The 72,089-nt window shown below is 44.2% G+C and overlaps 1 protein-coding gene and 1 pseudogene across 1 annotated transcript; both read right to left on the bottom strand.

The window, feature by feature from the left end:
* Positions 1-1,196: 1,196 nt before the first annotated feature.
* LOC140361363 (5S ribosomal RNA) lies at positions 1,197-1,307 on the bottom strand (annotated as a pseudogene).
* Positions 1,308-11,699: 10,392 nt separating this feature from the next.
* Positions 11,700-34,804, bottom strand: LOC140361357 (beta-1,3-galactosyltransferase 1-like). Its single transcript, XM_072447071.1, has 3 exons — positions 34,442-34,804; positions 32,009-32,027; positions 11,700-12,823 (listed from the first exon to the last, which is right to left on the bottom strand). Exons 1-3 carry the CDS (start codon positions 34,802-34,804, stop codon positions 11,763-11,765), a joined length of 1,443 nt encoding a protein of 480 aa, XP_072303172.1. The 3' UTR covers positions 11,700-11,762.
* Positions 34,805-72,089: the final 37,285 nt, after the last annotated feature.

Raw genomic sequence — 72,089 nt, 5'->3', positions numbered from 1 at the left:
AGCAGGACAGCAATGTTTTGCTTAGTTTTTGCTTAAAATACTCTTTTTTTTAATTTTACACTCAATTGTTTCAAAAAATGCTTTCCGCACCTGGTATTTTTACATACTTTTTTACAAGCTTCAAAATATTTTTGGGGCATAAAATACTCTCTAAATATACAAAAGTAGCAGGACAGCAATGTTTTTCAGGTTTTATTTTGGGCATAAATACTCTTTTTAAAAATATATATAAAACAAGTCAATTGTGTTGAAAATTGCTTTCAGCATCTGGTATTTTTACATACTTTTTACAAGCTTCAAAATATTTTTTGGGGCATAAAATATGATCTCAAATGTACAAAAGTAGCAGGACAACAATGTTTTTTTTGCATAAATACTCTTTTTTTTATAAAACAGGTAAATTGTGCTGAAAATTGCTTACCGTACCTGGTATTTTCACATACTTTTTACAAGCTTCAAAATATATATATTTTTTGCCTAAAATACTCTCAAATGTACAAAAGTAGCAAGACAGTAAAGTTTTGTTTTTATTTTTTGCTTAAAATACTCTATATTTTATTTTTATTTTACACTCAATTGTTTAAAAAATGCTTTCAGCACCTGGTATTTTTACATACTTTTTTCCAAGCTTCAGAATATATGTTTGGGCCTAAAAAACTCTCTCAAAATGTACAAAAGTAGCAGGAGAGCAATGTTTTGCTTAGTTTTTGCTTAAAATACTCTTTTTTTTCTTTCTCTTTTACACTCAAGTGTTTTAAAAAAAAATGCTTTCAGCCCCTGGTATTTTTTCCAAACTTTTTACAAGCTTCAGAATGTATTTTGGCCTAAAATACTCTCTCAAAATGTACAAAAGTAGCAGGAGAGCAATGTTTTTCAGGGGTTTCTTGTGGCATAAATACTCTTTTTTTTTTATTAAACAGGTAAATTGTGTTGAAAATTGCTTTCAGCACCTGGTATTTTTAAATGCTTTTTTACAAGTTTCAGAATATATTTTTGGTCATAAAATACTCTAAATGTAAAAAAGTAGCAGGACAGCTCCCTCTGCTGTCCATATTCTAAATTGCAGTTTGTACAAAAATGTGTGATTTTAAAGTCAAATTGACTGTGTTTTTGGTTCCACTTTAGTTTCAAAATATGCACACATACTGTGTTTCTTTGTTTCTTTGTCTGTTGAAGGCTTTACAAAAGAAGATAAAAGCTTACAGCACCTGGTATTCCCAGGCGGTCTCCCATCCAAGTACTAACCAGGCCCGACCCTGCTTAGCTTCCGAGATCACGGGCGTGTTCAGGGTGGTATGGCCATAAGCCAAGGGCTCTGGGGTGGAGACTGCTTTTATATCCATGTTTCACCAGCTCCAGATGGGGAATGGGACTCGTGCTTTTCCAGGAGGAACAGACAAGCTTTTCTTGTCAACTTGACTCTTTCAACCTAAAGAAAACCCTGCTCAAATGTAAGAGTCAATGTTTCAAGACACCTTTTGGGCTTTCTTTATCATTTGGCCATTTCCCTGCTTTTAGCCTGAATATTATTCTATTATTCCTATGTGTTTTTGCATCCACCATGAGTATCGTCACCATGAGCTCATTTAGGTCAAAGGGCAGTAAGGGGTGTTACTTTGTGTGAGATGAGTATGTATAAGATCTGCGGAAGCTTTGTTCACTGTTCTTCTATTCGACCAAACTGAAGTTCCCAGGCAATGTCGACTGTCTGTGTTTGACGCTGCTTTCTGTAAATAAACATCCTTTGAAAATACAGAGCAAGTGTCAGCGAGTCTTCTTCTTTCCTGCTGAATCACCTCAGGGACACCTTTTGACACCACAAATTGGCGACACGAACGGACGGTGTACAGCACAGGAGCCTTGTCTCAGCCGCAACTGGTCTGGGTGAGCATTTTTTCTTTTGACCTCTGGGGTTTGGTGCTGTTTGATTGCTGGAGTGCCTGTCCCGCTAAGAACACTTGTGTGGGGTAGTTTTTTCTTCCCGGGGTGAAGTAGTAAGGAAGAACTCGTCCAAATTGTAACAGGTTTAGTTAGTTGAATTTAGACATGATAATTTGATATTTTTTCAATGCATTGAGGCAAAACAATCGAGCAAAGGGCCTATGTTGCGAATGTTAGACTTGCTGTATCCAGATGAAGGTTTATCGTTGAACCGGGAGGTAATTGGATTTAGATTAAAGAAATAGTTTTTTATTGACTGGCAAGCTGTATGAAAAATACTGAGCCAAGTTTGGAATTGAAATGGAGCTCCGGTAAGATGTTTTTAAACTGAGCATGGACGTCATGTTTATTTTTGAATAAGAAACCGGGTTCCTTGATAGAAGCAAGTTTCTTGAGAAATCTCCCCGTGTCTCCCCCTCTTGCTTTCCTCCGCTACGCTGAAATGTAAGTAAGTAAGTAAATTGTATTTATATGGCACCTTTCACAGACAGAAGTCACAAAGTGCTTCACAAAACACAGAATAAAACGATAAAAACACAACAAATTTACAGTGAGCAATACAAATACAACAATATACAGTAAAATCAGTCCGAGAAACAAAAACAATTCAAAGGCTTGACTAAATAAAAAGGTTTTAAGCTGACCCTTAAGCAATAACTGAGTCCAGTGACCGTAGGGAGATCGGAAGATGGTTCCAGAGTCTGGAACACTCTGGAAGGATCTGTCTCCTCTGGTCCCAAAACCAGTGCGAGGAACCAACAGTTCCTGGTCCAAGGACCTTAGTGAGCGAGAGGGAGTGTACGGTTTAATCAGATCGCTGATGTACAGAGGGACCGGACCATTTAAAGCTCTAAAAGTCAGAACAAGAATTTGAAACTGTTTCCATGGAGACGGGCTCCAGTGAAGGGCTCTGAGGGTGAAATGTGGGCCCTTCTATTTGTGCGAGTCAAGATCCTCGCTGCAGAGTTCTGGACCAGCTGCAGACGAGAGAGTTCCTTCTTGTTAAGACAGGAAAACAAACTGTTACAATCGTCTAAACGTGAGACACAAATGCATGAATTATAAGTTCCAGATCATTTTGAGACACCATTTTCCTGAGCTTAGAGATTTTCCTCAACTCAAAGAAACAGTTCCTCGTCAACAGCTTAGAGTGGTGCTCTAAAGACATGTCTTTGTCAAAGACAACACCCAAGTTTCTAAGACTTGGTTTTACAGTCTGGCCTAAAACACCCAAGTACTGGTTTATCCCTGGAATGACATCATCAGGGGCAATAATCAGAGTTTCTGTTTTGTCAGCATTTAGCTGCAGAGTTTTTACTCAGCCATTGTTTAATTTGCACTAAACAACTGACCAAGGAGTTCAGCTTCTGGATCTCAGAAGGTTTAAAAGAGCTGAATATCGTCATGAACAGGTGGTAGGACACATCACTAAACTCTTTAATGATCATTCCCAGGGGGATTATATAAAGCAGAAATAAGACGGGACCCAAAACGGAGCCCTGAGGAACTCCACACAACAGATCAGCTGAGTCGGACATTATTTGGTTTGCAGCGACACTAAAGCTCCGACCGGATAAATATGAGGAAAACTAATGAAGAACTGACCCTGATCGTCCAATCAGGTCCCTCAGTCTGTTTAACAGGATATGATGGCCGACGGTGTCAAAGGTCAACCGTGCAGACAGATCCAACAGAACTAAAACCGTGCATGTTCCAGAATCAGCAGACGTCATAATGTCACTGGACACTTTCAACAATGCGGTTTCCGTAGAATGATGTTTGCGGAAACCAGATTGAAAAGAGTCGTGAATGTTTGACTGATCAAGGAAATCTGACAATTGTTCAGAGCCACATTCTCCAGGATCTGGGACATGAACGGGAGCTTTAATATGGGTCTGAAACTTTAGGGTCTGTCGGTTCCAAGTTTGTTTTTTTCAGTAAAGGCTCAACTATGGCATGTTTAAATGGAGCAGGAAAAACACCGGGAGAACCCAGGGGCCAATAACATCAAACACTTTGAGGAAGAGCCTGCAGGGAAGGGCATCTGATGTACAAGAGGAGGGTTTCATCTTGGTCACCAGAGCTGAGATGTCTTCTAGAGTGACAGGCTTAAAAGACCAATTTTGGGAAACAGGCTCCACAGAAACAGGTTTATCAGACAAAAGGAGTGGGATTTGGTCTTTGATCATCTTGATCTTATCGATGAAGAACATGAGTTCGTTGCTTTGCAGGAAACAGGAGTCACTGCAGCTGAAGGACAAACAATAGAATTTATAGAGTCAAACACTTTGGGGTTTTTCTTGTTGGATGTTATTAGCTGGAGGAAGTAATCAGATCTGGAACTTTCCATCATTTCATTGTAAGATGACACAAGATCTCTGAGGTGTGACCTTTGACCTCAAGACTGGGGGTTTTCCACAGACGCTCAGTTTTCCGACATAGTCTCTTTAGATTTAGGATATCTTCATTTATCCAAGGACAAGCTTTTTTCTGTGATGACAAAGTGGATTTTACAGGTGCCTGATCTAAAATGGATAAACAGTGTCTGCTAAAGGAATGAATGAAACTGTCCACATCAAGACAATTCATAAACAATGAGGATCAAACACAGCAGAACAATGACGGCTGCATTTGCAGTGATAATGCTCCTCTGAGACCTGATGTTTGAGGCACAGGCTCAGGAGAAAAGTTCAATTCAAATAAAACACAGAGGTAACAACACCAGGTCTAAAGTGAAAACACCAGGTCTAAAGTGAAAACACCAGGTCTAAAGTGAAAACACCAGGTCTAAAGTGAAAACACCAGGTCTAAAGTGAAAACACCAGGTCTAAAGTGTGTGTGGTGACTGAGTGACGTTCCCAGGAGGTGGCATGTGGCAAGAAGAAGTCGCGGACACTGTTCCGTATTATTTTGAAGATAGTTTAATACAGAAGAAACAGCATCAATACAGACATGGTCTGGGCCCCTCCGAGATTGTGAGAAGCCCCGTCTCTGGGCGTACATCGCCTTATAAATGCAAGCCTACACAAAGACCTCTAGATCATACCTTTGACAGCCATGATCTCATACATGTAAAGACGGTTAGCCAATGGGCGAACAGATGTAAAGAATATCCATATTTGGGTAGAACCAGAGGAGAAGTTACAGAAATGAGATCATACGTAAACCCAGATGTACAGCCATATATTTCCCTCCTCAGCTCCTCGCTTCGCCTACTTTCTGCCGTTATAGTCAATCAAAAAGGCGCCGCTGTCATCTTGTAGACTATAGGAGTACAACAGGTCGGAGGTCAACCAGAATGGGCTAACATTACAGAAACGTAAAAAGCAGATACTTCATGTGTCCCTTTTGGTGAGTGGGACCAGAGGTCAAGGTTAAAAGATCCTTTGCAGGGCATGATGAGCCATCAACCCAAATGTTCAAATCCCCAAGAATTAAAACATTTTCCAGCTTTATAATAGAAGATAAAAAGTCACTAAAGTCCTTTAAAAAGACAGCAGCAGGACCAGGGGGCGGGGACAAAAACACAGTAAAAAGGACTTGAAGGAAAGCAGCCGCGCTGACCCGGGCAGGCGGCGAAGACGGCGACGGCGAACAGCCGCAAACATCGAGGAGCGGGATCAGGCATAAGCACCGAGCACGACTCCCAATGTCCAGGCTCGTGTGCTCCGAACACAAGGCTCGTCTGCACTTCACTGCACCAGACCTTGTGCCTCGTCTCCTCTGCTTCCTCCTCTTCCCCGGCCTCGGGACAGTAGCAAAACGATAGGTGAGTTGGACGGACAAACAAGAGGTGGCGGAAAGGCTTGATTGTACCTGTCCCATGTGTCGAAAAGCGACTCCATCGACGCTTTGATGCGGAAAAGTGCGCCACAGTCATTAACCCGCACAGCAGACACACAACAGTAATGTCTGGGCTGATAAAACTGCATAAGTTGTAACTATCGTCACTAATAAGCGGCATAACAAGAGTCGAGCAGTGGCGTGGCCGAACACAGGCGCCATCTTGGATCCAAATGTGTGTGCGCTACACATGCTGACGTATGTCATTATGACGGCCCGACAAGGGGGGCTGTGAATAGAGCCGTAATGGAGCTACATGATTAGAAAAGAGTAAATAAATGAAAAGGGGGTCTCTCCCTCACTCATTTCGGGGTTGCGACAACCCATTCCTATAATCTGTCCTTTTCCTCTGTACACTGCGTTGTAACAACGAAATTTCCCCATGTGTGGGGATGTATCTTATCTTATCCTAACCCGACGAGGAGGGCTATGCAAATGAGACCCGTATACGGATATCAACATACATTCAAATGCACCAGCATTAATTCTTGTCTCCAGTAATGGACAGACTGCTTTAGATTCCATCCGGCTAATCTTCAGAGAGCCCTTGACTATCCAGCTCCTCTTCTCTCGTGCCACTCAGTTAACATCATTTTCAGCCAGGCTTATGTTGAGGTCTAGATCATCTTCCTTCACGTTACATCATCTTTGGGGCTTCTGAATCGGCTGGGCTGATTACCCGAGACAGAGCCCCCATCCTGAGTCTCTACTCAGCCAACTCTCGTCGCTCCATCGTCCCATTCCATCGTCACATTCCATCGTCGATCCATCGTCGATCCATCGTCGTTATTCACAGCATCTCTTGTCGTCTCTGCTCTCTTGACCCCATCCTCCCACCCCATGTCTCTATCATCTCCACCTTAACACATCACCATCTATGGAGGGGGGGGGTTCTGAATTGGCTGGGCTGATTACCCCACACAGAGCCCCACGGGTAGAGTCTCTACCCAGCCAACTCTCGTCGCTCGATCGTCGCTCCATCATCGCTCCATCGTCGATCCATCGTCGTTATTATCAATAAACATTCTTTCATTTTCCATTGTTGTGGCGTGGTCCTTGCTAGTGAAACCGTGTTCCCCAACATATGATCATTGGTAGTTAAGTTTGTTTTCTGGCAGACATTTGTCTTTCCTTGTATTCTAGCCAGTGTTTTCTTTTACTGTCCCGTTACTCTTTTGCGGCTTCTTTTGCTCTCTCTCAGTTTAACTTCTGGGGCAATACCAGCACATCAGGTCACATTACAACGTACACAAGTAAATATCTACTTAAATAAAATGTAGAAATAATGAAACAATTACAATGACGTTTGGGTCAATTTGGGGTGAAACTAGAGTAAAATTCAAATGTTTTAGGCGGACCTCTCTGTTGCCATAGAAACACATACTGACAAATTAGCGTCAGCTACAGACACCATTAACCACAACATTCTACTGCAGAGGTTAGAATATGATGTAGGTGTCAGAGGCCCCGCCCTCAGCTGCTTTAAATCCTATTTATCAGACAGGTAGCAGTTTGTAAACCAGAGCTCCTCCCCTTGCTCTAAAGTATCTTACGGTGTGCCACAGGGTTCGGTACTCGGTCCAATTCTGTTTATTCTTTATACGTTAGGCAACATTATCAGAAAGAATGGCATTAACTTCCACTACTATGCAGATGACACTCAGCTGTATTTATCAACGAAACGGTGAAGGTCTCTCAGGCTGGTGTTGGTCTCTCAGGCTGGTGATGGTCTCTCAGGCTGGTGATGGTCTCTCAGGCTGGTGATGGTCTCTTGGACAGTTTTTTCAGTCACAGGTACAAACTGAGTCACCTCCACATGTTTGACTGGCAGTTGAATTAGTATTTTCACTGTGGGATTGATGGTGTTCTTAATGTTCTGGACCTTGTCCTTGAAGAATGTGGCAAACAGATTACACTTGGAAGTGGAAATGAGTTCCAACGGCATTTGAGCTGGAGGGTTTGTCAGTCGGTTACTGTCACAAACAGAATGCGGGAGTTGTTATTATGATTTCCAATTATTTCTGAGAAATAATTTTCTCTTGTTTTACATAATAATTGGTTGTATACAGACATTTTTTGTGTGTATATTTCATAGTGAACTTGGCGCTTTGACGTGCGCCATCTTCGCTCCGCTCTGCGGCGTTCTCTTTTCTGTGCCCTGACTGATACATCGTTTCTCCATGGCGCCTTCTGCTTATTCTTAACCACCTTAACCTTCATAGGAGCAATGTTATCCAGGACATTCATAATACTTGATGTAACAGAGTTCAATAAATCATTGACATCAGAGCGTGGGACATTTTCAAAGTTGATCCTTTCCATAAACAGTGCACCTGTCCTGTCATTTATGTGTCTCCTCTGAACAAGGGCTGCGTCAGCTGCTGGTTTAGGAGTGACAAGCAGATCAAAGAAGACACAGAAATGATCAGACAGAGCAACATCCACCACATTAACATTTGATATATTTACCCCCTTTGTGATTATTAGATCCAGAGTGTACCCTCTGCTGTGGGTGGGGCCCCACTGCTGTGGGTGGGGCCCCTCTGCTGTGGGTGGGGCCCCTCTGCTGTGGGTGGGGCCTCTCACATGCTGAGTAAGACCAAAATTTTCAAGAACAGTATCGAGCTCTTTAGCGCTTCTGTCACAGACATTGTCCATGTGTACGTTAAAATCACCTGTTATAATTAAACCACCAAAGTCTGTGCACACGACTGAAAGCATCTCTTATCATCAATAAAACTTTGGCAGTGCTGGAGAGGATTGTATAAAACAATGAAGAGAATAGATGTAGACTGCTTTAGCTCCATTTTAAAAGATACATACTCAAATGATGAAAACACCTCAAAAGACAACCTGCGGGTCATTATTTCATCTCTAAGGATTGCACACACACCACCAACCTTTTTGTTTTTACGTATTTCAGATTCAAACTTGAAATTGGGTGGAGCAGATTCTATAAGAACTAGATTAGCAGTGTTTTCATCAAGCCATGTTTCAGTTAAGGGTGCCATAACATGCTTTTGTTCACGTTTCGTAGTCTATCCTAAGTGTATCATTGATAATAATAAGGGTTGTGCAACACCCTTAACATAATAGTTAAGAAATATCACCCAGAGCTTGGACCCTTCACCAACCCGGAAATGCAGACGGCTTGGTTTGATATTCGCCCCCACCCTTGTGAAGAGCCATCTGGCTCCCCCGCCCAACCCGTGACGTAGTCTCAGAGCGCCTGTGTGCCCCGCCCAACCCGTGACGTAGTCTCAGAGCGCGTGTGTGCCCCGCCCACCCGTGACGTAGTCTCAGAGCGCCTGTGTGCCCCGCCCACCCGTGACGTAGGCCCCACAGCTGTAAGCTCCGCGGAGCAGCGCGGAGTGAGTGAGAAAGAGTCTACTTTGAGACTGAATAAAAACGTGTTGATTCTACAGCATGCGCAGAACAGATATATCTATAGATCCATATATATATATATATATATATATATATATATATATATATATATATATATATATATATATATATGTGTATATAAAAGTCTTATGTCCATCGCGCTCTTATTTCCTGGTTTTTCGGTATTGGATAGAACTTCTCTCCGTTTATTGTTCCGGTTGCTGCATCAATTGCCACATAAACCTTCACCATTGTGATAATAGTGAAGAGTGCGATATCATTAATGAAGTTTTGGGCCTCTTAGCGCCGTGTTTCGTCGTAAATCGAAGCAGAAAAACTCCGGGGCTTGAATGGGAGACACGAGCAGCGCGGAGCCGGGGGGAAGGGGGCGGGAGGGGAGGGGGGTGGAGGGGGATGGAGAGGGATGGTGACGCGTGCCTGTGATTATGACGCGGTCCTGTGAACACCCCCGTCAGTTTGGAGATTCGAGGAAAGGAGATAGTCTGTAATTTAGCTAAACACTGCGGGAATCAATCAAAAAAACACTCTGGGTACATGTATGAAGCACAAATAGCAATGTAAGAAGGTTAAAAGCTCTGAAAAGCCGATTTTGCATGTTATGGGACCTTTAAAAACATAAAATAAGAGGAAATACAATTATTGATCAGAAATGATTTGTTGCATAAAGACCTGACATTTAGTACAGCAAGTTTCACTTTGATTTCTGCAGAACAACACATCGTCTTCCCACGTGGAACATGAATGAAATGTGTCTGATTTACAGTTTCACGGATGGAGTGCTTATATCTGCGGTTTCTCATTGTTATAATTGGCATAATAGGGACGTGTGTCCAGTGTTTCTGACTGACAGAGGGCGCTAGAGCCGCAGTGAAGGTTTTCTTGCTTTTGTCCATTTTGAGATATTGTGTGCAGTGACCTAGAGAGGGCAGTGGGGGGGCAGTGGAGGGGGCAGTAGTGCGTTGACAGTTGTATGTTGATCGGTCTGAAGAAGACGGGGTTGTAAGGGGCGTGAAGGGTGTAAACAGTCACTCACGTGCAGGAACGTCCACCAGGTAGTGGACAGCGTAGAGCAGGTTGTTTGTGAGGAGACGGGTTCCAAATCTGTTCAGGTGCAGGCCATCCACCCGGTGTGAGAGGGACGATCCCAGAACAGGTTAAAATTGTCAATAAAATTGATGAAGTGGAGCCTACAAACAAAGTTTAGCCAGGTGTTCAAATAGAGAGTTCTACTGAATCTTTCAGCCCCTCGATTCATGGTGGGAATGGGTCCGGAGATAAACACAGACATGCCCTGAATAATCCACGGTTTCAGGGCATTAAAAGCTCCACAAAGTCCATTTTTGTAGTCTCTGACTGTCTGTATGATATGTCGTTTGTCCCGACGTGAAGAATGATCCTGTGAACTGTTGATGGAATGGACTTGAGCAGATCAGGAAGTCTGCTCACAATCCGTGAGACCGTGGCTCCTGGGAAACAGTGCGTTATTGCGTTAAAGAAACGGACATGTCTGATGATGGAGTCACCGATGATGACTGTTGTGGGAGAGAACAGTGGCTGAGGGCGATCCGTGGTTGGATTTCGGTGCTGTGAGCCATCGCCGTGTACGGAGGACGGGCTGCTGGGGCCGGGCTCGAGCCGGGAGGCTCCAGGCTGCGGGCCAGATGCGTCGGTGTACCCGGACCCTTCAGTAGAGGGTCCCTGCTGCAGAGGCGCGTTCTCGGGCACGAACACCAGTTGTGCTGCAACTTGTTGTGGCCGTAGCCCCACTGGCGACTGCAGGGCCATCGGATGCGCCGTGGCTTGGGACCGTGACACCCCCGATAGCGCCGAGGGTGCACGCAGCGCTGGGGAAAGCGGCAAGACTAGAGCCAGGGCCCGAGCACCACCACTGGATCGTCTCAGGACTGCCTCTCTGATCACATTCAGTCTGGCCGAGGATGTTGTGTGCCGTTTAGATGTTTTAAACCCGATGGACTCAGAGGCGGTAGAGATGGAGGTGGTTACGGCTGCCTCGGGACGCACCAGGGCTTGTGGCGGGTCCTCGGTCTGCATGGACAGGTGACTCGGGACACTATCCTAGAGCGCCGGGAAATCAACAGATGAGTTCAGACTGAAAAGCGTCTGAACTGGAGCGGCTGGAGCAGGTGAGTCATTTGCCAGTGCAGCAAAACGGTTAGTGAGGCTTAAACTGGGGATAATTGTAGCTCCAAGTGTGCGTCTTTGTTGGTTCTTTTGTATACAGGAGATTGGCACGGGCGTCCCTACGATTATATTAGACTAGCTGAGTTGCTAAGTGATTGGTGAGTGGCTTCTAATGTCAAGGCTATGTTCTGTTAAATAACCATCAGAGGGCGCTTGAAGACTAAAGAAAAAGATCAAAGGAAAACATGGAGAAACCCACTACATTTTTAGATAATATTTGTTGGGGTTAGGGTTAGGTCAAGAAAACATGAAGACGGAGCAGTGACAAACCAAAACTTAATAAGATTTGATATAGTCCTTGTGGGTAATAGCAATGTTAGACCACACTCCCACTCCTCTCTGCTCCAGCTCAGGCAGATGTCTCAATGCTAACAGGGTGGACCAGGCTTGTTCAGGTCCGCCCAGTACTGGAGCAGCTGCTGTGAGGAGCCCAGGATGTAGGTGATGACCCTAGAGAAGTTGCAACGGTCATATTTATTGTTATAAGCCTTAAACTGCCACGGCCGCGGAGGGGCAGTAAGATCCAGGCCCAGCTTTTTCATACACATTCCTATGTATGCATCCTCAATGTTGAAAGGTTTGATTGTTTTGGAGACTTCCACATATTTAGCCGGAAGGTCATTGGAGAAGATGTAGCCCATGCCGAGGCAGTAGGTGGGGTAGTTAAGCTCTGGGTACATCTCCTCCGGAACGTACCATTTGGAGCTTTTGGAACGAACCACAGGACGGTTCTTCATCAGCATTCCAGTTAAATAGTTCACTCTGGGTATTCCAGGCCTTTTCAGCATGCCTACCAGATTCTCTATATTCAGAAACATGTCTGAGTCGATCTTCATTGCAAAGGTGGCATTGGTGCAATGTGTAGAGAGCCAGTGCATAATCACCATGGTCTTGATGGTGAGGTTCAAATATGAGTCGATAAAATCACTCTGGATTAGATCATGGTGCAGATTGTTCTCTTGCTGGAGGCTCTGCGAGTCAGCTCCGTGCCCTCCAGACTGTCCCAACATGAACAGAGTCAGCACCCTCTCCCCCTGCACCCGCGCCTCCCTTCCCCACGTCTTGCGGATGGCATTGCGTGCTTCTATGTTCTTGGGTGCCACAGGAATCATTAAAACCAAAAAAGGAGGGCTCTTACATACATCTAGGTTGTCCATGATAAAGTGATAGTTTGGGGCATAAGCCTGATGAAAGTGTGGAAGTTGGGCTATGGTGGACAGAGATTCTGGTTTGAGAGAGGATTTGGTGCCTAGAGCTGCCTTTTCAGGTACGAGAGAAGGTTTGGCGGCTGGAGCGACATTTTCAGATTTGAAAGGTGGTTTGGTGGCAAGAGCGGCTTTTTCTGGTTTAGGAGGGGGTTTGGTGGCTGAAGTGAAGTTTTCTGGTTTGAGAGAGGGTTGGATGTTCAGCTCTTCAGGGGGAGCGGTGCCTTTTACCAGGACCAATTCAGGTTTTAGAGGGACATAAAAAGCGCCAGGTCTAAATCTTTGCCCTGTGTGCCCTGGGAGTGTGTCCAACCATGACACAGTGCCCAACAGGATAAAGATGAAGATGAGGAGCAGGAGGGCCAGACACAGCAACAGGAGAAAGAACCTGGAGAAGAGCTTGTGTTGCGCCAGCCTGCAAATATAGAAATAGTAATGTAAACACATAATGATGCAAACACATACATAATGATTAGATGATTCAAAACATTTAGAATTAGGGCCTGAGACAGTGAGAGGGAGGGTAGTCAGTGACTCGAAGAATTCAGTGAGCTATAATTTGGAGTGAAGACCCCGTGAAAAAATATTGAAAGACGGCTCAGTAGCGCCCTCTCAAATATCGAATTACATGGCTGCAATGGGAGCTCTGAGTGGAACAATGTCAACATACTATACACGTTATACAAAGACCCTCAATTGTAAAAAAATGTTTTGGACTGAATAAGTTCCTAATCCAAAACACAATGGAGGGTAATTAATGCTATTCTGTAGGAATGAGCCTTGATCTGGGATCTGGATTTCCTTTGTCTCATTCACCAGCATTCCACGAAATCGTTGTCAACAAATTTACCCGTAGTTTTTAATTTTAGGAATTAGCATCTTAAATCAAGGTTTCAAGCAGACTAACCTCAGATCACCTTTCATCGGACAACTCTGAGAAATAACAGTGAACTTGTGTATGTTGATACACTTTCAACTGGGTCTGTTTTTGAGGAATTACACTCTACATCAGAAAGTGACTTAGGATCTTCAGAAACAGATAATAGCTCTTACAGCCCAGAACATGTGACTTCAAGACTAGACCAAAGAGCCAAAAGACCTCACACACAAGGGCTCGGCAACCCGCAGCTCCGGAGCCGCATGCGGCTCTTTAGCGCCCTGCTAGTGGCTCTCTGTGTAGTGGCAGGGCTCCGGGGGTGGATGAGATCCTGAGTACCTAAAGTCTCTGGATGTTGTAGGACTGTCTTGACTGAAACGTCTCTGCAACATGGCGTGGCGGTCGGGGACCGTGCCTCTGGACTGGCAGACCGGGGTGGTGGTCCCTCTGTTCAAGAAGGGGGACAGGAGGGTTAGGGTGGAATATTCAAGGTGAGTTCACACTCTGTACCACATGTGTAAATATAAATGTATTGTGGACTTTGGCCCTTGCATTATAATATTCTTGTGATATATAAAGTATGTCTGATGAAGTCACTTGCTGCACAATACATTTTAGGGCGTTAGTTTAGCAGCGCAGACTTTATTTGTTTCTTTAGTTACATTGGTCTAATCTGCTGATCCATCTGACTGTTGCTCTCAAAACTCAAAAACGTTACTTTAAATCTCTGGGTCTCAGCGTTGCCGGGACTTATTGTCATATTAAAAATCAAACCAACCCGGGGCCCTATGTAAAAAGAGCACCCCCTAGTGTTATTTCTGTAGTCACATCACACAGATGGAAAAACAAAAGGCGAGTCAGGCCCAATCTGACAAATGTGATTCATATTCCCTGTGAAAAGATAAAGCCCAGTCCCACTGAAACTAGTCTGAAACTTGCTGTGCAAAATGTCAGATCCTTATGTAACAAATCACTCTTAATTAACCTGTTACCACCCACCTATTTTCGCCCTGTGCACAATGGTTGGACATACCCAAATGGCATTGCTTATTAAAAGAGGATCTTATGTTCCACATGCAAGTGTGATGCATAATTAGAAAGCTTAGGCCTTCTAGTTTCTGCAGATGTGCACATGAACACTGTCAGGGCTTCAGAACTTACACTACAGAGGCCCAAACATAAACAAAACATCCTTTTTTAGTCTCGCCTGAATATTGTCAATTTGTAATGGTCCTGAGCATGACATACTTCATTGTGTGCATATGCTGTTCACTGTACATGATGTTTATCTTGTTGACAACAACTGTGTAAAGTTTCAGAGCTCTAGGAACAGGCATTTTGGTGCTGTTGACCTTTTTGTATCAAAAAGTATATTCGGAACAAGTGATCCAAATATGTGCCAACTGTGCCAAACTGTTTTATTACAATTTTAGCTCCTCTATGATCATAAAACATACATTTTGATGTTTTGTAGGCCACTAATAGCAATTATAACCGCTAAAAAAAAATATGTGAAAATGTGTAAATATGAGTTTACCCATGAATTTCCCATATAGAGGTAAAAAAAAAAAAAAAAAATTATAATATTTTTATTTTATTTTTGTATTGGTATAATAATACATACATCTCACAAAATGCACGTCCAAAAGGCTAATAAAATCAGAAAACGTTATGCGCAAAATCCTGCCGAGAAATCTGGCTCTTTACAGCCTTCCCGGAGCCTTACGCACGTGAACAGGGAGAATTCTGTGTAAATAAACCCTTTGTCCCGCCTATCAGGAAAAAGGTCTCCTGACTGGCTAGAATAATATGTCACTCAAAGTCTCCTGCGTGCCTGCTAGCAGAAGCTAAGGGCTAAAAATAAAGATGGACGCGCGCTTCGGAAGCGCCGAATTTTTTTCCTCCGGAGGCTGTAGCAAACAAACCCGGTGACAGAAAAATTCGTGGATGGTTTCATTCTGTAGGAAACAGTCTAAGGAAGAGATCGATGTCAAACACTATCGTATAAGTCAAACAGGTCATTTGTTATGGACGGAGAAATGCGGCGGACAAGCGCATTCTCGTCCGGTGAGAAACGAAGAAAAGTTTGTTTACTTGACAATATCTCGAAATCGGATAACTTCAGGAAAAATACAAGTGGATATTGTTTTTCAATGATTCCTAACGGACAGACTGAGTACAAGGATGTACAGAATTAAAGCCGTTTCGTCCGTCATAAACAGCAAACAGGACATGCGTTTGTAAAAGTTGAGACTTTCTCACAAACTATTGGCAATTGCTTCTTGGGGCATATTATTCAATGTAAATCAATGACATATTCGTTTTGTTGAGAAAATAAGCTTTAAAATGATGTATGGCTTGCTGGTATTGACCACGGAAATAAAAGTGATGATGTAAGAGAATATTTGAGATATAGAAAATGTTCGCCGGCGGACAGGTGGGTGGTAACAGGTTAATAGTAGAAAAAGCTTCAGTTGTTTCATCTGGACTCAGTTTGAAAAAATAGACGTTTCGACTCTCATCCAAGAGTCATTGTCAATAACAGAATTTAGGTCGAGAACTCCGATATTAATACTGTTCTGTGGTAAGACCCGCCCATTGGGAGGAGCCTTCCTGAAGTAGAAAGAGTTGTTTGTTTCAACAGAAACTCCCCCTTGTATCTACCGAGCTAGCCTATTCAGAATCTTAATGGGCTATTAGAAACCTCTTTGTCTTTGTGAGACCCTGGCTCAACCACCCTGAGTACCTGATTAGCATCTGAATGTCCTTTACCTTTCCAGGGGTTCAGAATCCCATTATAAATAACAGGAAGATGAAACCTAAGCCCTCCATTTCTGTTTAAAGAAGGTCTTTCTTTTTTAACAAAAATAGCTTCCTTGACTCCTCTTTCAAACCATCTTTTCTCCCTGCTTAAAACCTTCACCTCACCGTCTTCAAACGAGTGATTAGAGGCTTCAAGATGGAGATGCACGGCGCTCTAAGGTCCTGAACTAGTATTTCTTCTGTGCTGATAAAGCCTCTTGTGTAGAGGCTGTTTCGTCTCACCTATGTAACGTTCTTTACAACTTTCTTCACTGCATTGGATCGAATAAACTACATTGCTCTGTTTTTGAGTCGGCAACTTGTCCTTTGGGTGAACCAAAATGTGACCTAAATTCTGTTATTGACAATGACTCTTGGATGAGAGTCGAAACGTCTATTTTTTCAAACTGAGTCCAGATGAAACAACTGAAGCTTTTTCTACTATGGAACACGCCTGGACGAATGAGGGATTACACCGACTCTTAATTAATAATTTTATTTCTTCTTATAATCTTGATTTTATGTTTTTAACTGAAACATGGCTTGACAAAAACACAGGAAATGTAGTTCTGATAGAATCTGCTCCACCCAACTTTAAGTTTGAATCTGAAACACGAGAAAACAAAAAAGGGGCTGGAGTCTGTGCTGTCTTTAGAGATGAAATAATGACCCGCAGGTTGTCTTTTGGGGTGTTTTCATCATTTGAGTATGTCTCCTTTAAAATGGAGCTAAAACGGTCTCCATCCATTCTCTTCATTGTTTTATACAAGCCTCCCCAGCACTGCCAACGTTTTATTGATGATTTTACTGAGATGCTTTCAGTCATATGCACAGACTTTGATGGTTTGGTCATTACAGGTGATTTCAATGTGCATGTTGATAATGTTTGTGACAGAAACGCTAAAGAGCTTGATGCTGTCCTTGAAACCTTCAGTCTTACTCAGCATGTGAGAGGCCCCACCCACAGCAGAGTGGCCCCACCCACAGCAAAGGACACACTCTAGATCTCATAATTACAAAGGGGGTAAATATTTCAAATGTTAATGTGATCGATGCTGCTCTGTCTGATCATTTCTGTGTCTTCTTTGACCTGTCTGTTTTTCCCAAACCACCGGCTGGTCCTGCAGCTGTTCAGAGGCTGGTCCTGCAGTTGTTCAGAGGCTGGTCCTGCAGCTGTTCAGAGGAGACACATAAATGATGGCACAGGTGCACTGTTTATGGAAATGATACACTTTGAAAATGTCTCATGTTCTAATGTAAATGATTTGTTGAACTCTGTTACATCTAGTGTTTTGAATGTTCTGGACACCATCGCCCCTATAAAGGCTAAAATGGTTAAAAATAAGCAGAAGTTGCCATGGAGACATGATGATTCGGTCAGGGCACAGAAAAGGGAGTGCCGCAGGGCCGAACGGAAATGGCGCAAGTCAAAGCTCCAGGTTCAAAAAGAGATTTACAAAGAAAAGCTGAACATGTACAACCTAATCTTATGTAGAACTAGGGAAAGATATTTCTCTGAAATAATTGGAAGCTGCAGTAACAACTCACGTGTCCTGTTTGCCACAGTAACAGATGAACAAACCCTCCAGCTCAGCTGCCGTTAGAACTCATTTCCACATCCAAGTGTAATGAGTTTGCATTATTCTTTAATGACAAAGTTCAGGGCATTAAAAATGCTATAAATCCCACAATGCAAAAAATTACCCTAAAACCACCAAGACACTTAGAGCTAACTCACTTTGCACCAGTAACTGACAAAACTGTCCATGAGATCATCACCAGTCTGAGTTCATCTACAGCTGTCTCGATGTGTTACCCACCAGAGTTGTAAAGTCTGTGCTGAACAGTTTGTTAGCTCCATCACTCACATAGTTAAAGCTTCAATCTGGAACATTCCCAATGTCTTTGAAAACTGCGGTCATAAAGCCTCTCCTAAAGAAGAGCAGTCTTGAATCATGACCGGCCCATCTCTAATCTGCCATTTTGAGGCAAAGCCCTTGAAAATGTTGTTTACCAACAGCTCACAGATTTCCTCTTAATAAACAACTCATTTGATGTTTTTCAGTCAGGTTTTAGACCTCATCACAGCACTGAGACTGCTCTTGTCAAGGTGACAAATGACATCCGCCTGAACACTGACACGGGCAAAGCCTCAGTCTTAATTCTGTTAGATCTGAGTGCTGCTTTTGACACTGTCGATCATGGGATCCTCTTACAGAGACTAGAGGACTGGGTGGGCATCACTGGCACTGCCCTAAACTGGTTAAGGTCCTATCTGGAAGACAGGAAGTAATTTGTTGAAATTGGTAGCTGTGTCTCAGACACATGACCCTGACCTGGAGTGCCCCAAGGGTCAGTCCTGGGTCCCCTTCTGTTCAACCTCTACATGCTGCTGTTAGGTCAGTTGATACGCAGTGAAAATGTGTCCTATCACAATTATGCAGACGACACTCAGATCTATGTTTCACTATCGGCAGGTGACTATGGACCAGTAGATTCACTCTGTCACTGCATCCAACAGATCAGTGTGTGGATGCAAAACAACTTTCTCCAGCTGAACTCAGACAAGACTGAAATAATCGTTTTTGGCCCACAGAAACAAAGAGAAAGTGTTAGCGGTCACCTCCAGAGTCTCGCTCTAAAACCTACAAACCAAATTAGAAATCTGGGGGTAATAATGGACTCAGACTTGAACTTTAATAGCCACGTCAAATCAATAACATCAGCAGCTTTTTACCATCTAAAAAACATTGCCAAAATCAAAAATATAGTGTCAAAACCAGATTTAGAGAGACTTATCCATGCGTTTGTCTCCAGTAGATTAGACTACTGTAACGGCCGCTCACTGGCCTCTCCAAACGAGTTGTAAAACAGCTGCAGTACATCCAGAACGCTGCTGCTCGGGTCCTGACCAGAACCAGGAAGTATGATCACATTAGTCCTGTTCTCAGGTCTCTGCACTGGCTCCCTGTGGCTCAGAGAATAGACTTTAAAGCAGCTCTGCTTGTGTACAAGTCTCTCCATCGCCTAGCACCAAAGTACATCTTGGATATGTTAGTGCCATATGAACCATCTCGGACTCTGAGGACCTCAGGGACCGGCCTCCTGCTGGTGCCCAGAGTCAGGACTAAACAGGGAGCGGCCTCCTGCTGGTGCCAGAGTCAGGACTAAACATGGACCGGCCTCCTGCTGGTGCCAGAGTCAGGACTAAACATGGACCGGCCTCCTGCTGGTGCCAGAGTCAGGACTAAACATTGACCGGCCTCCTGCTGGTGCCAGAGTCAAGACTAAACATGGACCGGCCTCCTGCTGGTGCCAGAGTCAGGACTAAACATGGACCGGCCTCCTGCTGGTGCCAGAGTCAGGACTAAACATGGAGCGGCCTCCTGCTGGTGCCAGAGTCAGGACTAAACATTGACCGGCCTCCTGCTGGTGCCAGAGTCAGGACTAAACATGGGGAATCTGCATTTCAGTTTTATGCAGTTAAAATCTAGAACATTCTTCCTGAAGATGTGAGACACGTTCTACTCTGACAATGTTCAAATCTAAGCTAAAACAGTTTTGTTTAGCTGTGCATATGACTGAAAGGATTTTCTTTGCACTCTTCTCTTTTGTTTGTGATTTTATTAGTTTAGACAATCAGTTGGATTGATAATTTTTAATTTAGTTAATTTTATTGTATTTCTGTAATTTCTTTGTGATTTTAATGCATTTTTCCTGTTGTGTGAAGCACTTTGAATTGCCTTGTGTATGAAATGTGCTCTACAAATAAACTACATCTCCACTCTAAAGATAAGATTAGCATTTCTTGTTTCCTCACACGAGAGGGCACAGTGAAAAACACAAGTTCATAAGCTGTACAACGGTCAGAGCGACATAATCAACAGAAAAAGGCATTCCACGTGCTTCAAACCCGCATTTAATCAAAACAAGCAACATTGTATTAAACTATATTTTGATATATTATGAAGAACTCCTTACACGCACACGCAAATACATATTCCATTGTTCCTCTAAAGACACTCTCTGATGAGGACCTGTGCTGCCCTGCTGAAGCTTAATTTAAAATAAACTTTTCTTTTTTAGGTGAAAGTGTGAACTTACCTGAGATGCTCTGGTCCTCTGGCTCTGGAGTTCTCCAATGTACTGACCGGTTGAGTCAAGACAGGGGCAGGACAGTAGGCATGTCCAGGGGCAGGACGGCAGGTGTGTCCAGAGACAGCAGGAGTGTCCAAGGACGGCAGGAGTGTTTTTTCTGGCTGTATGAACGGGAAGTGTTACATTGTTGAAGATCTGGTCTAATCATTTATGTGCGTCTGGGAGTGGGACTGGTGGAGGTGTGGAGGAGGAGGTGGGGAAGAGGAGGTGTGGAGGAGGTGTGCAGTACAGAAGTCTCACCCGGTCAGTAAATACTTCTTCAAATGTGTAAACCAAAAAAGGCCATTCAATATTGTCAAATGCCTTTTCTAATGTTACTATAGCAACTGATCTTAAAATATTGCAGTTAATTATTCGCCTTATGTTGGTGTATGAATTTCTATTTGTCATTATTCATCATTTTAGGTCAAATATTGTTCATTGCAGCAGTTTGGCCAATATTTTACAGTCTATATTTTGAATGTTAATGAGCCGATACGAGGCGGGGCCTTTGGGGTCTTTATTTCCCTTTAAGATCACTTTCATAGTGAAAACATTTTGGTTAATAAAGGGGACAACGCCGTCCCTGATGGAAGGTTGTCCCCACACGAAGGTTGTCCCCACACGTCCCTGATGGAAGGTTGTCCCCACACGTCCCTGATGGAAGGTTGTCCCCACACGCCCCTGATGGAAGGTTGTCCCCACACGTCCCTGATGGAAGGTTGTCCCCACACGTCCCTGATGGAAGGTTGTCCCCACACGCCCCTGATGGAAGGTTGTCCCGACACGTCCCTGATGGAAGGTTGTCCCCACACGCCCCTGATGGAAGGTTGTCCCCACACGTCCCTGATGGAAGGTTGTCCCCACACGCCCCTAATGGAAGGTTGTCCCCACACGCCCCTGATAGAAGGTTGTCCCCACACGCCCCTGATGGAAGGTTGTCCCCACACGCCGTCCCTGATGGAAGGTTGTCCCCACACGCCACTGATGGAAGGTTGTCCCCACACGTCCCTGATGGAAGGTTGTCCCCACACGCCCCTAATGGAAGGTTGTCCCCACACGCCGTCCCTGATGGAAGGTTGTCCCCAGACGCCACTGATGGAAGGTTGTCCCCACACGTCCCTGATAGAAGGTTGTCCCCACACGCCCCTGATGGAAGGTTGTCCCCACACGTCCCTGATGGAAGGTTGTCCCCACACGCCCCTAATGGAAGGTTGTCCCCACACGCCGTCCCTGATGGAAGGTTGTCCCCACACACCGTCCCTGATGGAAGGTTGTCCCCACACGTGCCGGGGGTTCCTGTACAGGCCTTATACTGAGAGTAATGTGGTGCCGGGGGTTCCTGTACAGGTCTTATACTGAGTGTCATGTGGTGCCGGGGGTTCCTGTACAGGTCTTATACTGAGAGTCATGTGGTGCCTGAGGTTCCTGTACAGGTCTTATACTGAGAGTCACGTGGTGCCGGGGGTTCCTGTACAGGTCTTATACTGAGAGTCATGTGGTGCCGGGGGTTCCTGTACAGGTCTTATACTGGGAGTCACGTGGTGCCGGGGGTTCCTGTACAGGTCTTATACTGAGAGTCACGTGGTGCCGGGGGTTCCTGTACAGGTCTTATACTGAGAGTCATGTGGTGCCGGGGGTTCCTGTACAGGTCTTATACTGAGAGTCATGTGGTGCCGGGGGTTCCTGTACAGGTCTTATACTGAGAGTCATGTGGTGCCGGGGGTTCCTGTACAGGTCTTATACTGAGAGTAATGTGGTGCCGGGGGTTCCTGTACAGGTCTTATACTGGGAGTCACGTGGTGCCGGGGGTTCCTGTACAGGTCTTATACTGGGAGTCACGTGGTGCCGGGGGTTCCTGTACAGGTCTTATACTGAGAGTCATGTGGTGCCGGGGGTTCCTGTACAGGTCTTATACTGAGAGTCATGTGGTGCCGGGGGTTCCTGTACAGTTCTTACTGCAGATGACAGACACTTCAGTCTGACGGAGGAAGTTAAGAATCCTTTGGTAAAATCTGCGTTTACAAAGATAAGTTAAAATCTTAAACTGGTTGGTTCATGACCAAAGGTTTTGTACCAAATGGAACAGACTAAAGGTCTGGATTACAAAAGGTACAAACGTTTTTCATCAAGTTGTAAAAGATAATCATCGTCAGAGCTTTGAACTGTTGAAAGAATCAATTGACCGGACTTTTTTAAGTATCTACAAATAAGGAGTCATTATAACCAGGAAACTAAACAAAATAATGACTATTTTAATCATCTGAAATATTTATCAAGGCTTATAAATCAGAACTTTCAAGGGGAATAATATCTAAAAACTCTAACTAACTCTACTAAATATATTAGAAACAAATGGGAAAGAGAAGTTGATCTTGTTTTGACAGTTCTCAAAGATCTGCAGATTGTCTTTGTCTGACTTTGACTGTCTTTGTCTGTCTTTGTCTGTCTTTGTCTGACTTTAACTGTCTTTGTCTGTCTTTGTCTGACTTTAACTGTCTTTGTCTGTCTTTGACTGACTTTAACTGTCTTTGTCTGTCTTTGACTGACTTTAACTGTCTTTGTCTGTCTTTGACTGACTTTAACTGTCTTTGTCTGTCTTTGACTGTCTTTGTCTGACTTTTACTGACTTTAACTGTCTTTGTCTGTCTTTGTCTGTCTTTGTCTGTCTTTGACTGTCTTTGACTGCCTTTGTCTGTCTTTGACTGTCTTTGACTGTCTTTGTCTGTCTTTGACTGACTTTAACTGTCTTTGTCTGTCTTTGACTGACTTTAACTGTCTTTGTCTGTCTTTGACTGACTTTAACTGTCTTTGTCTGTCTTTGTCTGTCTTTGTCTGTCTTTGTCTGTCTTTGACTGTCTTTGTCTGTCTTTGTCTGTCTTTGTCTGTCTTTGTCTGTCTTTGTCTGTCTTTGACTGTCTTTGACTGCCTTTGTCTGTCTTTGACTGTCTTTGACTGTCTTTGTCTGTCTTTGACTGACTTTAACTGTCTTTGTCTGTCTTTGACTGACTTTAACTGTCTTTGTCTGTCTTTGACTGACTTTAACTGTCTTTGTCTGTCTTTGTCTGTCTTTGTCTGTCTTTGTCTGTCTTTGACTGTCTTTGTCTGTCTTTGTCTGTCTTTGTCTGTCTTTGTCTGTCTTTGTCTGTCTTTGTCTGTCTTTGACTGCCTTTAACTGTCTTTGTCTGTCTTTGTCTGTCTTTGTCTGTCTTTGTCTGTCTTTGTCTGTCTTTGTCTGTCTTTGTCTGTCTTTGTCTGTCTTTGTCTGTCTTTGACTGTCTTTGTCTGTCTTTGACTGACTTTAACTGTCTTTGTCTGTCTTTGACTGTCTTTGTCTGTCTTTGTCTGTCTTTAACTGTCTTTGTCTGTCTTTGTCTGTCTTTGTCTGTCTTTGTCTGTCTTTGTCTGTCTTTGTCTGTCTTTGACTGCCTTTGTCTGTCTTTGACTGTCTTTGTCTGTCTTTGACTGACTTTAACTGTCTTTGTCTGTCTTTGACTGACTTTAACTGTCTTTGTCTGTCTTTGTCTGTCTTTGTCTGTCTTTGTCTGTCTTTGACTGTCTTTGTCTGTCTTTGTCTGTCTTTGTCTGTCTTTGTCTGTCTTTGACTGCCTTTGTCTGTCTTTGTCTGTCTTTGTCTGTCTTTGTCTGTCTTTGTCTGTCTTTGACTGCCTTTGTCTGTCTTTGACTGTCTTTGTCTGTCTTTGACTGACTTTAACTGTCTTTGACTGACTTTAACTGTCTTTGTCTGTCTTTGTCTGTCTTTGTCTGTCTTTGTCTGTCTTTGTCTGTCTTTGTCTGTCTTTGACTGCCTTTAACTGTCTTTGTCTGTCTTTGACTGACTTTAACTGTCTTTGTCTGTCTTTGTCTGTCTTTGTCTGTCTTTGTCTGTCTTTGTCTGTCTTTGACTGTCTTTGTCTGTCTTTGACTGACTTTAACTGTCTTTGTCTGTCTTTGACTGACTTTAACTGTCTTTGTCTGTCTTTGTCTGTCTTTGTCTGTCTTTGTCTGTCTTTGTCTGTCTTTGTCTGTCTTTGACTGTCTTTGTCTGTCTTTGACTGACTTTAACTGTCTTTGTCTGTCTTTGACTGACTTTAACTGTCTTTGTCTGTCTTTGACTGACTTTAACTGTCTTTGTCTGTCTTTGTCTGTCTTTGTCTGTCTTTGTCTGTCTTTGTCTGTCTTTGACTGCCTTTGTCTGTCTTTGACTGTCTTTGTCTGTCTTTGACTGACTTTAACTGTCTTTGTCTGTCTTTGACTGACTTTTACTGTCTTTGTCTGTCTTTGTCTGTCTTTGACTGTCTTTGTCTGACTTTGACTGTCTTTGACTGTCTTTGACTGTCTTTGTCTGTCTTTGGGTTAGGGTTAGGGTGGAGACATAAACTCTGAATTAAAAAGGAGAGAAGCCATTTGAATTCACACTTTGGAAACCTTGAGCCCCAAAGGACTCAACAAAGACTTTGGGGCTCAAAGTCAATGTCATTATGCTTTTCTGGCCAGCGAGAGGAATTCTCTCAATATTTGTTGTTTATGAATATTTCATGAGCTCATGTCACGCACGGGGCTAACTCTCAAAGTTAGTCCTTAGATGGGCTTTTAAAAAAACACAACAACACAACAAACAGCTCAATGTAAAGACAATATACATCATTAATTTAAAACAGGTCAAAGATAATTCATAACCGAGTTGTTGTGCCAATGTAAACACACCCTGTGTTTATATTCAAGCATCATGCAGTTTTACTAGTGTTTTTACTGTTCCATTGTATTTATCTGTGGTTAAATGATCAGTATTTATGTACTATTATTTAATGTTGTAATATTCAACATCTCGAACTCTAGTTCGAGTGGAGGGTCACGCTGAAGCCTCAGCGGACAGTCGAGTGGAGGGTCACGCTGAAGCCTCAGTGGACAGTCGAGTGGAGGGTCATGCTGAAGCCTCAGTGGACAGTCGAGTGGAGGGTCACACTGAAGCCTCAGCGGACAGTCGAGTGTAGGGTCAGCCTGAAGCCTCAGTGGACAGTCGAGTGGAGGGTCAGCCTGAAGCCTCAGTGAACAGTCGAGTGGAGGGTCAGCCTGAAGCCTCAGTGGACAGTCGAGTGGAGGGTCATGCTGAAGCCTCAGTGGACAGTCGAGTGGAGGGTCAGCCTGAAGCCTCAGTGAACAGTCGAGTGGAGGGTCAGCCTGAAGCCTCAGTGGACAGTCGAGTGGAGGGTCAGCCTGAAGCCTCAGTGGACAGTCGAGTGGAGGGTCACGCTGAAGCCTCAGTGGACAGTCGGGTGGAGGGTCACACTGAAGCCTCAGCGGACAGTCGAGTGTAGGGTCAGCCTGAAGCCTCAGCGGACAGTCGAGTGGAGGGTCAGCCTGAAGCCTCAGTGGACAGTCGAGTGGAGGGTCACGCTGAAGCCTCAGTGGACAGTCGAGTGGAGGGTCAGCCTGAAGCCTCAGTGGACAGTCGAGTGGAGGGTCAGCCTGAAGCCTCAGCGGACAGTCGAGTGGAGGGTCAGCCTGAAGCCTCAGCGGACAGTCGAGTGGAGGGTCAGCCTGAAGCCTCAGTGGACAGTCGAGTGGAGGGTCACGCTGAAGCCTCAGTGGACAGTCGAGTGGAGGGTCACGCTGAAGCCTCAGTGGACAGTCGAGTGGAGGGTCACGCTGAAGCCTCAGTGGACAGTCTAGTGGAGGGTCACGCTGAAACCACAGTGGACAGTCGAGTGGAGGGTCAGCCTGAAGCCTCAGTGGACAGTCGCGTGGAGGGTCAGCCTGAAGCCTCAGTGGACAGTCGAGTGGAGGGTCACGCTGAAGCCTCAGTGGACAGTCGAGTGGACGGTCAGCCTGAAGCCTCAGTGGACAGTCACGTGGAGGGTCAGCCTGAAGCCTCAGTGGACAGTCGAGTGGAGGGTCACGCTGAAGCCTCAGTGGACAGTCGAGTGGAGGGTCAGCCTGAAGCCTCAGTGGACAGTCGAGTGGAGGGTCAGCCTGAAGCCTCAGTGGACAGTCGAGTGGAGGGTCAGCCTGAAGCCTCAGTGGACAGTCGAGTGGAGGGTCAGCCTGAAGCCTCAGTGGACAGTCGAGTGGAGGGTCAGCCTGAAGCCTCAGTGGACAGTCGAGTGGAGGGTCACACTGAAGCCTCAGTGGACAGTCGAGTGGAGGGTCAGCCTGAAGCCTCAGTGGACAGTCGAGTGGAGGGTCAGCCTGAAGCCTCAGTGGACAGTCGAGTGTAGGGTCAGCCTGAAGCCTCAGTGGACAGTCGAGTGGAGGGTCACGCTGAAGCCTCAGTGGACAGTCGAGTGGAGGGTCACGCTGAAGCCTCAGTGGACAGTCGAGCGGAGGGTCACGCTGAAGCCTCAGTGGACAGTCGAGTGGAGGGTCACGCAGAAGCCTCAGTGGACAGTTGAGTGGAGGGTCACGCTGAAGTCCCAGTGGACAGTCTCAATGTCCTCTCACTGCCCTTCAGCAGTGGTCTCAGATGTTTATCTTCTCCCATGACCACGCCCAGCAGGAGCCCTTCCCATGACCACGCCCAGCAGGAGCCCCTCCCCTCCACAGTTCCATCTTCACTGGACACATGTCAATATTCATACATGAAAACTCCATTGTTTGGAATCACATGGTCTCGTGGTCTGAGTGATTATTTTCCGTCTTCTTTGGGTCCAGATAGATCCCTTTCTAAACACTGTCTTTCCAGTGTCCTTTTTTCCTTCTTCGTCCTGCTTATGGCAGCTTAGAGCAGGCGTGTGTCTCGCAGATACCAGCCTGTGTCCAGGGTGTGTCCAGGGTGTTGGTGGAGGGTGCGGGCTGTGGTCAGGGTGTTGTTGGTCCAGTCCACAGGAGGAGCAGTGACCCTCTCTGGTGCAGGGGCCTCGGAGCCTGGCGTGCTGCAGTGGTCAGGGTGTGTTCAGGGTGTGGTCAGGGTGTGAGATGCTGAATCCTGTCCAGTCGTCTTTGTTTCTATTTATTCAAATTAAAGCTTTAGTTGGTTTGTTTGATTAGTTCGGTATATTTCAGGTCTCTCTCGTTTGCATTTTCAGAATGTTTTCATTTGAATAAAATCTATTATTCTTAAAAGGAAACTATGCAATTTGTTGAGGCAATAAAAAAATGTAATGAGAAAAACAAATAATAATAATAGTCATAATTTAATTGAATTTAAAATTCAAATCTGGTGGCAGCCCTTAAACTTAAGAACTTATTTATTAATTCATTCTAAACACTTTAATTCATTCTAAACACTTTTTCCCAAATTCTAAGCATTACTGGTGTCTCGGACATCTGTACATGCCAACAACAACAACAACAACAACAACAACAACAACAACAACAACACTCTTATATTGACTTTTTGTTGTTGTTGTAACCGTACGTTAAAGGTCAATGCACACGTCTGTGTTGTCCTAACGTACCCTCCACTGTTCTAGTTTAGGGTCCACAACTCGCTAAACTATTGCCCCAGGCAAAACTCAACTAAAGCTCATTTTAAAATTCTGCTTTAGCGAGTGATTTAGTGACATCCTGTTCCTCCTTTATTTACTCGTGCACAGTAAATAAACGCCCTCACTGTCCCTAGACAAGATCGTTCTGTCCCTAGCTGCCATTACAAATACAGAGTAAGCCTTTTGTAGGCGGTAACAAACATTTGCCAAACCAATCAGAATTGGCTCCAAACGACGTCACGACTGTGACAGTTCCAGCTTCTCTCTCTTCAGAGCTTAATGATGATGACTCGGTTAGGGTTAGGGTTAGGGTTAGGGTTAGGGTTAAAACCCTCCAGCTCAGCTGCCGTTAGGACTAATTAACACATCTAAGTGCAATGTCTTTGCAGTCTTCTTTAATGACAAGTTTTGGGGCATTAAAAAATCCATCAATTCCACAACACAAATAATAACCCTGCAGCCACCTAAACACTCAGAGTTGACTCACTTTCCACCTGTAACAGTCAAAACTGTCCTAGAGAACTTCACCAGAGTAGAGTTTATCTACAGTAGAGGCTGAAGTCTGTGCTGTCAGTTTGTTAGCACCAGTCACTCAGATATTTAATGTGTCACTTCAATTTGGAACATTCCCAAAGGTCTTGAAATCGGCAGTAGTTTCTTGGTCTTGCTTTCTTGTTTTGTGTTTGTATATATTTCAAAAATGTGAAAAAATGCAGACGACATGTGAATATGGACCTCCAGCTGGTGCCAGAGGGCCTCCTGCTGGTGCCAGAGGGCCTCCCGCTGGTGCCAGAGGGCCTCCCGCTGGTGCCAGAGGGCCTCCTGCTGGTGCCAGAGGGCCTCCTGCTGGTGCCAGAGGGCCTCCCGCTGGTGCCAGATCAGTGTGTGGATGCAAACCAACTTTCTCCAGCTGAACTCAGACAAGACTGAAATCAACTAGTGTTGGGTTCATTGCAGCGTTTGGCTCAGCTTGTGCACTCTCTCCCGTGCCATCTGACTGTGACATCTTTGCAGAATACTCAGTCTTAGTACACCAGGTATGTAATGCAGGACAGGAGACACGTGTGTCGTTTTCATCGGTAGCCGCACTGTTCACTGCTCTGTCTTTCCTGAGTGAAGTGAACAGGACGTTCCGCCTTTATTATTTGAACAGAGCTTATCCCTACGCCGAACAATATAGTGCTAACATGTAGTGGAACACATCGCTCTCTAACACTCAGACTTGAACTTTAACAGCCACATCAAATCTGTTCCCTGCCTTGTACTCGTATCCAAAAGTAACGTTACGCAGACTCATGTGATGATGAGCAAACCTTGGTTAAAAAAAATCCTCCAAAGCAATGATCGGAAAGCAGTGACATTTTGCGATCTAATAGTGCATTTTAAACCAATTCGTGATTAATTGCTAATTATCGGCGACGTGGGCCCCTGGAGACAGCTGGGCCCCTCCTCGCCTTTTCTCCGCTCAAAGCAGCTATAACTTTCAGCTCTGCAGCGGCTTGTGGTTGCAGCTCAATAGACAACCAGACGTTTGACTAATAACTGTGCCACTTTCCCCAATGACAGGAGCCGATTGTGCGTAATAAAGCACCGCTAAACCAATATCGCGCTGTTCTTGTGTGAGTGGCGTGCGGGCCGCAATGATCACTTTCATGCACATGGATCAGAAGATGAACTTAATCCTGCATAACTCCTGGTCAACTTTCCTCCTGACGGGATCTCTCGCGATAATGACTGAGGGGCCTCTACTCTTTGACGTTTCATTGTTTGACTGAATCACTCCGCGGCCTCGCCAAAGAAAAAGCATTAAGGAGCGTCAACGATGACAATGTATTTATTTTTTCAAGGTCGGATCAATTTGGAAGGTCTAGGTTTGTCTCGAAAATCTATGCGCCTCTCTCTGCTGCAGGACGCGGGGTATAAAAGGGCTCTTTGTGGAGAGACTGCACCGGGATAATCAGGGGCCAAAGGCGCATCACCCGGATCAAGTGTTAGTCCAGAGATCATTTGACGTTATTCAGACTGAACCGTGTATATTTAGCCTGTATTTACCAGCATAATGTTGCAATGTTTTAACTATGGTCCAGCAAAAAAAGTTATTTGTAAAAATAAAATAAAAAAGTTTGTAAGAATCTGAACTTTTAATTCACGTGTTCTTCCTTTCTCAGCGTAAATAAAAAAATCACTTGACCATCACTACACAATTATCTATGATTCTAATGACATTCTAGAGGCACAAACGTCCACTTTTTAACGTATTCTCTTGATTTTCGTCTTCTTCTGCTCTTGGACTTTGTGCGACATAAAAATGTCGCACAAATAATAATAATAAAGAACTAGATAACACTAATCTGAACTTGATCTACTCCTAAAAAAATGATATTGGCCTATATTCCAACAGCTGTATTTGTGAAGTGTGCAGGGCAATATCGTTTTATTTTTCTTGAACTAGAGCACGTACCTTAATCTGTCCACATGGGGGCAGTAAAGGCTCACGTTATTGTCACTAACGCGTCTCCTCAGCCAAACCAGGCCCTTTTTTTTATCATCTCAGATCCATTCATAGTTACTCCTCTTTGTCCTTCCACCATGATCACAAACTGCCTTTTGAAAAATGAATGCCTTAAGAATGTCCTGTCATACTAATCAGATTTACTTTTTAGATTGATTAATCGCAATTGATCAGTTATGGACATTTTTGTCAACTGATCAAGCAGTTGAATAATCGTTAACTGGTCTATACACAGACTCCAAAACATGCCATGAGCCGAGAGAAGATGTTTTATTACTCAGACAGTGCAGAAAACAACAAAATAAGCGTGTTTTTAATGAAAACACCCTTTCTCCACCAGGACGTCCTCAAATGGGTTAAGTTCAGCTTCATTTGGGTAAAATTGAGCAAAAATCTCATTCACTGGCCTGTCGCGTTATAACAACTAATCGATTAATCGGAAGAATAATCGCTAGACTAATCAATTGCCAAAATAATTGTTAGTTGCAGCTCTAGATTTTACACATTCACACAAACAAACACATTTTTGTCAAATATTGCTATCAAAAATTCAGGTCAAAACATAGTGCACATTTTAGCATTAACATTTGAAAAATGACATAATACTAAACTAATGCAAGTGGAATATTATTTATTTCAGATCTTCATGTTTGTAAAAGTATGGTTTTGTGGGCTTTATAATGAATAAGAATCCCCACATTAGAGGACATTGCTGCTCTTGTTTCTATACTTGCAGCTTTGCAATGTGGTTGTGGTAGAAATCATTGCAAATGTCAAATTTAATGAAAGTCATAACCTTGGAACAGACTTGTAATCGATAAAAAGTTTCATGTTTTATGCATTTGATTAATAGGAACCAAAGAAAACGATTTGTAACTTGCAAATCTTAATGGCAAGAGTCGTTTTTATTCAGTTTTTTTCTTATCAATTTCAACCATGTATTTTTCAGCTATAGAAAGACACATGTTATTCCTTTCTTTGTTATTTCTCTCGTCCTATTACTGAGTATGAATCAATACGGACACGATCTGCTGAGCAAGTTCAGCGTGTCTGTGTGTTCTCCTGCTCCTTCTTATTGGTTTATTGACCCAAGAACCGACTAAACAAACCACTATTGTCCACTCTTCTCTCGCTCTCTATTCATGTCTTTCTTTCCCTCTTGTTTCTTCTCTCTCTCTGTCCATCATGTGACGTTCCTACATATAGTGTCTGGATGTGTGCAGTTCCTTTTGCAGCTCTGTGTTTGCTCTGGAGCAGGCGGCGCGCTGCTGTCCACACATTGGGTTGAACTGTAGTAAACAGAGCTGCAGCTGAAACACGGAGCTTCAGAGTCAGGAGTCGTAGCAGAGACAAGGCAGCAGTGGCTGAGCTTTTAGGAGCATCAGGGCTTCAAAACAAGGACCAAACAAACACCAAATCAACTATAACTGGACTTAATAATGCACTGTTGTTTGTTTGTTGTTTGTACCAACATGAAGTTTAAGTTACCTAAGATTTATATCCATTTAAACATGGAATAAACCAGATTTAAACTCGGATTAAACTAGGAATAAAACAGATGTCCACAGAAGGAGGTGGATAGGAATCTGCAACTATTTCTATTATTTTTTTAAATGTTTAGTTTGTCTCTTGATATTTATATACTAGACAGTACCGTGACAAATGGGTTGAAGCTGGGGAGGACATTCAGCAATTGTCAGAGCTTAGAACTCTTGGGCAGCACTCAAAATATTATCTTCATTACAATTATTTCTTAAATTACTTAATCAGGACTAAACATGGACCGGCCTCCTGCTGGTGCCAGAGTCAGGATTAAACATGGAGCGGCCTCCTGCTGGTGCCAGAGTCAGGACTAAACATGGAGCGGCCTCCTGCTGGTGCCAGAGTCAGGACTAAACATGGACCGGCCTCCTGCTGGTGCCAGAGACAGGACTAAACATGGACCGGCCTCCTGCTGGTGCCAGAGTCAGGACTAAACATGGACCGGCCTCCTGCTGGTGCCAGAGTCAGGACTAAACATGGACCGGCCTCCTGCTGGTGCCAGAGTCAGGACTAAACATGGACCGGCCTCCTGCTGGTGCCAGAGTCAGGACTAAACATGGAGCGGCCTCCTGCTGGTGCCAGAGTCAGGACTAAACATGGACCGGCCTCCTGCTGGTGCCAGAGTCAGGACTAAACATGGAGCGGCCTCCTGCTGGTGCCAGAGTCAGGACTAAACATGGACCGGCCTCCTGCTGGTGCCAGAGACAGGACTAAACATGGACCGGCCTCCTGCTGGTGCCAGAGTCAGGACTAAACATGGACCGGCCTCCTGCTGGTGCCAGAGTCAGGACTAAACATGGACCGGCCTCCTGCTGGTGCCAGAGTCAGGACTAAACATGGACCGGCCTCCTGCTGGTGCCAGAGTCAGGACTAAACATGGAGCGGCCTCCTGCTGGTGCCAGAGTCAGGACTAAACATGGACCGGCCTCCTGCTGGTGCCAGAGTCAGGACTAAACATGGAGCGGCCTCCTGCTGGTGCCAGAGTCAGGACTAAACATGGAGCGGCCTCCTGCTGGTGCCAGAGTCAGGACTAAACATGGAGCGGCCTCCTGCTGGTGCCAGAGTCAGGACTAAACATGGAGCGGCCTCCTGCTGGTGCCAGAGTCAGGACTAAACATGGAGCGGCCTCCTGCTGGTGCCAGAGTCAGGACTAAACATGGAGCGGCCTCCTGCTGGTGCCAGAGTCAGGACTAAACATGGACCGGCCTCCTGCTGGTGCCAGAGTCAGGACTAAACATGGACCGGCCTCCTGCTGGTGCCAGAGTCAGGACTAAACATGGACCGGCCTCCTGCTGGTGCCAGAGTCAGGACTAAACATGGACCGGCCTCCTGCTGGTGCCAGAGTCAGGACTAAACATGGACCGGCCTCCTGCTGGTGCCAGAGTCAGGACTAAACATGGACCGGCCTCCTGCTGGTGCCAGAGTCAGGACTAAACATGGACCGGCCTCCTGCTGGTGCCAGAGTCAGGACTAAACATGGACCGGCCTCCTGCTGGTGCCAGAGTCAGGACTAAACATGGACCGGCCTCCTGCTGGTGCCAGAGTCAGGACTAAACATGGACCGGCCTCCTGCTGGTGCCAGAGTCAGGACTAAACATGGGGAATCTGCGTTTCAGTTTTATGCAGCTAAAATCTAGAACATTCTTCCTGAAGATGTGAGACACGTTCTACTCTGACAATGTTCAAATCTAAGCTAAAACAGTTTTGTTTAGCTGTGCATATGACTGAAAGGATTTTCTTTGCACTCTTCTCTTTTATGACTTAAATTGTTTTTAATTAGTTAATTTTTGTTGTATTTCTGTTTCTGTAATTTCGTTTGTGAATTGCCTTGTGTATGAAATGTGCTCTACAAATAAACTTGCCTTAGAGCTCGTGAATAGAAACATGTGAAAAGGAGGCCACACCTTTTGTGTTCTTTTCTTGCTTGTTTGGTCAGGAACAGGCCACAAACGTCCAGACCACACTATGTGAAAGGTGGACAATGTTCGACTCTTTCTGTGGGAAGATCCCTCATTTTCGGTCCTTCCACAGGTCTCCGTAGTCTGCGACAAAACACACACTGGAGAATGTAGGATGATACTGTTTGTCTTAGTTTGGGATCCAGTAGCCACTGGACCGTATTTCATTCCTAGTGAAGCCTTTTCCCTGATGATTCGCTCTTTCGTGACAGTGAGTATCAGTTTAGTGACATGATGTTCTCTTGGAATGATGTTTGAATGAGTTTGGAAGTGGAGTTTCCTCCCACCTTGAGCTTATCGTCTTTATCCAAGAAAAGATCCAAGTTGTGCATTTTATTGTTTTTGGATAATGCTTTTCCTTTGCTTGTGACTTTATTTATGTGGAATATTCTTGTCTTTGTAGGTCTTTGATGATGAATATTTCTGCATTTTGTCTTTCGGTTTCAGTGCTGCGTGATTTTGATTTGTCTTTGAGCAGATATCGTTTGAGACGCGCTACTGCACTGACCAGGATGAGAACTTGGTGAGACGGTCACTAAGACTTCTGTGTGTGTAGTTTGTGTATTTAGTGACTGCACTTTTCTCACCTCTGGGTCTGGGAGTTCAACGGGCTCCTTTGCATCACCTCTTTTGATGATGTCATTCTTGTACGTGACATAGTCCTTTCCGTATTTTTCATCACGCACAAGTTTCCTTTTGAGCTGATAAAGTCTGCTTTCAGCAAGTTTTGTGTTATCTGGCAATTGCGGCGTTTTCTTGAAGGATAATGGCATCTTGTAATGTCCATCCTCAGTTTGTTCAAGTTTCTCGAGGAACATGAGATCCTCCTGTGACACAGCTTTCTCGTTTCTTTCACCATCTTTGAAGTCCTTTTCTAAAGCACGTTTTGCGTCTGCAGGAGTGGAAGGAGGGATTTCCTTGACAGTTATTCTGTGACAGACACTGTTCATTGTGCATGTTTCGTTGCAAGGCACTGAATGACCAACTATGAATAGCATATGGCTCATTGTCTTTGTCAGGGAGTACTTGTGTAACCAATGAGAAGACTTACTTCACAATTGAGGAGCGGCGGGACATCATCTGTAATGGGGAACAGATGACTCCACAATTGGGCTGTTTCTCTTCTGTGTTCTCTGTTGTAGTCCTTTGTGTCCGCAGTGGGGAGCCTTATCACTGGTGCTGAATTATAACCTCACACACTTTTCCGCTGCTTACAACTGCATTTTTACCCATCATTGTAGTCAGTTTGAGTTTGGGCACACATCTGCTTCACGTGTTACATCTTGAACAATAAAGACTGTGTCGCTCTGAGTGTCTAATAATGCATAGACTAGTTTTTCCTTTTGTGGGTTTGTGGCAGTTGACACCCATAATGGAACTATCATTGAGGTGCTGACAGCGTGTTCTGCTCTAGCAACATTTAGTGACATGGCTGTTCCAGTGTTACCTTGAATTGCGTTGTCTGTACTCACGTGACCTTGTGTGCTTCTTTGCAGGCGGTAGCTGTAGTTTTCATCATGAAGACAGGTTGGGTGTCTCTTAGAGCAAGTCTCACAAGTGAGGCGGCGTCTGCAGTCCTTAGCGTTGTGCCCTTGTTTTAAACAACCATAACAAAGTTTGTTGTCCTTTAGATATTTATTTCTATTTTCTAGGGTCATTTTCAGAAAGTCTTGACACTTAATAAGTGGATGTGTCTCTTGGCACAACATGCATGAAGAGCCACTGTGCATTTTAGATTTTGCCTGATGCCTGTCGCCATGTTCAGTTGTGTTTGTGTTAAATACACCTGCTTTGTTCCTTTTGATTTCCTTTGTAATTCTTTTATCATCATTTGTTTCAGTGGACTGTGGCACATGAATGGAGGTGACTGGATTACATGCAACTTCAGCCTCAAGTGAGAGGAAGAAAGCAAACTCACTACAGTTGGGAAACTCACCACCGTTCATAAGTGTCTTTGTCACATGTCTGTTCCATCTCGCATTTATCCATTCTGGTAGTTTATGCAACAATTTCTGATTTTCTTCGCAGTCTTTGAGTATTTGCAGCCCCTTTACATGCGGCATAGCGAGCGTACATGCATTTACAAAGTCTGCAAAGTTCCTCAGTCCATCTGCATCTTTAGATTGTATTTTTGGCCAGTTAGACAACTTCTCTCTAAATCAGTGGTCCCCAAACTACGGCCCGCGGGCCACATCCGGCCCGGCAAACTTGTCCAAGTTATATTAAAAATTAAAACAAAAAACAAAACAAAAAATATTTTTTTTATTTTTTTGTTGTTGCCGTAGGCCTTATTAGACAGTAGATGGAATGAGAAAGAAAGGGGAATGATAAGAGAGAAAGGAGGACATGCAGCAAATGTCGGAGTCGGGATTCAAACTCACGATACTGTGGCCGTTCATTTTACCTTTCGCCTGTAATGCCCACATTTCCCCAAGAGATGGCACTGTTCCCTCTAAGCTGCGCGCCTGCGCAGCTGCACACTGCTCGCACATCGCACATAGTGCGCGCACAAGAAAATCTATGGCGCGCAGAAAATAAATTTCACCACAAACGGCCACCGGGGCCAATCAAGCAGGAAGACACACTGAAAAAGACTCTTGTGGACAGTAGTAGACTCTTGTGGACAGTAGAAGACTCTAGTGGACAGTAGAAGACTCTAGTGGACAGTAGAAGACTCTTGTGGACACTAAAAGACTCTTGTGGACAGTAGAAGACTCTTGTGGACAGTAGAAGACTCATGTGGACAGTAGAAGACTCTAGTGGACAGTACAAGACTCTTGTGGACAGTAGAAGACTCTAGTGGACAGTAGAAGACTCTTGTGGACAGTAGAAGACTCTTGTGGACAGTAGAAGACTCTTGTGGACAGTAGAAGACTCTAGTGGACAGTAGAAGACTCTTGTGGACACTAAAAGACTCTTGTGGACAGTAGAAGACTCTTGTGGACAGTAGAAGACTCTAGTGGACAGTAGAAAACTCTTGTGGACAGTAGAAGACTCTTGTGGACAGTAGAAGACTCTTGTGGACAGTAGAAGACTCTAGTGGACAGTAGAAGACTCTAGTGGACAGTAGAAGACTCTTGTGGACACTAAAAGACTCTTGTGGACAGTAGAAGACTCTTGTGGACAGTAGAAGACTCTTGTGGACAGTAAAAGACTCTTGTGGACAGTAGAAGACTCTAGTGGACAGTAGAAAACTCTTGTGGACACTAAAAGACTCTTGTGGACAGTAGAAGACTCTTGTGGACAGTAGAAGACTCATGTGGACAGCAGAAGACTCTAGTGGACAGTAGAAGACTCATGTGGACAGTAGAAGACTCTAGTGGACAGTAGAAGACTCTTGTGGACAGTAGAAGACTCTTGTGGACTGTAGAAGACTCTTGTGGACAGTAGAAGACTCTTGTGGACAGTAGAAGACTCTAGTGGACAGTAGAAGACTCTTGTGGACAGTAGAAGACTCTTGTGGACAGTAGAAGACTCTTGTGGACAGTAGAAGACTCTAGTGGACAGTAGAAGACTCTTGTGGACACTAAAAGACTCTTGTGGACAGTAGAAGACTCTTGTGGACAGTAGAAGACTCTAGTGGACAGTAGAAGACTCTAGTGGACAGTAGAAGACTCATGTGGACAGTAGAAGACTCTAGTGGACAGTAGAAGACTCTAGTGGACAGTAGAAGACTCTTGTGGACTGTAGAAGACTCTTGTGGACAGTAGAAGACTCTTGTGGACAGTAGAAGACTCTAGTGGACAGTAGAAGACTCTTGTGGACAGTAGAAGACTCTTGTGGACAGTAGAAGACTCTTGTGGACAGTAGAAGACTCTTTTGGACAGTAGAAGACTCTAGTGGACAGTAGAAGACTCTTGTGGACACTAAAAGACTCTTGTGGACAGTAGAAGACTCTTGTGGACAGTAGAAGACTCTAGTGGACAGTAGAAGACTCTAGTGGACAGTAGAAGACTCATGTGGACAGTAGAAGACTCTAGTGGACAGTAGAAGACTCTAGTGGACAGTAGAAGACTCTTGTGGACAGTAGAAGACTCTTGTGGACAGTAGAAGACTCTTGTGGACAGTAGAAGACTCTAGTGGACAGTAGAAGACTCTTGTGGACAGTAGAAGACTCTTGTGGACAGTAGAAGACTCTTGTGGACAGTAGAAGACTCTAGTGGACAGTAGAAGACTCTTGTGGACAGTAGAAGACTCTTGTGGACAGTAGAAGACTCTTGTGGACAGTAGAAGACTCTTGTGGACAGTAGAAGACTCTTGTGGACAGTAGAAGACTCTAGTGGACAGTAGAAGACTCTTGTGGACACTAAAAGACTCTTATAGACAGTAGAAGACTCTTGTGGACAGTAGAAGACTCATGTGGACAGTAGAAGACTCTAGTGGACGGTACAAGACTCTTGTGGACAGTAGAAGACTCTAGTGGACAGTAGAAGATTCTTGTGGACAGTAGAAGACTCTTGTGGACAGTAGAAGACTCTTGTGGACAGTAGAAGACTCTTGTGGACACTAAAAGACTCTTGAGGACAGTAGAAGACTCTTGTGGACAGTAGAAGACTCTTGTGGACAGTAGAAGACTCTAGTGGACAGTAGAAGACTCTTGTGGATACTAAAAGACTCTTGTGGACAGTAGAAGACTCTTGTGGACAGTAGAAGACTCATGTGGACAGTAGAAGACTCTAGTGGACAGTACAAGACTCTTGTGGACAGTAGAAGACTCTAGTAGACAGTAGAAGACTCTTGTGGACAGTAGAAGACTCTTGTGAAAAGTAGAAGACTCATGTGGACAGTAGAAGACTCTAGTGGACAGTACAAGACTCTTGTGGACAGTAGAAGACTCTAGTGGACAGTAGAACACTCTTGTGGACAGTAGAAGACTCTTGTGGACAGTAGAAGACTCATGTGGACAGTAGAAGACTCTTGTGGACAGTAGAAGACTCTTGTGGACAGTAGAAGACTCTTGTGGACAGTAGAAGACTCTACTGGACAGTAGAAGACTCTTGTGGACACTAAAAGACTCTTGTGGACAGTAGAAGACTCTAGTGGACAGTAGAAGACTCTTGTGGACACTAAAAGACTCTTGTGGACAGTAGAAGACTCTTGTGGACAGTAGAAGACTCATGTGGACAGTAGAAGACTCTAGTGGACAGTACAAGACTCTTGTGGACAGTAGAAGACTCTTGTGGACAGTAGAAGACTCTTGTGGACAGTAGAAGACTCTAGTGGACAGTAGAAGACTCTTGTGGACACTAAAAGACTCTTGTGGACAGTAGAAGACTCTTGTGGACAGTAGAAGACTCATGTGGACAGTAGAAGACTCTAGTGGACAGTACAAGACTCTTGTGGACAGTAGAAGACTCTAGTGGACGGTAGAAAACTCTTGTGGACAGTAGAAGACTCTTGTGGACAGTAGAAGACTCTTGTGGACAGTAGAAGACTCTAGTGGACAGTGGAAGACTCTAGTGGACAGTAAAAGACTCTTGTGGACACTAAAAGACTCTTGTGGACAGTAGGAGACTCTTGTGGACAGTAGAAGACTCATGTGGACAGTAGAAGACTCTTGTGGACAGTAGAAGACTCTTGTGGACAGTAGAAGACTCTTGTGGACAGTAGAAGACTCATGTGGACAGTAGAAGACTCTAGTGGACAGTACAAGACTCTTGTGGACACTAAAAGACTCTTGTGGACAGTAGAAGACTCTTGTGGACAGTAGAAGACTCTTGTGGACAGTAGAAGACTCTTGTGGACAGTAGAAGACTCATGTGGACAGTAGAAGACTCTTGTGGACACTAAAAGACTCTTGTGGACAGTAGAAGACTCTTGTGGACAGTAGAAGACTCTTGTGGACAGTAGAAGACTCTAGTGGACAGTAGAAGACTCTTGTGGACACTAAAAGACTCTTGTGGACAGTAGAAGACTCTTGTGGACAGTAGAAGACTCTAGTGGACAGTAGAAGACTTTAGTGGACAGTAGAAGACTCATGTGGACAGTAGAAGACTCTAGTGGACAGTAGAAGACTCTAGTGGACAGTAGAAGACTCTTGTGGACAGTAGAAGACTCTAGTGGACAGTAGAAGACTCTTGTGGACTGTAGAAGACTCTTGTGGACAGTAGAAGACTCTTGTGGACAGTAGAAGACTCTAGTGGACAGTAGAAGACTCTTGTGGACAGTAGAAGACTCTTGTGGACAGTAGAAGACTCTAGTGGACAGTAGAAGACTCTTGTGGACAGTAGAAGACTCTTGTGGACAGTAGAAGACTCTAGTGGACAGTAGAAGACTCTTGTGGACAGTAGAAGACTCTTGTGGACAGTAGAAGACTCTTGTGGACAGTAGAAGACTCTAGTGGACAGTAGAAGACTCTTGTGGACACTAAAAGACTCTTATAGACAGTAGAAGACTCTTGTGGACAGTAGAAGACTCATGTGGACAGTAGAAGACTCTAGTGGACAGTACAAGACTCTTGTGGACAGTAGAAGACTCTTGTGGACAGTAGAAGACTCTTGTGGACAGTAGAAGACTCATGTGGACAGTAGAAGACTCTTGTGGACACTAAAAGACTCTTGTGGACAGTAGAAGACTCTTGTGGACAGTAGAAGACTCTTGTGGACAGTAGAAGACTCTAGTGGACAGTAGAAGACTCTTGTGGACACTAAAAGACTCTTGTGGACAGTAGAAGACTCTTGTGGACAGTAGAAGACTCATGTGGACAGTAGAAGACTCTAGTGGACAGTACAAGACTCTTGTGGACAGTAGAAGACTCTAGTAGACAGTAGAAGACTCTTGTGGACAGTAGAAGACTCTTGTGAAAAGTAGAAGACTCATGTGGACAGTAGAAGACTCTAGTGGACAGTACAAGACTCTTGTGGACAGTAGAAGACTCTAGTGGACAGTAGAACACTCTTGTGGACAGTAGAAGACTCTTGTGGACAGTAGAAGACTCATGTGGACAGTAGAAGACTCTTGTGGACAGTAGAAGACTCTTGTGGACAGTAGAAGACTCTTGTGGACAGTAGAAGACTCTACTGGACAGTAGAAGACTCATGTGGACAGTAGAAGACTCTTGTGGACAGTAGAAGACTCTTGTGGACACTAAAAGACTCTTGTGGACAGTAGAAGACTCTTGTGGACAGTAGAAGACTCTTGTGGACAGTAGAAGACTCTTGTGGACAGTAGAAGACTCATGTGGACAGTAGAAGACTCTTGTGGACACTAAAAGACTCTTGTGGACAGTAGAAGACTCTTGTGGACAGTAGAAGACTCTTGTGGACAGTAGAAGACTCTAGTGGACAGTAGAAGACTCTTGTGGACACTAAAAGACTCTTGTGGACAGTAGAAGACTCTTGTGGACAGTAGAAGACTCTAGTGGACAGTAGAAGACTTTAGTGGACAGTAGAAGACTCATGTGGACAGTAGAAGACTCTAGTGGACAGTAGAAGACTCTAGTGGACAGTAGAAGACTCTTGTGGACAGTAGAAGACTCTAGTGGACAGTAGAAGACTCTTGTGGACTGTAGAAGACTCTTGTGGACAGTAGAAGACTCTTGTGGACAGTAGAAGACTCTAGTGGACAGTAGAAGACTCTTGTGGACAGTAGAAGACTCTTGTGGACAGTAGAAGACTCTAGTGGACAGTAGAAGACTCTTGTGGACAGTAGAAGACTCTTGTGGACAGTAGAAGACTCTAGTGGACAGTAGAAGACTCTTGTGGACAGTAGAAGACTCTTGTGGACAGTAGAAGACTCTTGTGGACAGTAGAAGACTCTAGTGGACAGTAGAAGACTCTTGTGGACACTAAAAGACTCTTATAGACAGTAGAAGACTCTTGTGGACAGTAGAAGACTCATGTGGACAGTAGAAGACTCTAGTGGACAGTACAAGACTCTTGTGGACAGTAGAAGACTCTTGTGGACAGTAGAAGACTCTTGTGGACAGTAGAAGACTCATGTGGACAGTAGAAGACTCTTGTGGACACTAAAAGACTCTTGTGGACAGTAGAAGACTCTTGTGGACAGTAGAAGACTCTTGTGGACAGTAGAAGACTCTAGTGGACAGTAGAAGACTCTTGTGGACACTAAAAGACTCTTGTGGACAGTAGAAGACTCTTGTGGACAGTAGAAGACTCATGTGGACAGTAGAAGACTCTAGTGGACAGTACAAGACTCTTGTGGACAGTAGAAGACTCTAGTAGACAGTAGAAGACTCTTGTGGACAGTAGAAGACTCTATTGAAAAGTAGAAGACTCATGTGGACAGTAGAAGACTCTAGTGGACAGTACAAGACTCTTGTGGACAGTAGAAGACTCTAGTGGACAGTAGAACACTCTTGTGGACAGTAGAAGACTCTTGTGGACAGTAGAAGACTCATGTGGACAGTAGAAGACTCTTGTGGACAGTAGAAGACTCTTGTGGACAGTAGAAGACTCTTGTGGACAGTAGAAGACTCTACTGGACAGTAGAAGACTCTTGTGGACAGTAGAAGACTCTAGTGGACAGTAGAAGACTCTTGTGGACAGTAGAAGACTCTTGAGGACAGTAGAAGACTCTTGTGGACAGTAGAAGACTCTTGTGGACAGTAGAAGACTCTAGTGGACAGTAGAAGACTCTTGTGGACACTAAAAGACTCTTATAGACAGTAGAAGACTCTAGTGGACAGTAGAAGACTCTTGTGGACAGTAGAAGACTCTTGTGGACAGTAGAAGACTCTTGTGGACAGTAGAAGACTCTTGTGGACACTAAAAGACTCTTGTGGACAGTAGAAGACTCTTGTGGACAGTAGAAGACTCTTGTGGACAGTAGAAGACTCTAGTGGACAGTAGAAGACTCTTGTGGACACTAAAAGACTCTTGTGGACAGTAGAAGACTCTTGTGGACAGTAGAAGACTCATGTGGACAGTAGAAGACTCTAGTGGACAGTACAAGACTCTTGTGGACAGTAGAAGACTCTAGTAGACAGTAGAAGACTCTTGTGGACAGTAGAAGACTCTTGTGAAAAGTAGAAGACTCATGTGGACAGTAGAAGACTCTAGTGGACAGTACAAGACTCTTGTGGACAGTAGAAGACTCTAGTGGACAGTAGAACACTCTTGTGGACAGTAGAAGACTCTTGTGGACAGTAGAAGACTCTTGTGGACAGTAGAAGACTCTAGTGGACAGTAGAAGACTCTTGTGGACAGTAGAAGACTCTTGTGGACAGTAGAAGACTCTAGTGGACAGTAGAAGACTCTTGTGGACAGTAGAAGACTCTTGTGGACAGTAGAAGACTCTTGTGGACAGTAGAAGACTCTAGTGGACAGTAGAAGACTCTTGTGGACACTAAAAGACTCTTATAGACAGTAGAAGACTCTTGTGGACAGTAGAAGACTCATGTGGACAGTAGAAGACTCTAGTGGACAGTACAAGACTCTTGTGGACAGTAGAAGACTCTTGTGGACAGTAGAAGACTCTTGTGGACAGTAGAAGACTCATGTGGACAGTAGAAGACTCTTGTGGACACTAAAAGACTCTTGTGGACAGTAGAAGACTCTTGTGGACAGTAGAAGACTCTTGTGGACAGTAGAAGACTCTAGTGGACAGTAGAAGACTCTTGTGGACACTAAAAGACTCTTGTGGACAGTAGAAGACTCTTGTGGACAGTAGAAGACTCATGTGGACAGTAGAAGACTCTAGTGGACAGTACAAGACTCTTGTGGACAGTAGAAGACTCTAGTAGACAGTAGAAGACTCTTGTGGACAGTAGAAGACTCTTGTGAAAAGTAGAAGACTCATGTGGACAGTAGAAGACTCTAGTGGACAGTACAAGACTCTTGTGGACAGTAGAAGACTCTAGTGGACAGTAGAACACTCTTGTGGACAGTAGAAGACTCTTGTGGACAGTAGAAGACTCATGTGGACAGTAGAAGACTCTTGTGGACAGTAGAAGACTCTTGTGGACAGTAGAAGACTCTTGTGGACAGTAGAAGACTCTACTGGACAGTAGAAGACTCTTGTGGACAGTAGAAGACTCTAGTGGACAGTAGAAGACTCTTGTGGACAGTAGAAGACTCTTGAGGACAGTAGAAGACTCTTGTGGACAGTAGAAGACTCTTGTGGACAGTAGAAGACTCTAGTGGACAGTAGAAGACTCTTGTGGACACTAAAAGACTCTTATAGACAGTAGAAGACTCTAGTGGACAGTAGAAGACTCTTGTGGACAGTAGAAGACTCTTGTGGACAGTAGAAGACTCTTGTGGACAGTAGAAGACTCTTGTGGACACTAAAAGACTCTTGTGGACAGTAGAAGACTCTTGTGGACAGTAGAAGACTCTTGTGGACAGTAGAAGACTCTAGTGGACAGTAGAAGACTCTTGTGGACACTAAAAGACTCTTGTGGACAGTAGAAGACTCTTGTGGACAGTAGAAGACTCATGTGGACAGTAGAAGACTCTAGTGGACAGTACAAGACTCTTGTGGACAGTAGAAGACTCTAGTAGACAGTAGAAGACTCTTGTGGACAGTAGAAGACTCTTGTGAAAAGTAGAAGACTCATGTGGACAGTAGAAGACTCTAGTGGACAGTACAAGACTCTTGTGGACAGTAGAAGACTCTAGTGGACAGTAGAACACTCTTGTGGACAGTAGAAGACTCTTGTGGACAGTAGAAGACTCATGTGGACAGTAGAAGACTCTTGTGGACAGTAGAAGACTCTTGTGGACAGTAGAAGACTCTTGTGGACAGTAGAAGACTCTACTGGACAGTAGAAGACTCTTGTGGACACTAAAAGACTCTTGTGGACAGTAGAAGACTCATGTGGACAGTAGAAGACTCTTGTGGACACTAAAAGACTCTTGTGGACAGTAGAAGACTCTTGTGGACAGTAGAAGACTCATGTGGACAGTAGAAGACTCTAGTGGACAGTACAAGACTCTTGTGGACAGTAGAAGACTCTTGTGGACAGTAGAAGACTCTTGTGGACAGTAGAAGACTCTAGTGGACAGTAGAAGACTCTTGTGGACACTAAAAGACTCTTGTGGACAGTAGAAGACTCTTGTGGACAGTAGAAGACTCATGTGGACAGTAGAAGACTCTAGTGGACAGTACAAGACTCTTGTGGACAGTAGAAGACTCTAGTGGACGGTAGAAAACTCTTGTGGACAGTAGAAGACTCTTGTGGACAGTAGAAGACTCTTGTGGACAGTAGAAGACTCTAGTGGACAGTGGAAGACTCTAGTGGACAGTAAAAGACTCTTGTGGACACTAAAATACTCTTGTGGACAGTAGAAGACTCTTGTGGACAGTAGAAGACTCATGTGGACAGTAGAAGACTCTTGTGGACAGTAGAAGACTCTTGTGGACAGTAGAAGACTCATGTGGACAGTAGAAGACTCTAGTGGACAGTACAAGACTCTTGTGGACAGTAGAAGACTCTAGTGGACAGTAAAAAACTCTTGTGGACAGTAGAAGACTCTTGTGGACAGTAGAAGACTCTTGTGGACAGTACAAGACTCTTGTGGACAGTAGAAGACTCATGTGGACAGTAGAAGACTCTAGTGGACAGTACAAGACTCTTGTGGACAGTAGAAGACTCTAGTGGACAGTAGAAGACTCTTGTGGACAGTAGAAGACTCTTGTGGACAGTAGAAGACTTTTGTGGACAGTAGAAGACTCTACTGGGCAGTAGAAGACTCTTGTGGACACTAAAAGACTCTTGTGGACAGTAGAAGACTCTAGTGGACAGTAGAAGACACTTGTGGACACTAAAAGACTCTTGTGGACAGTAGAAGACTCTTGTGGACAGTAGAAGACTCGTTTGGACAGTCGAAGACTCTAGTGGACAGTAGAAGACTCTTGTGGACACTAAAAGACTCTTGTGGAAGTTGAAGACTCTTGTGGACAGTAGAAGACTCTAGTGGACAGTAGAAGACTCTAGTGGACAGTAGAAGACTCATGTGGACAGTAGAAGACTCTAGTGGACAGTAGAAGACTCTAGTGGACAGTAGAAGACTCTTGTGGACAGTAGAAGACTCTAGTGGACAGTAGAAGACTCTTGTGGACTGTAGAAGACTCTTGTGGACAGTAGAAGACTCTTGTGGACAGTAGAAGACTCTAGTAGACAGTAGAAGACTCTTGTGGACAGTAGAAGACTCTTGTGAAAAGTAGAAGACTCATGTGGACAGTAGAAGACTCTAGTGGACAGTACAAGACTCTTGTGGACAGTAGAAGACTCTAGTAGACAGTAGAAGACTCTTGTGGACAGTAGAAGACTCTTGTGAAAAGTAGAAGACTCATGTGGACAGTAGAAGACTCTAGTGGACAGTAGAAGACTCTTGTGGACAGTAGAAGACTCTTGTGGACAGTAGAAGACTCTAGTGGACAGTAGAAGACTCTTGTGGACAGTAGAAGACTCTTGTGGACAGTAGAAGACTCTTGTGGACAGTAGAAGACTCTAGTGGACAGTCGAAGACTCTTGTGGACACTAAAAGACTCTTATAGACAGTAGAAGACTCTTGTGGACAGTAGAAGACTCATTTGGACAGTAGAAGACTCTAGTGGACAGTACAAGACTCTTGTGGACAGTAGAAGACTCTTGTGGACAGTAGAAGACTCTTGTGGACAGTAGAAGACTCATGTGGACAGTAGAAGACTCTTGTGGACACTAAAAGACTCTTGTGGACAGTAGAAGACTCTTGTGGACAGTAGAAGACTCTTGTGGACAGTAGAAGACTCTAGTGGACAGTAGAAGACTCTTGTGGACACTAAAAGACTCTTGTGGACAGTAGAAGACTCTTGTGGACAGTAGAAGACTCATGTGGACAGTAGAAGACTCTAGTGGACAGTACAAGACTCTTGTGGACAGTAGAAGACTCTAGTAGACAGTAGAAGACTCTTGTGGACAGTAGAAGACTCTTGTGAAAAGTAGAAGACTCATGTGGACAGTAGAAGACTCTAGTGGACAGTACAAGACTCTTGTGGACAGTAGAAGACTCTAGTGGACAGTAGAACACTCTTGTGGACAGTAGAAGACTCTTGTGGACAGTAGAAGACTCATGTGGACAGTAGAAGACTCTTGTGGACAGTAGAAGACTCTTGTGGACAGTAGAAGACTCTTGTGGACAGTAGAAGACTCTACTGGACAGTAGAAGACTCTTGTGGACAGTAGAAGACTCTAGTGGACAGTAGAAGACTCTTGTGGACAGTAGAAGACTCTTGAGGACAGTAGAAGACTCTTGTGGACAGTAGAAGACTCTTGTGGACAGTAGAAGACTCTAGTGGACAGTAGAAGACTCTTGTGGACACTAAAAGACTCTTATAGACAGTAGAAGACTCTAGTGGACAGTAGAAGACTCTTGTGGACAGTAGAAGACTCTTGTGGACAGTAGAAGACTCTTGTGGACAGTAGAAGACTCTTGTGGACACTAAAAGACTCTTGTGGACAGTAGAAGACTCTTGTGGACAGTAGAAGACTCTTGTGGACAGTAGAAGACTCTAGTGGACAGTAGAAGACTCTTGTGGACACTAAAAGACTCTTGTGGACAGTAGAAGACTCTTGTGGACAGTAGAAGACTCATGTGGACAGTAGAAGACTCTAGTGGACAGTACAAGACTCTTGTGGACAGTAGAAGACTCTAGTAGACAGTAGAAGACTCTTGTGGACAGTAGAAGACTCTTGTGAAAAGTAGAAGACTCATGTGGACAGTAGAAGACTCTAGTGGACAGTACAAGACTCTTGTGGACAGTAGAAGACTCTAGTGGACAGTAGAACACTCTTGTGGACAGTAGAAGACTCTTGTGGACAGTAGAAGACTCATGTGGACAGTAGAAGACTCTTGTGGACAGTAGAAGACTCTTGTGGACAGTAGAAGACTCTTGTGGACAGTAGAAGACTCTACTGGACAGTAGAAGACTCTTGTGGACACTAAAAGACTCTTGTGGACAGTAGAAGACTCATGTGGACAGTAGAAGACTCTTGTGGACACTAAAAGACTCTTGTGGACAGTAGAAGACTCTTGTGGACAGTAGAAGACTCATGTGGACAGTAGAAGACTCTAGTGGACAGTACAAGACTCTTGTGGACAGTAGAAGACTCTTGTGGACAGTAGAAGACTCTTGTGGACAGTAGAAGACTCTAGTGGACAGTAGAAGACTCTTGTGGACACTAAAAGACTCTTGTGGACAGTAGAAGACTCTTGTGGACAGTAGAAGACTCATGTGGACAGTAGAAGACTCTAGTGGACAGTACAAGACTCTTGTGGACAGTAGAAGACTCTAGTGGACGGTAGAAAACTCTTGTGGACAGTAGAAGACTCTTGTGGACAGTAGAAGACTCTTGTGGACAGTAGAAGACTCTAGTGGACAGTGGAAGACTCTAGTGGACAGTAAAAGACTCTTGTGGACACTAAAATACTCTTGTGGACAGTAGAAGACTCTTGTGGACAGTAGAAGACTCATGTGGACAGTAGAAGACTCTTGTGGACAGTAGAAGACTCTTGTGGACAGTAGAAGACTCTTGTGGACAGTAGAAGACTCATGTGGACAGTAGAAGACTCTAGTGGACAGTACAAGACTCTTGTGGACAGTAGAAGACTCTAGTGGACAGTAAAAAACTCTTGTGGACAGTAGAAGACTCTTGTGGACAGTAGAAGACTCTTGTGGACAGTACAAGACTCTTGTGGACAGTAGAAGACTCATGTGGACAGTAGAAGACTCTAGTGGACAGTACAAGACTCTTGTGGACAGTAGAAGACTCTAGTGGACAGTAGAAGACTCTTGTGGACAGTAGAAGACTCTTGTGGACAGTAGAAGACTTTTGTGGACAGTAGAAGACTCTACTGGGCAGTAGAAGACTCTTGTGGACACTAAAAGACTCTTGTGGACAGTAGAAGACTCTAGTGGACAGTAGAAGACACTTGTGGACACTAAAAGACTCTTGTGGACAGTAGAAGACTCTTGTGGACAGTAGAAGACTCTTTTGGACAGTAGAAGACTCTAGTGGACAGTAGAAGACTCTTGTGGACACTAAAAGACTCTTGTGGAAGTTGAAGACTCTTGTGGACAGTAGAAGACTCTAGTGGACAGTAGAAGACTCTAGTGGACAGTAGAAGACTCATGTGGACAGTAGAAGACTCTAGTGGACAGTAGAAGACTCTAGTGGACAGTAGAAGACTCTTGTGGACAGTAGAAGACTCTAGTGGACAGTAGAAGACTCTTGTGGACTGTAGAAGACTCTTGTGGACAGTAGAAGACTCTTGTGGACAGTAGAAGACTCTAGTGGACAGTAGAAGACTCTTGTGGACAGTAGAAGACTCTTGTGGACAGTAGAAGACTCTAGTGGACAGTAGAAGACTCTTGTGGACAGTAGAAGACTCTTGTGGACAGTAGAAGACTCTAGTGGACAGTAGAAGACTCTTGTGGACAGTAGAAGACTCTTGTGGACAGTAGAAGACTCTTGTGGACAGTAGAAGACTCTAGTGGACAGTAGAAGACTCTTGTGGACACTAAAAGACTCTTATAGACAGTAGAAGACTCTTGTGGACAGTAGAAGACTCATGTGGACAGTAGAAGACTCTAGTGGACAGTACAAGACTCTTGTGGACAGTAGAAGACTCTAGTGGACAGTAGAAGACTCTTGTGGACAGTAGAAGACTCTTGTGGACAGTAGAAGACTCTAGTGGACAGTAGAAGACTCTTGTGGACAGTAGAAGACTCTTGTGGACAGTAGAAGACTCTTGTGGACAGTAGAAGACTCATGTGGACAGTAGAAGACTCTAGTGGACAGTACAAGACTCTTGTGGACAGTAGAAGACTCTAGTAGACAGTAGAAGACTCTTGTGGACAGTAGAAGACTCTTGTGAAAAGTAGAAGACTCATGTGGACAGTAGAAGACTCTAGTGGACAGTACAAGACTCTTGTGGACAGTAGAAGACTCTAGTGGACAGTAGAACACTCTTGTGGACAGTAGAAGACTCTTGTGGACAGTAGAAGACTCATGTGGACAGTAGAAGACTCTTGTGGACAGTAGAAGACTCTTGTGGACAGTAGAAGACTCTTGTGGATACTAAAAGACTCTTGTGGACAGTAGAAGACTCTTGTGGACAGTAGAAGACTCATGTGGACTCATCTTGTCCACAAGAGTCTTCTACTGTCCACAAGAGTCTTTTAGTGTCCACAAGTGTCTTCTACTGTCCACTAGAGTCTTCTACTGTCCACAAGAGTCTTTTAGTGTCCACAAGAGTCTTCTACTGCCCAGTAGAGTCTTCTACTGTCCACAAAAGTCTTCTACTGTCCACAAGAGTCTTCTACTGTCCACAAGAGTCTTCTACTGTCCACTAGAGTCTTCTACTGTCCACAAGAGTCTTGTACTGTCCACTAGAGTCTTCTACTGTCCACATGAGTCTTCTACTGTCCACAAGAGTCTTGTACTGTCCACAAGAGTCTTCTACTGTCCACAAGAGTCTTCTACTGTCCACAAGAGTTTTTTACTGTCCACTAGAGTCTTCTACTGTCCACAAGAGTCTTGTACTGTCCACTAGAGTCTTCTACTGTCCACATGAGTCTTCTACTGTCCACAAGAGTCTTCTACTGTCCACAAGAGTCTTCTACTGTCCACAAGAGTCTTCTACTGTCCACATGAGTCTTCTACTGTCCACAAGAGTCTTCTACTGTCCACAAGAGTATTTTAGTGTCCACAAGAGTCTTTTACTGTCCACTAGAGTCTTCCACTGTCCACTAGAGTCTTCTACTGTCCACAAGAGTCTTCTACTGTCCACAAGAGTCTTCTACTGTCCACAAGAGTTTTCTACCGTCCACTAGAGTCTTCTACTGTCCACAAGAGTCTTGTACTGTCCACTAGAGTCTTCTACTGTCCACATGAGTCTTCTACTGTCCACAAGAGTCTTCTACTGTCCACAAGAGTCTTTTAGTGTCCACAAGAGTCTTCTACTGTCCACTAGAGTCTTCTACTGTCCACAAGAGTCTTCTACTGTCCACAAGAGTCTTCTACTGTCCACAAGAGTCTTGTACTGTCCACTAGAGTCTTCTACTGTCCACATGAGTCTTCTACTGTCCACAAGAGTCTTCTACTGTCCACAAGAGTCTTTTAGTGTCCACAAGAGTCTTCTACTGTCCACATGAGTCTTCTACTGTCCACTAGAGTCTTCTGCTGTCCACATGAGTCTTTTAGTGTCCACAAGAGTCTTTTACTGTCCACAAGAGTCTTCTACTGTCCACAAGAGTCTTCTACTGTCCACAAGAGTCTTCTACTGTCCACTAGAGTCTTCTACTGTCCACAAGAGTCTTCTACTGTCCACAAGAGTCTTCTACTGTCCACAAGAGTCTTCTACTGTCCACTAGAGTCTTCTACTGTCCACAAGAGTCTTCTACTGTCCACAAGAGTCTTCTACTGTCCACTAGAGTCTTCTACTGTCCACAAGAGTCTTCTACTGTCCACAAGAGTCTTCTACAGTCCACAAGAGTCTTCTACTGTCCACTAGAGTCTTCTACTGTCCACAAGAGTCTTCTACTGTCCACTAGAGTCTTCTACTGTCCACTAGAGTCTTCTACTGTCCACATGAGTCTTCTACTGTCCACTAGAGTCTTCTACTGTCCACTAGAGTCTTCTACTGTCCACAAGAGTCTTCAACTTCCACAAGAGTCTTTTAGTGTCCACAAGAGTCTTCTACTGTCCACTAGAGTCTTCTACTGTCCACAAGAGTCTTCTACTGTCCACAAGAGTCTTCTACTGTCCACAAGAGTCTTTTAGTGTCCACAAGTGTCTTCTACTGTCCACTAGAGTCTTCTACTGTCCACAAGAGTCTTCTACTGTCCACAAGAGTCTTCTACTGTCCACAAGAGTCTTCTACTGTCCACTAGAGTCTTCTACTGTCCACAAGAGTCTTCTACTGTCCAAAAGAGTCTTCTACTGTCCACATGAGTATTCTACTGTCCACAAGAGTCTTCTACTGTCCACTAGAGTCTTCTACTGTCCACAAGAGTCTTGTACTGTCCACTAGAGTCTTCTACTGTCCACATGAGTCTTCTACTTTTCACAAGAGTCTTCTACTGTCCACAAGAGTCTTTTAGTGTCCACAAGAGTCTTCTACTGTCCAGTAGAGTCTTCTACTGTCCACAAGAGTCTTCTACTGTCCACAAGAGTCTTCTACTGTCCACAAGAGTCTTCTAGTGTCCACATGAGTCTTCTACTGTCCACAAGAGTCTTGTACTGTCCACTAGAGTCTTCTACTGTCCACATGAGTCTTCTACTTTTCACAAGAGTCTTCTACTGTCCACTAGAGTCTTCTACTGTCCACAAGAGTCTTCTACTGTCCACAAGAGTCTTCTACTGTCCACTAGAGTCTTCTACTGTCCACAAGAGTCTTCTACTGTCCACAAGAGTCTTCTACTGTCCACTAGAGTCTTCTACTGTCCACAAGAGTCTTCTACTGTCCACAATAGTCTTCTACTGTCCACTAGAGTCTTCTACTGTCCACTAGAGTCTTCTACTGTCCACTAGAGTCTTATACTGTCCACAAGAGTCTTCTACTGTCCAGTAGAGTCTTCTACTGTCCACAAGAGTCTTCTACTGTCCACTAGAGTCTTCTACTGTCCACTAGAGTCTTCTACTGTCCACATGAGTCTTCTACTGTCCACAAGAGTCTTCTACTGTCCACAAGAGTCTTTTAGTATCCACAAGAGTCTTCTACTGTCCACTAGAGTCTTCTACTGTCCACAAGAGTCTTTTAGTGTCAACAAGAGTCTTCTACTGTCCAGTAGAGTCTTCTACTGTCCACAAGAGTCTTCTACTGTCCACAAGAGTCTTCTACTGTCCACAAGAGTCTTCTACTGTCCACATGAGTCTTCTACTGTCCACAAGAGTCTTCTACTGTCCACAAGAGTGTTCTACTGTCCACTAGAGTCTTCTACTGTCCACAAGAGTCTTGTACTGTCCACTAGAGTCTTCTACTGTCCACATGAGTCTTCTACTTTTCACAAGAGTCTTCTACTGTCCACAAGAGTCTTCTACTGTCTACTAGAGTCTTCTACTGTCCACAAGAGTCTTGTACTGTCCACTAGAGTCTTCTACTGTCCACATGAGTCTTCTACTGTCCACAAGAGTCTTCTACTGTCCACAAGAGTCGTTTAGTGTCCACAAGAGTCTTCTACTGTCCACTAGAGTCTTCTACTGTCCACAAGAGTATTCTACTGTCCACAAGAGTCTTCTACTGTCCACAAGAGTCTTTTAGTGTCCACAAGAGTCTTCTACTGTCCACATGAGTCTTCTACTGTCCACAAGAGTCTTCTACTGTCCACAAGAGTCTTCTACTGTCCACTAGAGTCTTCTACTGTCCACAAGAGTCTTGTACTGTCCACTAGAGTCTTCTACTGTCCACATGAGTCTTCTACTGTCCACAAGAGTCTTCTACTGTCTATAAGAGTCTTTTAGTGTCCACAAGAGTCTTCTACTGCCCAGTAGAGTCTTCTACTGTCCACAAAAGTCTTCTACTGTCCACAAGAGTCTTCTACTGTCCACAAGAGTCTTCTACTGTCCACTAGAGTCTTCTACTGTCCACAAGAGTCTTGTACTGTCCACTAGAGTCTTCTACTGTCCACATGAGTCTTCTACTGTCCACAAGAGTCTTGTACTGTCCACAAGAGTCTTCTACTGTCCACAAGAGTCTTCTACTGTCCACAAGAGTTTTTTACTGTCCACTAGAGTCTTCTACTGTCCACAAGAGTCTTGTACTGTCCACTAGAGTCTTCTACTGTCCACATGAGTCTTCTACTGTCCACAAGAGTCTTCTACTGTCCACAAGAGTCTTCTACTGTCCACAAGAGTCTTCTACTGTCCACATGAGTCTTCTACTGTCCACAAGAGTCTTCTACTGTCCACAAGAGTATTTTAGTGTCCACAAGAGTCTTTTACTGTCCACTAGAGTCTTCCACTGTCCACTAGAGTCTTCTACTGTCCACAAGAGTCTTCTACTGTCCACAAGAGTCTTTTACTGTCCACAAGAGTTTTCTACCGTCCACTAGAGTCTTCTACTGTCCACAAGAGTCTTGTACTGTCCACTAGAGTCTTCTACTGTCCACATGAGTCTTCTACTGTCCACAAGAGTCTTCTACTGTCCACAAGAGTCTTTTAGTGTCCACAAGAGTCTTCTACTGTCCACTAGAGTCTTCTACTGTCCACAAGAGTCTTCTACTGTCCACAAGAGTCTTCTACTGTCCACATGAGTCTTCTACTGTCCACAAGAGTCTTGTACTGTCCACAAGAGTCTTCTACTGTCCACAAGAGTCTTCTACTGTCCACAAGAGTCTTCTACTGTCCACAAGAGTCTTGTACTGTCCAATAGAGTCTTCTACTGTCCACATGAGTCTTCTACTGTCCACAAGAGTCTTCTACTGTCCACAAGAGTCTTTTAGTATCCACAAGAGTCTTTTAGTGTCCACAAGAGTCTTCTACTGTCCACTAGAGTCTTCTACTGTCCACAAGAGTCTTCTACTGTCCACATGAGTCTTCTACTGTCCACAAGAGTCGTCTACTGTCCACAAGAGTCTTTTAGTATCCACAAGAGTCTTCTACTGTCCACTAGAGTCTTCTACTGTCCACAAGAGTCTTTTAGTGTCAACAAGAGTCTTCTACTGTCCAGTAGAGTCTTCTACTGTCCACAAGAGTCTTCTACTGTCCACAAGAGTCTTCTACTGTCCACAAGAGTCTTCTACTGTCCACATGAGTCTTCTACTGTCCACAAGAGTCTTCTACTGTCCACAAGAGTGTTCTACTGTCCACTAGAGTCTTCTACTGTCCACAAGAGTCTTGTACTGTCCACTAGAGTCTTCTACTGTCCACATGAGTCTTCTACTTTTCACAAGAGTCTTCTACTGTCCACAAGAGTCTTCTACTGTCTACTAGAGTCTTCTACTGTCCACAAGAGTCTTGTACTGTCCACTAGAGTCTTCTACTGTCCACATGAGTCTTCTACTGTCCACAAGAGTCTTCTACTGTCCACAAGAGTCTTTTAGTGTCCACAAGAGTCTTCTACTGTCCACTAGAGTGTTCTACTGTCCACAAGAGTATTCTACTGTCCACAAGAGTCTTCTACTGTCCACAAGAGTCTTTTAGTGTCCACAAGAGTCTTCTACTGTCCACATGAGTCTTCTACTGTCCACAAGAGTCTTCTACTGTCCACAAGAGTCTTCTACTGTCCACTAGAGTCTTCTACTGTCCACAAGAGTCTTCTACTGTCCACAAGAGTCTTCTACTGTCCACAAGAGTCTTCTACTGTCCACTAGAGTCTTCTACTGTCCACAAGAGTCTTCTACTGTCCACAAGAGTCTTCTACTGTCCACTAGAGTCTTCTACTGTCCACAAGAGTCTTCTACTGTCCACAAGAGTCTTCTACTGTCCACAAGAGTCTTTTAGTGTCCACAAGTGTCTTCTACTGTCCACTAGAGTCTTCTACTGTCCACAAGAGTCTTTTAGTGTCCACAAGAGTCTTCTACTGCCCAGTAGAGTCTTCTACTGTCCACAAAAGTCTTCTACTGTCCACAAGAGTCTTCTACTGTCCACAAGAGTCTTCTACTGTCCACTAGAGTCTTCTACTGTCCACAAGAGTCTTGTACTGTCCACTAGAGTCTTCTACTGTCCACATGAGTCTTCTACTGTCCACAAGAGTCTTGTACTGTCCACAAGAGTCTTCTACTGTCCACAAGAGTCTTCTACTGTCCACAAGAGTTTTTTACTGTCCACTAGAGTCTTCTACTGTCCACAAGAGTCTTGTACTGTCCACTAGAGTCTTCTACTGTCCACATGAGTCTTCTACTGTCCACAAGAGTCTTCTACTGTCCACAAGAGTCTTCTACTGTCCACAAGAGTCTTCTACTGTCCACATGAGTCTTCTACTGTCCACAAGAGTCTTCTACTGTCCACAAGAGTATTTTAGTGTCCACAAGAGTCTTTTACTGTCCACTAGAGTCTTCCACTGTCCACTAGAGTCTTCTACTGTCCACAAGAGTCTTCTACTGTCCACAAGAGTCTTCTACTGTCCACAAGAGTTTTCTACCGTCCACTAGAGTCTTCTACTGTCCACAAGAGTCTTGTACTGTCCACTAGAGTCTTCTACTGTCCACATGAGTCTTCTACTGTCCACAAGAGTCTTCTACTGTCCACAAGAGTCTTTTAGTGTCCACAAGAGTCTTCTACTGTCCACTAGAGTCTTCTACTGTCCACAAGAGTCTTCTACTGTCCACAAGAGTCTTCTACTGTCCACAAGAGTCTTGTACTGTCCACAAGAGTCTTTTAGTGTCCACAAGTGTCTTCTACTGTCCACTAGAGTCTTCTACTGTCCACAAGAGTCTTTTAGTGTCCACAAGAGTCTTCTACTGCCCAGTAGAGTCTTCTACTGTCCACAAAAGTCTTCTACTGTCCACAAGAGTCTTCTACTGTCCACAAGAGTCTTCTACTGTCCACTAGAGTCTTCTACTGTCCACAAGAGTCTTGTACTGTCCACTAGAGTCTTCTACTGTCCACATGAGTCTTCTACTGTCCACAAGAGTCTTGTACTGTCCACAAGAGTCTTCTACTGTCCACAAGAGTCTTCTACTGTCCACAAGAGTTTTTTACTGTCCACTAGAGTCTTCTACTGTCCACAAGAGTCTTGTACTGTCCACTAGAGTCTTCTACTGTCCACATGAGTCTTCTACTGTCCACAAGAGTCTTCTACTGTCCACAAGAGTCTTCTACTGTCCACATGAGTCTTCTACTGTCCACAAGAGTCTTCTACTGTCCACAAGAGTCTTCTACTGTCCACAAGAGTCTTCTACTGTCCACATGAGTCTTCTACTGTCCACAAGAGTCTTCTACTGTCCACAAGAGTATTTTAGTGTCCACAAGAGTCTTTTACTGTCCACTAGAGTCTTCCACTGTCCACTAGAGTCTTCTACTGTCCACAAGAGTCTTCTACTGTCCACAAGAGTCTTCTACTGTCCACAAGAGTTTTCTACCGTCCACTAGAGTCTTCTACTGTCCACAAGAGTCTTGTACTGTCCACTAGAGTCTTCTACTGTCCACATGAGTCTTCTACTGTCCACAAGAGTCTTCTACTGTCCACAAGAGTCTTTTAGTGTCCACAAGAGTCTTCTACTGTCCACTAGAGTCTTCTACTGTCCACAAGAGTCTTCTACTGTCCACAAGAGTCTTCTACTGTCCACAAGAGTCTTCTACTGTCCACAAGAGTCTTGTACTGTCCACTAGAGTCTTCTACTGTCCACATGAGTCTTCTACTGTCCACAAGAGTCTTCTACTGTCCACAAGAGTCTTTTAGTGTCCACAAGAGTCTTCTACTGTCCACATGAGTCTTCTACTGTCCACTAGAGTCTTCTGCTGTCCACATGAGTCTTTTAGTGTCCACAAGAGTCTTTTACTGTCCACTAGAGTCTTCCACTGTCCACTAGAGTCTTCTACTGTCCACAAGAGTGGACGGTAGAAAACTCTTGTGGACAGTAGAAGACTCTTGTTGACACTAAAAGACTCTTGTGGACAGTAGAAGACTCTAGTGGACAGTAGAAGACTCTTGTGGATACTAAAAGACTCTTGTGGACAGTAGACGACTCTTGTGGACAGTAGAAGACTCATGTGGACAGTAGAAGACTCTTGTGGACAGTAGAAGACTCTAGTGGACAGTAGAAGACTCTTGTGGACACTAAAAGACTCTTGTGGATACTAAAAGACTCTTGTGGACAGTAGAAGACTCTTGTGGACAGTAGAAGACTCATGTGGACAGTAGAAGACTCTATTGGACAGTACAAGACTCTTGTGGACAGTAGAAGACTCTTGTGGACAGTAGAAGACTCTTGTGGACAGTAGAAGACTCTAGTGGAAAGTAGAAGACTCTTGTGGACACTAAAAGACTCTTGTGGACAGTAGAAGACTCTTGTGGACAGTAGAAGACTCATGTGGACAGTAGAAGACTCTAGTGGACAGTACAAGACTCTTGTGGACAGTAGAAGACTCTAGTGGACGGTAGAAAACTCTTGTGGACAGTAGAAGACTCTTGTGGACAGTAGAAGACTCTTGTGGACAGTAGAAGACTCTAGTGGACAGTGGAAGACTCTAGTGGACAGTAAAAGACTCTTGTGGACACTAAAAGACTCATGTGGACAGCAGAAGACTCTAGTGGACAGTAGAAGACTCTTGTGGACAGTAGAAGACTCTTGTGGACAGTAGAAGACTCTAGTGGACAGTAGAAGACTCATGTGGACAGTAGAAGACTCTTGTGGACAGTACAAGACTCTTGTGGACAGTAGAAGACTCTAGTAGACAGTAGAAGACTCTTGTGGACAGTAGAAGACTCTTGTGAAAAGTAGAAGACTCATGTGGACAGTAGAAGACTCTAGTGGACAGTACAAGACTCTTGTGGACAGTAGAAGACTCTAGTGGACAGTAGAAGACTCTTGTGGACAGTAGAAGACTCTTGTGGACAGTAGAAGACTCATGTGGACAGTAGAAGACTCTTGTGGACAGTAGAAGACTCTTGTGGACACTAAAAGACTCTAGTGGACAGTACAAGACTCTTGTGGACAGTAGAAGACTCTTGTGGACAGTAGAAGACTCTTGTGGACAGTAGAAGACTCTAGTGGACAGTAGAAAACTCTAGTGGACAGTAGAAGACTCTTGTGGACCCTAAAAGACTCTTGTGGACAGTAGAAGACTCTTGTGGACAGTAGAAGACTCATGTGGACAGTAGAAGACTCTTGTGGACAGTAGAAGACTCTTGTGGACAGTAGAAGACTCTTGTGGACAGTAGAAGACTCTTGTGAAAAGTAGAAGACTCATGTGGACAGTAGAAGACTCTAGTGGACAGTACAAGACTCTTGTGGACAGTAGAAGACTCTAGTGGACAGTAGAAGACTCTTGTGGACAGTAGAAGACTCTTGTGGACAGTAGAAGACTCATGTGGACAGTAGAAGACTCTTGTGGACAGTAGAAGACTCTTGTGGACACTAAAAGACTCTAGTGGACAGTACAAGACTCTTGTGGACAGTAGAAGACTCTTGTGGACAGTAGAAGACTCTTGTGGACAGTAGAAGACTCTTGTGGACAGTAGAAGACTCTAGTGGACAGTAGAAAACTCTAGTGGACAGTAGAAGACTCTTGTGGACCCTAAAAGACTCTTGTGGACAGTAGAAGACTCTTGTGGACAGTAGAAGACTCATGTGGACAGTAGAAGACTCTTGTGGACAGTAGAAGACTCTTGTGGACAGTAGAAGACTCTTGTGGACAGTAGAAGACTCTAGTGGACAGTAGAAGACTCATGTGGACAGTAGAAGACTCTAGTGGACAGTAGAAGACTCTTGTGGACAGTAGAAGACTATTGTGGACAGTAGAAGACTCTTGTGGACAGTAGAAGACTCTTGTGGACAGTAGAAGACTCATGTGGACAGTAGAAGACTCTTGTGGACAGTAGAAGACTCTTGTGGACAGTAGAAGACTCTTTTGGACAGTAAAAGACTCTAGTGGACAGTAGAAGACTCTTGTGGACAGTAGAAGACTCTTGTGGACAGTAGAAGACTCTTGTGGACAGTAGAAGACTCATGTGGACAGTAGAAGACTCTTGTGGACAGTAGAAGACTCTAGTGGACAGTAGAAGACTCTTGTGGAAAGTAGAAGACTCTTGTGGACAGTAGAAGACTCTTGTGGACAGTAGAAGACTCTTGTGGACACTAAAAGAATCTTGTGGACAGTAGAAGACACATTGTGGAAAGTAGAAGACTCTTGTGGACAGTAGAAGACTCATGTGGACAGTAGAAGACTCTAGTGGACAGTAGAAGACTCTAGTGGACAGTAGAAGACTCTTATGGACAGTAGAAGACTCTACTGGACCGTAGAAGACTCTTGTGGACAGTAGAAGACTCTAGTGGACAGTAGAAGACTCTAGTGGACAGTAGAAGACTCTAGTGGACAGTAAAAGACTCTAGTGGACAGTAGAAGACTCTTGTGGACAGTAGAAGACTCTAGTGGACAGTAGAAGACTCTTGTTGACAGTAGAAGACTCTAGTGGACAGTAGAAGACTCTTGTGGACAGTAGAAGACTCTTGTGGACAGTAGAAGACTGTAGTGGACAGTAGAAGACTCTTGTGGACAGTAGAAGACTCTTGTGGACAGTAGAAGACTCTTGTGGACAGTAGAAGACTCTTGTGGACAGTAGAAGACTCATGTGGACAGTAGAAGACTCTTGTGGACTTTAGAAGACTCTAGTGGACAGTAGAAGACTCTTGTGGACAGTAGAAGACTCTTGTGGACAGTAGAATACTCTTGTGGACAGTAGAAGACTCTTGTGGACACTAAAAGACTCTTTTGGACAGTAGAAGACACATTGTGGACAGTAGAAGACTCTTGTTGACAGTAGAAGACTCTTGTGGACAGTAGAGGACTCTTGTGGACAGTAGAAGACTCTAGTGGACAGTAGAAGACTCTTGTGGACACTAAAAGACTCTTGTGGACAGTAGAAGACACATTGTGGACAGTAGAAGACTCTTGTGGACAGTAGAAGACTCTTGTGGACAGTAGAGGACTCTTGTGGACAGTAGAAGACTCTTGTGGACAGTAGAAGACTCTTGTGGACAGTAGAAGACTCATGTGGACAGTAGAAGACTCTTGTGGACTGTAGAAGACTCTAGTGGACAGTAGAAGACTCTTGTGGACAGTAGAAGACTCTTGTGGACAGTAGAAGACTCTTGTGGACAGTAGAAGACTCTTGTGGACACTAAAAGACTCTTGTGGACAGTAGAAGACACATTGTGGACAGTAGAAGACTCTTGTGGACAGTAGAAGACTCTTGTGGACAGTAGAGGACTCTTGTGGACAGTAGAAGACTCTATTGGACAGTAGAGGACTCTTGTGGACAGTAGAAGACTCTTGTGGACAGTAGAAGACTCATGTGGACAGTAGAAGACTCTAGTGGACAGTAGAAGACTCTAGTGGACAGTAGAAGACTCTTGTGGACAGTAGAAGACTCTACTGGACAGTAGAAGACTCTTGTGGACAGTATAAGACTCTAGTGGACAGTAGAAGACTCTTGTGAAAAGTAGAAGACTCATGTGGACAGTAGAAGACTCTAGTGGACAGTACAAGACTCTTGTGGACAGTAGAAGACTCTAGTGGACAGTAGAACACTCTTGTGGACAGTAGAAGACTCTTGTGGACAGTAGAAGACTCATGTGGACAGTAGAAGACTCTTGTGGACAGTAGAAGACTCTTGTGGACAGTAGAAGACTCTTGTGGACAGTAGAAGACTCTACTGGACAGTAGAAGACTCTTGTTGACACTAAAAGACTCTTGTGGACAGTAGAAGACTCTAGTGGACAGTAGAAGACTCTTGTGGATACTAAAAGACTCTTGTGGACAGTAGAAGACTCTTGTGGACAGTAGAAGACTCATGTGGACAGTAGAAGACTCTTGTGGACAGTAGAAGACTCTAGTGGACAGTAGAAGACTCTTGTGGACACTAAAAGACTCTTGTGGATACTAAAAGACTCTTGTGGACAGTAGAAGACTCTTGTGGACAGTAGAAGACTCATGTGGACAGTAGAAGACTCTATTGGACAGTACAAGACTCTTGTGGACAGTAGAAGACTCTTGTGGACAGCAGAAGACTCTTGTGGACAGTAGAAGACTCTAGTGGACAGTAGAAGACTCTTGTGGACACTAAAAGACTCTTGTGGACAGTAGAAGACTCTTGTGGACAGTAGAAGACTCATGTGGACAGTAGAAGACTCTAGTGGACAGTACAAGACTCTTGTGGACAGTAGAAGACTCTAGTGGACGGTAGAAAACTCTTGTGGACAGTAGAAGACTCTTGTGGACAGTAGAAGACTCTTGTGGACAGTAGAAGACTCTAGTGGACAGTGGAAGACTCTAGTGGACAGTAAAAGAGACTTGTGGACACTAAAAGACTCATGTGGACAGCAGAAGACTCTAGTGGACAGTAGAAGACTCTTGTGGACAGTAGAAGACTCTTGTGGACAGTAGAAGACTCTAGTGGACAGTAGAAGACTCATGTGGACAGTAGAAGACTCTTGTGGACAGTACAAGACTCTTGTGGACAGTAGAAGACTCTAGTAGACAGTAGAAGACTCTTGTGGACAGTAGAAGACTCTTGTGAAAAGTAGAAGACTCATGTGGACAGTAGAAGACTCTAGTGGACAGTACAAGACTCTTGTGGACAGTAGAAGACTCTAGTGGACAGTAGAAGACTCTTGTGGACAGTAGAAGACTCTTGTGGACAGTAGAAGACTCATGTGGACAGTAGAAGACTCTTGTGGACAGTAGAAGACTCTTGTGGACACTAAAAGACTCTAGTGGACAGTACAAGACTCTTGTGGACAGTAGAAGACTCTTTTGGACAGTAGAAGACTCTTGTGGACAGTAGAAGACTCTTGTGGACAGTAGAAGACTCTAGTGGACAGTAGAAAACTCTAGTGGACAGTAGAAGACTCTTGTGGACCCTAAAAGACTCTTGTGGACAGTAGAAGACTCTTGTGGACAGTAGAAGACTCATGTGGACAGTAGAAGACTCTTGTGGACAGTAGAAGACTCTTGTGGACAGTAGAAGACTCTTGTGGACAGTAGAAGACTCTAGTGGACAGTAGAAGACTCATGTGGACAGTAGAAGACTCTAGTGGACAGTAGAAGACTCTTGTGGACAGTAGAAGACTATTGTGGACAGTAGAAGACTCTTGTGGACAGTAGAAGACTCTTGTGGACAGTAGAAGACTCATGTGGACAGTAGAAGACTCTTGTGGACAGTAGAAGACTCTTGTGGACAGTAGAAGACTCTTTTGGACAGTAAAAGACTCTAGTGGACAGTAGAAGACTCTTGTGGACAGTAGAAGACTCTTGTGGACAGTAGAAGACTCTTGTGGACAGTAGAAGACTCATGTGGACAGTAGAAGACTCTTGTGGACAGTAGAAGACTCTAGTGGACAGTAGAAGACTCTTGTGGACAGTAGAAGACTCTTGTGGACAGTAGAAGACTCTTGTGGACAGTAGAAGACTCTTGTGGACACTAAAAGAATCTTGTGGACAGTAGAAGACACATTGTGGAAAGTAGAAGACTCTTGTGGACAGTAGAAGACTCATGTGGACAGTAGAAGACTCTAGTGGACAGTAGAAGACTCTAGTGGACAGTAGAAGACTCTTATGGACAGTAGAAGACTCTACTGGACCGTAGAAGACTCTTGTGGACAGTAGAAGACTCTAGTGGACAGTAGAAGACTCTAGTGGACAGTAGAAGACTCTAGTGGACAGTAAAAGACTCTAGTGGACAGTAGAAGACTCTTGTGGACAGTAGAAGACTCTAGTGGACAGTAGAAGACTCTTGTTGACAGTAGAAGACTCTAGTGGACAGTAGAAGACTCTTGTGGACAGTAGAAGACTCTTGTGGACAGTAGAAGACTGTAGTGGACAGTAGAAGACTCTTGTGGACAGTAGAAGACTCTTGTGGACAGTAGAAGACTCTTGTGGACAGTAGAAGACTCTTGTGGACAGTAGAAGACTCATGTGGACAGTAGAAGACTCTTGTGGACTTTAGAAGACTCTAGTGGACAGTAGAAGACTCTTGTGGACAGTAGAAGACTCTTGTGGACAGTAGAATACTCTTGTGGACAGTAGAAGACTCTTGTGGACACTAAAAGACTCTTTTGGACAGTAGAAGACACATTGTGGACAGTAGAAGACTCTTGTTGACAGTAGAAGACTCTTGTGGACAGTAGAGGACTCTTGTGGACAGTAGAAGACTCTAGTGGACAGTAGAAGACTCTTGTGGACACTAAAAGACTCTTGTGGACAGTAGAAGACACATTGTGGACAGTAGAAGACTCTTGTGGACAGTAGAAGACTCTTGTGGACAGTAGAGGACTCTTGTGGACAGTAGAAGACTCTTGTGGACAGTAGAAGACTCTTGTGGACAGTAGAAGACTCATGTGGACAGTAGAAGACTCTTGTGGACTGTAGAAGACTCTAGTGGACAGTAGAAGACTCTTGTGGACAGTAGAAGACTCTTGTGGACAGTAGAAGACTCTTGTGGACAGTAGAAGACTCTTGTGGACACTAAAAGACTCTTGTGGACAGTAGAAGACACATTGTGGACAGTAGAAGACTCTTGTGGACAGTAGAAGACTCTTGTGGACAGTAGAGGACTCTTGTGGACAGTAGAAGACTCTATTGGACAGTAGAGGACTCTTGTGGACAGTAGAAGACTCTTGTGGACAGTAGAAGACTCATGTGGACAGTAGAAGACTCTAGTGGACAGTAGAAGACTCTAGTGGACAGTAGAAGACTCTTGTGGACAGTAGAAGACTCTACTGGACAGTAGAAGACTCTTGTGGACAGTATAAGACTCTAGTGGACAGTAGAAGACTCTAGTGGACAGTAGAAGACTCTAGTGGACAGTAGAAGACTCTTGTGGACAGTAGAAGACTCTTGTGGACAGTAGAAGACTCTAGTGGACAGTAGAAGACTCTTGTGGACAGTAGAAGACTCTTGTGGACAGTAGAAGACTCTAGTGGACAGTAGAAGACTCTTGTGGACAGTAGAAGACTCTTGTGGACAGTAGAAGACTCTAGTGGACAGTAGAAGACTCTTGTGAAAAGTAGAAGACTCATGTGGACAGTAGAAGACTCTAGTGGACAGTACAAGACTCTTGTGGACAGTAGAAGACTCATGTGGACACTAGAAGACTCTTGTGGACAGTAGAAGACTCTTGTGGACAGTAGAAGACTCTTGTGGACAGTAGAAGACTCTACTGGACAGTAGAAGACTCTTGTGGACACTAAAAGACTCTTGTGGACAGTAGAAGACTCTTGTGAAAAGTAGAAGACTCATGTGGACAGTAGAAGACTCTAGTGGACAGTACAAGACTCTTGTGGACAGTAGAAGACTCTAGTGGACAGTAGAAGACTCTTGTGGACAGTAGAATACTCATGTGGACAGTAGAAGACTCTTGTGGACAGTAGAAGACTCTTGTGGACAGTAGAAGACTCTAGTGGACAGTAGAAGACTCTTGTGGACAGTAGAAGACTCTTGTGGACAGTAGAAGACTCTTGTGGACAGTAGAAGACTCTAGTGGACAGTAGAAGACTCTTGTGTACACTAAAAGACTCTTGTGGACAGTAGAAGACTCTTGTGGACAGTATAAGACTCTAGTGGACAGTAGAAGACTCTAGTGGACAGTAGAGGACTATTGTGGACAGTAGAAGACTCTAGTGGACAGTAGAAGACTCTTGTGGACAGTAGAAGACTCATGTGGACAGTAGAAGACTCTTGTGGACAGTAGAAGACTCTTGTGGACACTAAAAGACTCTAGTGGACAGTACAAGACTCTTGTGGACAGTAGAAGACTCTTGTGGACAGTAGAAGACTCATGTGGACAGTAGAAGACTCTAGTGGACAGTACAAGACTCTTGTGGACAGTAGAAGACTCTTGTGGACAGTAGAAGACTCTTGTGGACAGTAGAAGACTCTAGTGGACAGTAGAAGACTCTTGTGGACACTAAAAGACTCTTGTGGACAGTAGAAGACTCTTGTGGACAGTAGAAGACTCATGAGGACAGTAGAAGACTCTAGTGGACAGTACAAGACTCTTGTGGACAGTAGAAGACTCTAGTGGACGGTAGAAAACTCTTGTGGACAGTAGAACACTCTTGTGGACAGTAGAAGACTCTTGTGGACAGTAGAAGACTCTAGTGGACAGTGGAAGACTCTAGTGGACAGTAAAAGACTCTTGTGGACACTAAAATACTCTTGTGGACAGTAGAAGACTCTTGTGGACAGTAGAAGACTCATGTGGACAGTAGAAGACTATTGTGGACAGTAGAAGACTCTTGTGGACAGTAGAAGACTCTTGTGGACAGTAGAAGACTCATGTGGACAGTAGAAGACTCTAGTGGACAGTACAAGACTCTTGTGGACAGTAGAAGACTCTAGTGGACAGTAAAAAACTCTTGTGGACAGTAGAAGACTCTTGTGGACAGTAGAAGACTCTTGTGGACAGTACAAGACTCTTGTGGACAGTAGAAGACTCATGTGGACAGTAGAAGACTCTAGTGGACAGTACAAGACTCTTGTGGACAGTAGAAGACTCTAGTGGACAGTAGAAGACTCTTGTGGACAGTAGAAGATTCTTGTGGACAATAGAAGACTTTTGTGGACAGTAGAAGACTCTACTGGGCAGTAGAAGACTCTTGTGGACACTAAAAGACTCTTGTGGACAGTAGAAGACTCTAGTGGACAGTAGAAGACACTCGTGGACACTAAAAGACTCTTGTGGACAGTAGAAGACTCTTGTGGACAGTAGAAGACTCTTGTGGACAGTAGAAGACTCTAGTGGACAGTAGAAGACTCTTGTGGACACTAAAAGACTCTTGTGGACAGTAGAAGACTCTTGTGGACAGTAGAAGACTCTTGTGGACAGTAGAAGACTCTAGTGGACAGTAGAAGACTCTAGTGGACAGTACAAGACTCTTGTGGACAGTAGAAGACTCTAGTGGACAGTAGAAGACTCTTGTGGACAGTAGAAGACTCATGTGGACAGTAGAAGACTCTTGTGGACACTAAAAGACTCTTGTGGACAGTAGAAGACTCTTGTGGACAGTAGAATACTCTTGTGGACAGTAGAAGACTCTAGTGGACAGTAGAAGACTCTTGTGGACACTAAAAGACTCTTGTGGACAGTAGAAGACTCTTGTGGACAGTACAAGACTCTTGTGGACAGTAGAAGACTCATGTGGACAGTAGAAGACTCTAGTGGACAGTACAAGACTCTTGTGGACAGTAGAAGACTCTAGTGGACAGTAGAAGACTCTTGTGGACAGTAGAAGACTCTTGTGGACAGTAGAAGACTTTTGTGGACAGTAGAAGACTCTACTGGGCAGTAGAAGACTCTTGTGGACACTAAAAGACTCTTGTGGACAGTAGAAGACTCTAGTGGACAGTAGAAGACACTCGTGGACACTAAAAGACTCTTGTGGACAGTAGAAGACTCTTGTGGACAGTAGAAGACTCTTGTGGACAGTAGAAGACTCTAGTGGACAGTAGAAGACTCTTGTGGACACTAAAAGACTCTTGTGGAAGTTGAAGACTCTTGTGGACAGTAGAAGACTCTAGTGGACAGTAGAAGACTCTAGTGGACAGTAGAAGACTCATGTGGACAGTAGAAGATTCTAGTGGACAGTAGAAGACTCTAGTGGACAGTAGAAGACACTCGTGGACACTAAAAGACTCTTGTGGACAGTAGAAGACTCTTGTGGACAGTAGAAGACTCTTGTGGACAGTAGAAGACTCTAGTGGACAGTAGAAGACTCTTGTGGACACTAAAAGACTCTTATAGACAGTAGAAGACTCTTGTGGACAGTAGAAGACTCTTGTGGACAGTAGAAGACTCTTGCTGACAGTAGAAGACTCTTGTGGACAGTAGAAGACTCTTGTGGACAGTAGAAGACTCTAGTGGACAGTAGAAGACTCTTGTGGACACTAAAATACTCTTATAGACAGTAGAAGACTCTTGTGGACAGTAGAAGACTCAGGTGGACAGTAGAAGACTCTAGTGGACAGTACAAGACTCTTGTGGACAGTAGAAGACTCTAGTGGACAGTAGAAGACTCTTGTGGACAGTAGAAGACTCTTGTGGACAGTAGAAGACTCATGTGGACAGTAGAAGACTCTTGTGGACACTAAAAGACTCTTGTGGACAGTAGAAGACTCTTGTGGACAGTAGAATACTCTTGTGGACAGTAGAAGACTCTAGTGGACAGTAGAAGACTCTTGTGGACACTAAAAGACTCTTGTGGACAGTAGAAGACTCTTGTGGACAGTACAAGACTCTTGTGGACAGTAGAAGACTCATGTGGACAGTAGAAGACTCTAGTGGACAGTACAAGACTCTTGTGGACAGTAGAAGACTCTAGTGGACAGTAGAAGACTCTTGTGGACAGTAGAAGACTCTTGTGGACAGTAGAAGACTTTTGTGGACAGTAGAAGACTCTACTGGGCAGTAGAAGACTCTTGTGGACACTAAAAGACTCTTGTGGACAGTAGAAGACTCTAGTGGACAGTAGAAGACACTCGTGGACACTAAAAGACTCTTGTGGACAGTAGAAGACTCTTGTGGACAGTAGAAGACTCTTGTGGACAGTAGAAGACTCTAGTGGACAGTAGAAGACTCTTGTGGACACTAAAAGACTCTTGTGGAAGTTGAAGACTCTTGTGGACAGTAGAAGACTCTAGTGGACAGTAGAAGACTCTAGTGGACAGTAGAAGACTCATGTGGACAGTAGAAGATTCTAGTGGACAGTAGAAGACTCTAGTGGACAGTAGAAGACTCTTGTGGACAGTAGAAGACTCTAGTGGACAGTAGAAGACTCTTGTGGACTGTAGAAGACTCTTGTGGACAGTAGAAGACTCTTGTGGACAGTAGAAGACTCTAGTGGACAGTAGAAGACTCTTGTGGACAGTAGAAGACTCTTGTGGACAGTAGAAGACTCTAGTGGACAGTAGAAGACTCTTGTGGACAGTAGAAGACTCTTGTGGACAGTAGAAGACTCTTGTGGACAGTAGAAGACTCTTGTGGACAGTAGAAGACTCTTGTGGACAGTAGAAGACTCTAGTGGACAGTAGAAGACTCTTGTGGACACTAAAAGACTCTTATAGACAGTAGAAGACTCTTGTGGACAGTAGAAGACTCATGTGGACAGTAGAAGACTCTAGTGGACAGTACAAGACTCTTGTGGACAGTAGAAGACTCTAGTGGACAGTAGAAGACTCTTGTGGACAGTAGAAGACTCTTGTGGACAGTAGAAGACTCATGTGGACAGTAGAAGACTCTTGTGGACACTAAAAGACTCTTGTGGACAGTAGAAGACTCTTGTGGACAGTAGAATACTCTTGTGGACAGTAGAAGACTCTAGTGGACAGTAGAAGACTCTTGTGGACACTAAAAGACTCTTGTGGACAGTAGAAGACTCTTGTGGACAGTAGAAGACTCATGTGGACAGTAGAAGACTCTAGTGGACAGTACAAGACTCTTGTGGACAGTAGAAGACTCTAGTAGACAGTAGAAGACTCTTGTGGACAGTAGAAGACTCTTGTGAAAAGTAGAAGACTCATGTGGACAGTAGAAGACTCTAGTGGACAGTACAAGACTCTTGTGGACGGTAGAAAACTCTTGTGGACAGTAGAAGACTCTTGTGGACAGTAGAAGACTCTTGTGGACAGTAGAAGACTCTAGTGGACAGTGGAAGACTCTAGTGGACAGTAAAAGACTCTTGTGGACACTAAAATACTCTTGTGGACAGTAGAAGACTCTTGTGGACAGTAGAAGACTCATGTGGACAGTAGAAGACTCTTGTGGACAGTAGAAGACTCTTGTGGACAGTAGAAGACTCATGTGGACAGTAGAAGACTCATGTGGACAGTAGAAGACTCTAGTAGACAGTACAAGACTCTTGTGGACAGTAGAAGACTCTAGTGGACAGTAAAAAACTCTTGTGGACAGTAGGAGACTCTTGTGGACAGTAGAAGACTCTTGTGGACAGTACAAGACTCTTGTGGACAGTAGAAGACTCATGTGGACAGTAGAAGACTCTAGTGGACAGTACAAGACTCTTGTGGACAGTAGAAGACTCTAGTGGACAGTAGAAGACTCTTGTGGACAGTAGAAGACTCTTGTGGACAGTAGAAGACTTTTGTGGACAGTAGAAGACTCTACTGGGCAGTAGAAGACTCTTGTGGACACTAAAAGACTCTTGTGGACAGTAGAAGACTCTAGTGGACAGTAGAAGACACTTGTGGACACTAAAAGACTCTTGTGGACAGTAGAAGACTCTTGTGGACAGTAGAAGACTCTTGTGGACAGTAGAAGACTCTAGTGGACAGTACAAGACTCTTGTGGACACTAAAAGACTCTTGTGGAAGTTGAAGACTCTTGTGGACAGTAGAAGACTCTAGTGGACAGTAGAAGACTCTAGTGGACAGTAGAAGACTCATGTGGACAGTAGAAGACTCATGTGGACAGTAGAAGACTCTAGTGGACAGTAGAAGACTCTTGTGGACAGTAGAAGACTCTAGTGGACAGTAGAAGACTCTTGTGGACTGTAGAAGACTCTTGTGGACAGTAGAAGACTCTTGTGGACAGTAGAAGACTCTAGTGGACAGTAGAAGACTCTTGTGGACAGTAGAAGACTCTTGTGGACAGTAGAAGACTCTAGTGGACAGTAGAAGACTCTTGTGGACAGTAGAAGACTCTTGTGGACAGTAGAAGACTCTTGTGGACAGTAGAAGACTCTAGTGGACAGTAGAAGACTCTTGTGGACAGTAGAAGACTCTTGTGGACAGTAGAAGACTCTTGTGGACAGTAGAAGACTCTAGTGGACAGTAGAAGACTCTTGTGGACACTAAAAGACTCTTATAGACAGTAGAAGACTCTTGTGGACAGTAGAAGACTCATGTGGACAGTAGAAGACTCTAGTGGACAGTACAAGACTCTTGTGGACAGTAGAAGACTCTAGTGGACAGTAGAAGACTCTTGTGGACAGTAGAAGACTCTTGTGGACAGTAGAAGACTCATGTGGACAGTAGAAGACTCTTGTGGACACTAAAAGACTCTTGTGGACAGTAGAAGACTCTTGTGGACAGTAGAATACTCTTGTGGACAGTAGAAGACTCTAGTGGACAGTAGAAGACTCTTGTGGACACTAAAAGACTCTTGTGGACAGTAGAAGACTCTTGTGGACAGTAGAAGACTCATGTGGACAGTAGAAGACTCTAGTGGACAGTACAAGACTCTTGTGGACAGTAGAAGACTCTAGTAGACAGTAGAAGACTCTTTTGGACAGTAGAAGACTCTTGTGAAAAGTAGAAGACTCATGTGGACAGTAGAAGACTCTAGTGGACAGTACAAGACTCTTGTGGACAGTAGAAGACTCTAGTGGACAGTAGAACACTCTTGTGGACAGTAGAAGACTCTTGTGGACAGTAGAAGACTCATGTGGACAGTAGAAGACTCTTGTGGACAGTAGAAGACTCTTGTGGACAGTAGAAGACTCTTGTGGACAGTAGAAGACTCTACTGGACAGTAGAAGACTCTTGTTGACACTAAAAGACTCTTGTGGACAGTAGAAGACTCTAGTGGACAGTAGAAGACTCTTGTGGATACTAAAAGACTCTTGTGGACAGTACAAGACTCTTGTGGACAGTAGAAGACTCTAGTGGACGGTAGAAAACTCTTGTGGACAGTAGAAGACTCTTGTGGACAGTAGAAGACTCTTGTGGACAGTAGAAGACTCTAGTGGACAGTGGAAGACTCTAGTGGACAGTAAAAGACTCTTGTGGACACTAAAAGACTCATGTGGACAGCAGAAGACTCTAGTGGACAGTAGAAGACTCTTGTGGACAGTAGAAGACTCTTGTGGACAGTAGAAGACTCTAGTGGACAGTAGAAGACTCATGTGGACAGTAGAAGACTCTTGTGGACAGTACAAGACTCTTGTGGACAGTAGAAGACTCTAGTAGACAGTAGAAGACTCTTGTGGACAGTAGAAGACTCTTGTGAAAAGTAGAAGACTCATGTGGACAGTAGAAGACTCTAGTGGACAGTACAAGACTCTTGTGGACAGTAGAAGACTCTTGTGAAAAGTAGAAGACTCATGTGGACACTAAAAGACTCTTGTGGACAGTAGAAGACTCTTGTGGACAGTAGAAGACTCATGTGGACAGTAGAAGACTCTAGTGGACAGTACAAGACTCTTGTGGACAGTAGAAGACTCTAGTAGACAGTAGAAGACTCTTGTGGACAGTAGAAGACTCTTGTGAAAAGTAGAAGACTCATGTGGACAGTAGAAGACTCTAGTGGACAGTACAAGACTCTTGTGGACAGTAGAAGACTCTAGTGGACAGTAGAACACTCTTGTGGACAGTAGAAGACTCTTGTGGACAGTAGAAGACTCATGTGGACAGTAGAAGACTCTTGTGGACAGTAGAAGACTCTTGTGGACAGTAGAAGACTCTTGTGGACAGTAGAAGACTCTACTGGACAGTAGAAGACTCTTGTTGACACTAAAAGACTCTTGTGGACAGTAGAAGACTCTAGTGGACAGTAGAAGACTCTTGTGGATACTAAAAGACTCTTGTGGACAGTAGAAGACTCTTGTGGACAGTAGAAGACTCATGTGGACAGTAGAAGACTCTTGTGGACAGTAGAAGACTCTAGTGGACAGTAG

Source organism: Eucyclogobius newberryi, unplaced genomic scaffold, assembly GCF_026437365.1.
Source record: "Eucyclogobius newberryi isolate DKJ021-1_F unplaced genomic scaffold, fEucNew1.0.hap1 SCAF_159, whole genome shotgun sequence".
Lineage (NCBI taxonomy): Eukaryota > Metazoa > Chordata > Actinopteri > Gobiiformes > Gobiidae > Eucyclogobius > Eucyclogobius newberryi.
Note: the sequence above shows the minus strand (reverse complement) of the source record. Positions and strands in the feature narration are given on the sequence as shown.

Coding starts and splice junctions, on each gene's coding strand:
- LOC140361357 (XM_072447071.1), bottom strand. CDS start 34,804: ATGAACAGTGTCTGTCACAGAATAACTGTCAAGGAAATCCCTCCTTCC.